Below are 58,833 nucleotides of genomic sequence, written 5' to 3' on the forward strand. Positions count from 1 at the left end.
ATCGGGTCAGGGCTCGAGTCGAACCTCCTTGGGTCACAGGTAGGGTCAGGGCTGCTCTAGCCACGGGTCGGCTCGGGTCAACTTTCTTATGCGTCGTTTCGGCTAAAACCTATTCGGGTCATGAGTCGGGTCGGGTCGACGTTCAACTCGACCCGACTCTCTCGACCCGAGAAGGATTTAGCCGAAACGGCGCATAAGAAAGTTGACCCGAGCCGAACCGTGGCTAGAGCAGCCCTGACCCTAACGTAGGTGACCTGACCCGACCCCTGACCCATGAAAGCCTGATCTGACCCGTTTGAAAGCACTACGCGGCAGCAAACAGTTCAGTTAATTTCGTGTTCGCCTGTTAAAGTTGTGTAATTTCAAGTAAAAATAGCCATAAAAGATAAGCTACAATTGACAGAAATCATCCAAAGACGTGGTGTATACATTATAATTTATAAACACCTTAGACAGAAAAAAAACCTGGCAACTGTACTGCAGTACTCGAATGAGTCACATCAAGCTCATTTGTTTCTTGGAGCTTCACAGATTCAAATAGCCTACGTTGTTTTGGGTCAGATGCAGCTTTTTGCAAATCACATCTTCGTTTGTGTTCTCGCTTTTTAGCACCACTTTTATATTTTATCTTTACAGTAATCTTACAATCACTCCTATCATCCACACTGACACAACCACATCTGTCTTCCACGACAAACGACACGTAACTGGTGTTCCAATAATTGAATTGCTGCTATCGGATTTGCTCTTCGATGTAATATACAAATAAAACACGAGCCTAGGGCAGCAACTTCATAGTAATTGTTTGAGGTTTGTATAAAACAATCGTTGATAGTGGCGACTAATTTCTTTGTTCCCTTAACCGCACTGAAAAAAAAAAAAAAAAAAAAACGAAGCCTGATCCGATTTCTTTCTTCGAAGCTTGGTCTGAGGACAATGCAGTTCAAAAGCGTTCCGGATCCACCTCCTCTTTCCACAATAACAATATCTACGAAATTATTGTTTCTTTAAAACATCGCCACTCGTCGGCTTGTAAAAGGACCGGAGAGGCAATGGTATCCAAATCCAATAACAGCCTGAAATCTACTGTGTTTCTCATATTTAAAAAACAAGTAGTAGTTAACGTGCTCGTTTTTAACAGCTGCTATATCACTATCCCCAGCGCACTGTTTTAGGACCTGATTGTCTCATAGACGGAACCTTTTCAAGTCGATAAACGTGAAGAAGAACAAGGTCTGTTCATGAAAGTTTAACTTTACGTCTTTTTTATGCAAAACACAAGTTTGCGGGAGTTACCCTGCCATATTTTTGAAGCTGGTAGGTTTAATTGAGCACATCTTTTTAAAATTGGTGGAGGGGGCCCACCTGTTTGGAGGGCCCACCCTGCATTTGCAGGGTAGCAGGGTGGGCCAGTCCGCCCCTGGTTACGAGTATGTGTTGTTTTAGATTGGGACTTGCGTTGGAAGAGTAGCTTAGATCACCTCTGCACGACCATCAGCGAAAAATCGTTTTACGTCACGATCACCTGCGAGTGTATCACATAGCTATACTATTGCCACTTTGCTCTTTCACTACGTCTTACTTCACACACGTATGTATCAAACATTATTAAAGGGGCCATGAGGGTACTACCTCTAAAAGATTACCTAATCACCGGAAAAAATTTCTTTATGAAACTTATTTTGAAGTAATTAAAATTCAAATTTATGTTTTGTATGTATTGTTTTATTTTGAAATGAAAGTAATAATGAATTCTGGACTGCTTGTTTCACCACTATCTCCTTAAGAATGGTATTTTTTTTTTTCCTCTGGATTTGCACTCAAATTCCGCCACTTTATGTGTCTACTGTTTTCTCCTGTTTTTTTTTTTTTTTATCTTCGAGTCTTCTGCTTTTCTAACTGATCGGTCTGGCAACACTGCTTGGAACCTGTCGAAACACGTGCTAACTTGTAACCGCTTATGATGACCCATTCCGTCGTATTGCAGAATTTTCCCAATGCCTTTTGTTTTATATTTAACCGAAAATTAAAGTTTAAGAATTGATATACTTACATACAGGGCCGGATCCAGGTTTCTTAAAGGAGGTGCACCAATAACTACCACTACAATTGATTTAAATTTTTAAGTTTTTAAATGCCTTCTTTAGGCATCTGTGGCGTGAATGTGGAATATTACTTTGTTAAGTGAATCCTTTTCCTTCAACCTACAGAAAATCGACTTAAACTATGGCTTTTGCAAAACTAAGCTTTCTTTTAAAGCCTCAAATGGACACATGACAGCAGAAAGTTTCGGAAAATGTTGCTTTTTCGCTGCTAGATTCTCATTCTAGATAGTGTATATGTACAGTGAAAGGGGGTGCATGTGCTCTGGTGCACCCCCTAAATCCGGCCCTGTGTATATATAACAATGGGATATAAAGAATATATAATAGATAGCTGGACCAATTGTCTCGGCTGTGCTTGGAAATAAAGTCTATAGTTATCTATTGCTAAACCGAATTTAAAATTTCGGATTAGCTCAAGAGTTATCGTGCGAAGCAATGTATTAACAAGCGCAATCTTATAAGCAGGGCCCGGATCTTGTTGACAAGTCAACTTTTTTCTTTTACGCACAGGACAAGGCAAGTTCAAATAAAAACGTTACCCATCAACTCTAGGTTCTAAAAATATATTTTTTTAGGGTCAACTTTTGAGTCACTTTTTGCCGTTTTGAAGTTTCAGGTCATTTTTAAATATTTTAAGGTCACCTTTAGGTCACTTGTGTGCTTTTTATTCTTTTTCTTCTACATAAGGAAAACTTAAAACGAAATTTCTTTTCACGATTCTGACTATTGGGGTGGAAAAACTGCATTCTTAAACAAGTTAATGAAAACTAAGCTGTAGCAGGTTGACCAAAGGTGGGTGTTGGTAGGTGGCCAAACAGACAGTTTTGGGTTGTTGACTACAAAGGATGTGATCACGTGAATAAATAAAAATGGATTAGAAGGCGATAAAGATTTTAAACAGGGTTTTTATCTATTATTCTCATGTAGTCTACACTTGCGAACTTTTATTGTTTAAGAGTGCTTCCTAGTTTCAATCCGGGAGTAAACTGACGCTTTCAGTACGTGCAATGCCGTACAATGGACTGATAGATGGACTGCAACTAACTGAAAGAAAACTTTTTGAATATGAGTGAGAAATGTTAATTAAAATCCAATAGATATTTTTAAAAATGTCAATGTTTAACGAAATAAACGTTTTAAAAAACGCAAGTTTTAAGGTAAAATCTTCTGAATTTTAGGGTCATTTTACAGGAATTTTAGTGTCATTTTATAGGTCACTTTTTACAAAATTTTAGGTCAACAAGATCCGGGCCCTGCTTATAAGTTTCACTTAAAGGAGGGCATGGTAGCACAGTGGAAGAGCGCTTACCTCTAGTGCGTGAGGAACTTAGCTTCATCCCCGGGCAAGTAAGTTTGTAGTGGCCAACATCCTGTCCGTGGTTTTCCTCTCGTTTCCTCCCACAATCTCATTCCACCAATTCTTCTATCATCATTCGCTTGCCTTAATCATCCTTCTTCCTTAGCCTAAAGAGCATATGCGTGGGACGTTAAAATGACAGAGATAACTCTCACTTGCGTGATCTTAATAATTGAGGGTTCGATCAGAGAGCTTAGAAGGCCTTTATGACTTTTCATGACTTGTGTTCAGTAAGATATGAAGAATCGAGATATCATAAATTAAAAAATAAACGAAGCCGATTTTCTATAAGAGAAGTGTGGGGTTCTATTGTTTTTGTTGTCGATTGTCTCAAAAACTATGCATGAGAATTCAGTCAGACATGTCTTTTTTTTTTCAGTTCAGCGGGATCCATCGATTGATATATATCTAATCTTTAAACATTTTTCTTTTCTTTTCGTTGAATACTAATAATACCGTAGACTGTTTGTATTCAGTCGAATGGTAAAACTAATCTAAAGAAATGAAACATATATTTTTTTTTCGCACTGCATATCCAATTTATATTAGAAGCCCTGACTGATTGATCAAAGTCTTGGTCAAACCGCTTTAAGTGAGAAAACTTGAAATTTGGAGAGGGTGAGTTTCTCTTTAACTTCGTAATTTTGGAATTTGACAACAGTAAGACCGTGGTAACTGCAAACAGAAGACTAATGTATCCCTTTTCCCTTGACAAATGAGAGGTTGAAGAGAGTGGTTGCCTCAGTTGATGTCTGCGAGTAACCTCTAATTAATTATCTTCGTATCACCTTCACAACTCCCTTACATGTAGTCTAATAGGTGTAAATTTACCAATCTCATTCACCTTCTGTCCTTTATCTTCTCCTGCTAATTTCTACCTGATGATGTAAATCAGACAAGAACAAATCTTCATTTCTTAAGAGTAAACTTTTATAAAGAAAGAAAAAAGTTTTGAAACAAATGATTTTTTTTCATAAAATATTTATTTATTTGCTAATGGACCTGATTCTAATTTGAAGCATATTTTGATTTGAAACAAAATGACATAATGTATAACAATAAGAAAAACTAAGTAAATTTGATTCAATTTGATGCCTGTCGATAGACGGGCTGCTCTATGAGATTTCCGGCTCTTATCCATAGAATAGTTTGGAAGTCTGATAATATGCAAATAAACAGTTTTGTGGTGACTCTTGATATTTTCGTTATTACCCCCTCAGTATTCATTTCTACTCCGCCGCCTCTAAGAAATCGGGGGGTGGTTGTGGGCCTGTTTAAGTATCACGTAAAACAAGTTCAGCTGTAAGCGCATTTGACTCAAGATACCAGCGCTGAATAATTGAATGTGGAAGCACATTTGATTTGAATCGCGCGTTAAACAATTTCAGGTAAATGTATACGTGGATCGAATCACGGTCGTCAATCCCACCGTCAATCACAGGCGTCAATTGTAAAACAAGGTTGAATTTTACTATTTGCATAAACAAGCAAACTGTAAAGTGTGTGTGTTTTTTAGTACCGGTACCACATTTTCAAAAAAAAAAAAAAAACTAAAATATCAAATGTAAAAAGTAAAATACAAAATTTTTAAAAGTTCTTTGTTTGCTTTTTAAGCCAAAATGCTTTAAAATGCAATATATGAGAATTTTTTTTTCAATTTCCCTGGAAAGCACCCTGGACCCAGGGATAAAAGTGAGGAGGAACGCGGGAGACGTCGTCCACCCACTTCCAAAAAATAACTACGGCGTTCCACCACTTCCTAAAAAAATACAATGGATAAAGATAGGTACGGGAGACGACGTGTCGTCATGCGTCCTCCTACTTTTTTCAGATTCACTTTTACCCCTGCCTGGACCCCCCTCTTTCTTGGGGAGTATTCCATACACAACAATTACCCCGGTAGTCTGTTCCCCAAAAGTTTATGTGCTGCTGACGCCACTGGATCGAATGTCATGTTAAATAATTTCAGAAGTGCATACTTGACACGAATTCCGCGTTAAATACTACAGGTGAAAGTATATTTACTTATATTCAATGTTAGACAATGCAGGTGGAAATACTTTTGATTCGAGATCTGTTTTAAAAAATTCATGTAAAAATACACCTAGTTCGAATCCCACGTTAAGCAATGCAGATAGAAAAACGTTTAGCTAAATTCCGTGTTCAAAAATGCAAGTTAATTGAGTACTTGGGTTTCTGATTCAGAATTTTCACAAAATAGCCTATGCAGACCACTTATGAAATTGAACACTGACCATTTCATTTGTGTGTGTTTTCAAATAGATGATCAGTCACAATGTTAAACTGCGCCGGACGTCACTGTATTTCTAAGTGTTGTTACACAATAGGCCATGGTAGCACGGTCACTTTATCCTGCAGCATTAGATTTGTGTGTGTGTGTTGGGGGATTTGCTAAAGCACGTCTACAACAGATTTCCCATTAAAATGGAATCCGAACCAACGCAATACATTCAAATTTCAATCAATTCCACGGCGAATGAAATCCAGGAATACGTGCACCAAAGGCACGTGCGCTTGCCACTGGGTCAGAGCGGAGACCAGGAATATATTCAAGTTTATTTAGTTTTAATATGTAACCGAAAGCAATTAGAATTGATAAAATCTCTTAATCCACACACACACACAAATAATAATGAAGTAATCGAGTTTCGAATTAGGTAGAGAGAATCACAGAAGGAAAGGACGCTTGGGACAGGGCTAATATGAAACACCCCACAGCAATTAGTTCTTGTTTCTAATGTGAACTCAAAACCTGACGCACGAGACATGTTGAAAAAGCGGTTTTAATGAAGATAAATGAAGTGGAGATTTTTTTTAATAGTTTGTCAGATGCTACAGACAGAGCAAGACAGAATGAACAGAGAGCACTCACGGCATCAACACCCATTTTGAAATCTCCAAGCACATTCACTTCCGTCAGGGAAGCTAATGAAAGTTTTGAGATACACTTCTTGTGAATGTCTTTGATTTTAATTAAGTCGATTACTCAAATCATGTCAAGTATTATTCTCATTATTATTATTATTATTATTATTATTATTATTATTATTATTAGTAGTAGTAGTAGTAGTAGTAGTAGTAGTAGTAGTAGTAGTAGTAGTAGTAGTAGTAGTAATGGTACACAGTACGCGTAACTTTAATGTAACATCCCAGTTGGATGTTCCAATCTGGATTATACGTGAAGCATTTGGAATATTTCGCAAGAAAATCCAAATGCTAAAAAAAAAAGTGAAAGTAATGTCAAGTATGGCGCATGAGAATATGCCGTTTAACGATCCATACTGGGAAAAAAATAATTAAGAAAACACTGTAAAGTGAAAACTGTTGAGAGACGCTTCTTGACGCTTGTATGGCGGGGATGCTGTATTATGAAGGGACCCGTATTGAATGGTTCCGGAGAAAATTTCATTAAAACGTGCCAACATCATGGATTCAACCCTCAAAATAAACAAAATACTAGGGATGCACACGAGACGAGTCGAGACAGGATTTTCCTGACAAAATTCGAGTCGAGACATGGTTCTTCCAATAGAGAAATATACATTTTTCGAGTCGAGGCCACTGTCACAGCACATTTTCGAGACGAGACGAGACAGCCACAAATCTTGTCTCGTGTGCATCCCTACAAAATACGTTTGCGAGACATTAGGGAAATGCCTTCACTTTGAAAGCAAACGAAAGTGTCAGTGAGGGTTATATAAACACTTTATATTTGTCATCTGCTTCAAGGTTATGTTTGAGGTGTAAGGCGCTATGTGTGATTTTTTTTTTTTTTTTTTTTTTAAGCGGATCTAAGTCTGACAGTGAGAGATATCGTTATTGTTCGTAGCATACTTGAAGATTCTTTCGGTGAGGCAAGGAGTGGCAGACGACATCAAGATAAGGCATGCCTTTGGGACAGTTCAATTGGACTTGTTATTTACCTTGTAGCAACGAAGTAACCAGGAGGCTGGATTGCTGTTTTCTAGGAGTGATAGGGTGTCAGTATCCTAGTTATTCCAACTAGGACAGCAAGTCAGTCTCAATTAGATTAATTCGTGTCTCGTGAACTAGGGAAACTTTCGTCAGTGGAAACTACGAGAATTAGTGGATTTTTTTTTCGGCATCCTCAAAAGTGATAACCTTGATTAACTTCTTTGTTAAAGTTACGTATGTGCAAGGATCATAATGGTAATGATGGTGTAATAAGCTAAAGTTCCCTCGGATACCTTTCATAATACATTCCACATGTCATTCGAAAATATACCTTTTGGGGGTTAGGGGGGATTTGTATCATAACTTCAAAATGTGATCATAGTCTGGCTACATTGATACATATAGTCTGTAAAAATGTAATCGTTATTTTCGAATTTACCACCTTCTAAATTAATATTGCATCAAATAATTGGCATTTAGAATAACCATTGATATTTTGTGGTATGATGTTTCGATCTTTCAGTATAAGGAAGAAATCAGAGCCTTGTACAACCATGCAATTGGGTACTAGAAATTAACGAGGTTCGATCTCCATTTGTCTGCTTCCGTCTTCAGTAAGTAGCAATAAAGCTTTATAGTATTGATTTGTTTTATGTTGACAATTTTTTAAAGGAACCTGAGTTTCTTTACACTATTTCGGAATGTCAACCCGAAGAATTTGTTGGAGGAATTCGACACTTAATATTAGTTCATATTGAAAGAAAAGTAAATTAATAAGTTTAATAAATACTTCCTATTTCTGCCAGATATGAGGAACGTAACAGCTGCGTTGTATGAAATGAAATGAAATCTTTGAGTTTTACGTCCCACGATTATGCCGGTTAGGCTAAAGGAGACGGTGACGATAAGTGATGAATGAAATGGTGGAATGAAGAAAGTGGGAGAAAACGGGAGAACCCCGAGAAAACCCACGCACACGGTGTTTGTCCACCACAAAGTTCAGTTGGCGGGGGCTGGGATCGAACCCGGGATCCCATGCGTTGTATGATTACTGGCTATCTGATCGTATTGTTTTGTGCTCGAGACTCATATATATCGTTATATGGTTTAATTGTTGAAGTGCTTGAGAACAGGGAATCTGGATAAAACTATATGCATAATATTTACATTGAGGGTCAGTGCCTGTGATATTTTTCGTGTGTGAGTATTTATATATGTGTATTAGAATAGGTCTTATAGTAGTAGGTTAGATTAGGTACCGTATTGAATAAATAAATATTGTGTCCCTTGATAATGTTGAATGAAACCTAAGAATGTGGAAAGGGACCGAAAGTAGCACTGACATTTACCCTGATTCTGTAAAAGCTTAGTAACCCGTACTGTATAAAGCTGTTCCGGGAGCGTAGTTCGCGATCCACAGGTTGTGCAATGTAGAGCAGAGGTACCTACTCTTTGGAATTCTTACTATGCAGTTTACAAACTTCGAATTCCCTAAATATTATTGTCAAGAAACTATGTAAACAAGTTCAGAATTATTTCGAAAAGGGGACATTCAAAATTAAATCCTGTTTTATTTGAAATGCGTGTATTAATTATTATTTGGATTTTATAATAAATAATTCAGTGGAAGAAACTTTTCATTTCATAAGCAGGAGTAATTTTGCAGCTTTGAGCGGAATTTCCTCCACAGCCACCCCCTGAAATCATCACTGCTAACCACACATTATAACGCCTAAAGGCCGCCTGGATGGCCATAGTCATTCTAAGGCTATGATGCCAAGACTTTTGAGCTACTATTTCAGGGAAGGACTTCTACTCAGAACAATTTTATACAAGGCACTTGACAATTAGTGCTGTTAAGTATAATGTTTCAAAATGGGATTGACTTCTCCAAAATAGGTACAAGCGTTTCGTCTAATAAGAATAATGAAGAAGGGAATTTGTAATTTATTAATGGGTAGATTTAACTATTATTATTGCGGAATAAGGTGAATATATTAGCTAGAATTATTTAATTAATAAATATAAATTGAATATTTATAAAATAATAAAGAGCAAGAATGTTTTTATGGAGGTATATTAATAGAGAATATATTTAAATTATTTTTACGCCTTTTAGTAATTTGAATACTTATTTTTTACATAAAAATGTTACGTGATATTAAGCAAGTTATACACGATCAATTATTCCATCAAATACTGTATCAAATGTTTCGGCAAAATGGAATTTGAACGTGTACGATATCAAGTTGTATGCAACTTTTGCGTTGGTTACAACATTTGATACAACTGTTCTAAAATAAAACATGTTCTATTCCTATCCAACATTGCATCAAAGGAACAAACGAAAATCACTGTGCGGTGGCGCTAAACATGGACACTGGAAACAATTGAAATGCTTATTGATGTCTACAAGTAGCATCCTGTTTTGTATAACTGTAAACTTTAAGAATATTACAATAATTACAATCACAAAGCCTTGGAAAAATTGTGGTTGAAGATAGGGTGCCAAGGCCAGAAACTACAGGTTGGTGAGGTTTCACATTTCACATGCACGATTCAAATTTCCAATTGCTTGTTTATTTTAAGATTTACGATTTAAACAGCTTACTTTTAAATAACTGCCTGAACCGAATACCGCGTTGCACTCTATGCCTACCAACAAAGGTAACAATTGAATGAAGAAATGTAAACAAATAAGCATCAAAATTAAGTTTTGTATTTGATCGTTTATAGTGCATGTAAAAGTTTTGGCCAACTTATTTTACTCAATTACTATCAAAGATAAGTTTGATGGAAAACTATGACGATGTATAATAGGCTTTGAATACGAGTTATTATTTACATACGCAACAGGTAGTATAGTGGATTTTTTTAATGAAATGAATGCTTAATAAATCATAATAAGTGTCTATCGGAAAATCAATCAAATCACATCAGCCTAATCAGAAACTAAAATATTTAAAGAGGAATATTGAGAGGGTAAACTTACGTTACTCCAGGAAAGTAAGCCATTTTAAAAGTAACGATGCTAAAATTAAAAATTAAGGTACATTTAAACAAAGGAGTGAACTAAAATTTAGCTTAACTCGTGATTCTCAAGGCTCAAGTTCAATATTTACACATAATTGGGTTTCTAAACTTTCACTTTCACTTTCAATATATTATTTGTCTTTTACCATTTCTGTATTCCTCTCTGATTTAGTTTTAAATATTTAAGTTTTTAGTTATGAATTGCATATTATTAATATATATATATATTACAAATAATTGGTTTGAAATTTTTATTAAACATAACACAAGGGCTAAACGATTACTTCAGCTGAGTAGTATGAAATATATTTTAATTTCTAGATTCAAGAAATACTAAAACTTAAAGTAACACAATACAATACAATACAACTCCTAACGTTAGGCTATAGTATTTATTACATTTAACATTTTTGCTTTCGTGCGACGATAGGTGAAAAAAGTATGGAGATTGTGCAAGAAATTGAACTCGAAATTTCAATTGATTTACATTTCATGGTCCCAAAAAAATAAAATAAAATAATTATGATCATCTGCCCGTTTATTCGTCCGCGTCCGTCTGCCTCTTCGTCCCGATGTGAACATACTCGCCTAGAAGTCATACCGTTCAACGTATTAAGACCAAATTTTAAATTTAAGATTTTCAAAAGATTAACTAGGAAGATTTTCAAATTCTTTTTGTACTCCCAAAATAAGAGTAATTTACTTAAGAGTGAAAATCAAAATTAGGCTTTTTCTCTAAAAAAAATTCTAACAATTTCGTTTATATTTCATACACCAATATCTAATTAATCACCGGACATTGTGGTGTAATTCATATTTCATTAATCACCCTAACAATATGTCATAACTTGTTTATCTTGAAAAGATCCACAGATTCCTCTTCAGGTGCCCATTCTTTCGGACCGTTTTGTGAAAAATCACCCACGATTTAAAAAAATATGTAATAAATAAATATTAAATGAATAACAGTACCCTAACAATGTGGTATAACTTATTTGTCCTGGAAACATTTATAAGGGATAGTTTAGGCCTATTCATGGGGTGAGTTCTTTCTACACAATTTCCTCATAAACAACTCACGTGATTTTGTTCGTATTTCATAAATAAATGTTTCATTAATGACACTACAATACAGTATAAGTCATTTCTTATGAAAAATCCACAAGTGGTATTTTACTCCTGAGATGAATTTCTTTTCGGGTCATTTTCTCAAGAAACGACTCAGGCGATTTTGTTCAAATTTCAATAATGACCATATCATGTTGCCTAAATCATTTACGAAAATATCATAAGGGGTAGTTTACTTTTGGAAGTAAATTTCCTTCGGACGAAATTTTCCTAGAAGTTCGTATTTAACAAATAGGCCCAAATGTTTCTGTAGTAAGTGCAGCACAAGATTTATTTTAAGAAATTGGAGCGAGAAAGTGTAGCCCGGACATTTTATTGTTTTGTCCATTGAAAGCCGACTTGTTTACAGGATCATCATCATAAACTTTGAGAAAAAGTTTGTTGATGTTGTTTCCCAACACCCTGTACTCTTCAATAACAAAAAACTTTTTTATTCTAGCTATCACATTTGTTGATACGATCAATATACACTTTTCTTTGTAATATTCACTGACTATTTTATTTAATTTCCAACAATTTCTTCCTTTCTGATGAAAGAAAAAACAAAATCCGTTCCCGTCGGAAGGTTACTTCATTGATAAATGGATAGGGAACTCGCCTTAGTAGGTGAGTAAGAATTTCAATTTCTGGGTATGACTTTAGTCTCGCTGTTAATTTCAAATTCCATTGCATTGTAGTTGAAAAGGAAGATTAAACAAACTAGAAATAAGGTAAAAAAATCATGAAATGAAAATCAAGTAAAGATTGTCCTCATTTCGGAATATGCTATGAACACCTAAAACCTGTGTGTGGATGTACAGAGTCCACGCTTTCTTTAGCTTGGCACTCAAACTCAAAATAAAAATCAACTCATCGAGGCCATGGTGGAAAGACTACAAGGTGGTTGCATGCGCATGTCGCCTGGAGCGCTGTCGTGGCTGTGACGTCATCTGGTTTGCAAGAGACAACGGAAATGAAATGAAATCTTTGAGTTTTACGTCCCACGGTTATGCCGGTTAGGCTAAAGGAGACGGTGATGATGAGTAATGAATGAAATGGTGGAATGAAGAAAGTGGGAGGAAACGGGAGAACCCCGAGAAAACCCACGCACACGGTGTTTGTCCACCACAAAGTTCACTTGGCGGGGGCTGGGATCGAACCCGGGACCCCTAGCACCAGAGGTGAACGCTCTACCACTGTACAAGAGACAACGGGAAAAGGCGCTGCTTTAAGTGACAAGTGGAAATTCTTTGTTATTTTGTTCAGTTAAATGATATCGAAAATGCCTAACTGTGCAGTGTACGGCTGTAGTAATTATTACAGAAAAACTAAGGGAACTAATATAAAATACTTCAGATTTCCTCAAAAAGAGGGGGAATGTCTCCAGAAATGGATTTTAGCTTGCAGGCGACAGGACAAAATAAACTTAAAATATGGTAAATTTTACATAAAAGTAATAAATAAATGCAATGTTAAATGAAATTATAAAAAAAGATTTCATTATACATTTTCTTTTTAGTATTAATAGTATGTAATAATAGTATGTAGGACTACAGTAGCTTGTGTTGATTCTGCATACAAAAATCCAATAGTACGATTTAAAAAGACGAACTTTGAGGCAAGACCCGGATTCGAAATCATGAGGGAGGGGAACCGACAGAGGTGATCATTTCTATCATCATTTCCTTCTACATAAGATATTGAGACAAAATTTTCCTCATAAAGGCAGGCATGTAACTCGAGAAAAGAGGCACGATGATCTAGGAGGCTTACCTCCCTCGAGTTACGCAAATGGAGAGCATTGAACACGTTAAAGTAGTTCAGGTCCCATTTCATTCTGGAGGTCTGCATTCCCTGTAGCCTCGGTGCTAAAACGGGACGTTGCACTTCAAATTAACTAACGAATGGAAGGTTCGTAATAACGATTAACGGTTACAAAGATATATAACAATGTATTAGGTCAAGAGAATAAGTATCCACCTACCATGTCAGGGCGATATTGTCGGGACATTTTTACACTCAGATTTTGAAATTTTTGTTCATTTTAATCATAACTTTGGATAATTACATATACATATTTAGGGGGCCCCTCCAGAATTACAAAATTAAGAATGACTGCAGTAAATTTTAAAATATGGTAGATTCTCAACCAATCAACGAAGCACGGTGGCTCAGTGGCAGAAGGCTCACCTCTGGTGCAAAGGATACTGGTCCGCTTCTCGGTCAAGTGAGTTTGTGGTGGACAACATCGTGTCCGTGAGTTTCTAGGGGTACTCCCGCATTCTCATTCCACCAAATTTCCACATAATCATTAACTTACATTTATCTTGTGTCTTCTTTAGTTCACGGGACAGAAAAGAGAAAACTTATCAAGAAAATTAAGAAAATCGTGTAATTTTATGGTTTATATGTTTTCTAGTCTAGCTGTAACACCCCTACATCGTCTTCACCTACGCCTAGTACTTTGTTTCTTGCTTGAAATAGTCAAGTTGCAATTTTTTTGTTTGAGGTGCTTTGTATATACATATTTATTTCTCACAATAGTATGTGTAACGTTTTATTTCGTACAAATGTTTAATAATACAGTTTGTTATGGCGTAAATTTTGACACTAATATTCAGAGAACTGTCAGTTTCACCAAACCTTTAGTTTAAATATAAATTCTATAAACAAGCGATCAGCGACTTCAAATAAGATGATTTTTTTATAACTCAAAAATAAAAACGATGTTTAAAATATTAAATATGTGCGTCCGTGCTCAATAAAGTTTTTAACCCCCCTGAGATTCTGACGAAACCTATATGGGAGCAACCTCTTAAAAAAAACTGTCCAAGCATAACGAAAATATACGTACGTGCATTTCTGTTTACGAAAAACATGAATTCTCCCTTGAGATATTCTCAAAATTTATATGGGGTCATCAGTAAAGAATTCTCTTTCAAGCAAAATAATAATAATAGTAAATCAAAACCGATCAATGTGTTACGAAAATATACTTGAGCATACATAAATATATAATAATGAAATGCATTAAGAACACACTGTGTTATAGATTATTCAGGCCTATACATACTCGAGTGTATTACTTCAGATGTTTAAAAAAGAAAAGAAAGAAAGAAAGAAAAAGCAGAAAATGTAGTGAGTAATATTGGCTAGTTCAAGCTTCAAAGTTGTTTAATATGAACTGATATTGCTGTTTCTTTTGCTATTGTAAATATCTTCCTTTGAATTCACTTAGCTTAAGCATTGATTACATTACGTTTATATAATTATTGTTTGTACTAAAATTTTTGCTTTGTTGAAGATCACTATATATAGAAGAGAAGTTTGCGTGTAAGATAGCAGCCAAGGTATATAAAATAGCAGCGAGCAAGCGCTTCTTAAAAGTTCATCTGACTCGCTGGCCACGTCTGGGACCAAGATGACGTCATGCGCCAGAGCGACAAGAATGTAGCACTGCATTGCATCCACCTTGTAGTCTTTCCACCATGATCGAGGCAAAGTAGTAGCAGGTCAACACCACCACGCTTCGATTGTCGTTGAAAATGTTAAGTTTCCTCATTGGTGGTTATAATAGAAAAGTCGCAGCCTTATTAGTCAAGTCGACTAGTGCACTAGAAATTGTTATAAAATCATAGATTAATTGCAGGAAATAATGAAATTGCACTAAAAAACGTGGTTACGAAAAGAGTCGTTACCAAATGGCGCGGTCATAAGCCCGAATTCGCCCGTGTTAAACGACATTGTTGTAAAGTAAATCCATCGTAAATAATAAAAGTAGTGCCGGCAGGGATGTCCACACATTATAAAAATTGTATCCAAAATAAAATAAAGCAAAAAAAAAAAAAAAAAAAACAGCACTTGTATTAAACGAAAACATAGTACAAAACGGGAGTTCGAGATAAGCCACTAAACCCTGACGCCAAGTAGGCTCGAACTCTGGTCTCGATTGTCCTTTATAGAACTACCATAGTTGTCCCAGACAACCAAGAACACATAGGTCCCCTTTTATAGAACTACCATAGTTGTTGTTAAGTAAACCACAGAAAAAATATTTCTGCTCCAACCGGGGATCAAACCCTAAAGCGATTCTAAAATAATATCTTCAATTTTATGACGCACGAGTATGGCTCAAGGAGACGGATGATTAACAAAAGTGAATGATAACGAAATAATTGGTGAAATGAAAATACAGCAAGAAATCGGAGAACCTCGAGAAAGCCAACGGACATGGTGTTCAGAGATGGCGTGGGTCAATGAAAACTTGATCCATGACCCATTGATCCATAAGCCACCGTGATCCACTCTGACCATCATGACCTTCTCTTACCCACCACCCATCATGACCCATTTTGACCCACTCCGACCCACCACCCACCATGATCCACTCTGGCCCACCAACCAGCAACCACCGTCGTTATCTCTGACTCATGATCCACACCCTCCTCTCCACTACACTTGTGATAAAAGAAGACTGTGAAATTATCACTATTCGGAGTTTGAATTTGTACGATCAATCGCTCAAGCACCGCTCTGTTGCAATACCGGTGGATCTGACCTTTACAATATAAAATGGTAAACTATTTGTCATGGGCCATATTACGATGAATTTCAATTTAATTATATATAATTATTTTCTTGATGAATTACAGGTACTTTACAGTAGCAAATAGGATGAAATTTAAAAGTCTCAAAGCAAGGTAAAGTAGGACAAAAAAGGGAAAAAACTTTAAAATTCGACTGTCTCAAAAGCCAAGTAATAAATCCTATTGACATTATTACAATTACAAATACCAATACCCAAAAGTTGTTAATTTTAATTCCCTTTCAGCAGCTAGGTTATATGAGACGGGACCTACTGATTAACGTGGAATCCGAACCATATGAGCTCCCGCCGGGAATCGAGCCCGGGTTTCCCATGTCAAAGGCGCGTACGCTAACCGCTTAGCCACGAATGAGCTCTAAATATTCAAAAGTATTTGAAGTTCTTTTTTCACTTAGATATACTCATCTCAAGTAAGTAAATAGAAACAAACGAAAATGGAAGGATAATGGAGACCTTGAAAGTAAAACGTAGAAAAATTCACCAGTTTTCAGGAGATGCTGTCTACAATCCGCTGAGCAGAGTAGGTTAGTGTATCATAGAGGTTTGATGGGTCGTAGTGGGTGGTGAGTTGCAGTGGGTCAGGTCCTGTTGACCCACGACTCACTCACAAATCTTGACCCACGACCCACTCCATCTCTGACGATATTGTCCACCACAAACTGACATGGAATCAAACAAGGAGCTCCTCGTACCAGAGATAAGAAGTCTACCACTGAGCCACCGTGCCCTCAATCATCTTGGACCTGATTTAATGAATAGTGTGTATCCGATTATATAAGAACGGTACAAGTTAAAGACAATCGACATGTGATGTTGAGGGAGAACTACGAAAGAATTAATCTACTAAATTTCGTCTGATGTAAGAAGACCTTAGCATCCTCATAGTTCCAGTAGGCTGCTTGATTCATTCGTCTCATTTATTGTATTGGCAAGAGTGTTTATCTTCCCATGCAAGCGGGCAAACATTCATAGAAGTTTGTTCCGATTCATGGAACTAAGTGCACGCTCCATTTTGTATCTTTGGTTACATAATCCCCACCCTTGCATGGTTTTCAGCTTCACTGGAATCCAAAGTGGATATTGAGCAGCAGATACGCTCTCGTCTCGCGATGTCAGCAAACTTTCGCTTAGTCAAGCGAAGAATCCCACTTTTCTTTTCCCTTCGAACTATTATCCAGGAAGAAAGAATGAAAAGAAAAACAACATGAAAAAGTGTTAGAGATACAGTATATTTCGCAGCAGTCCTTCATGCTATCAAAGTAAGAAATAAAAGTATTTATCCTCTGTTAAAAGATGAATGAACATAGCATGCTGTATTTCTGCTCTATCTTCATTTCTTTTTTTCTTTTTCTTTTCTTTTCTTTCCTCAATTCAAAGACGATTGACCACATTGAAACGAAAACAGTTGGCGATGCAACCTCTTTCTCAAACAACTTGTTTTGTATCTTCAACTTTACATACGAGGGTATTTCTAAAAGTTTCCGGCCTCACAATAAGCCGTTCATGGCATACAGTGCCATCTATGAAAGTAATAACGTATCAGTTTCAACTGTCTAGATGCGTCAGTTCGTTCGAAACAGTAATTTAAAAAAGTACTACATGACAATGCTCCAGTCCATACGGCCGTTGTTGCCAAGAATGGAGCACTAAATCTGGACTGCAGAGTGGCTGCTGAATCTCCTCAAAGCCACAGTCTTTCACTGCATCATTGAGAACAAAAGAGCCGTATAAACTGGAACATTGTAATGCAATATACAAGCTCAAATCAGCAGATACTGATTCAAATATTCGCTTCAATCTGATTGTACTGTACTGTAACTCGTGTTAAGATATTTCAAGATATCCAATCCATCGTCATCCATTATAGTTCCATTAAAGGCCACATTTGGCGCTAAGTCTGAAGACATCAATTAAGATGATTTTTTTTTGGGGGGGGGGCAATTACTTTCTTCAAGTCATTACAATAAGAGAACTAATCGGTTCATTTTGGCGTCATAAGATTTTTCTTTCTTTCTCTCACTCCAAGGGAAGAGACTAAATGAGGAAAACCAGAGAGAAATATATGAGGATGGAGTGGCAACAGAACGAGAGATAGAAGAGACAAACATGATAAAGTGCCTCCAACGAAATAACGCAGCTAGACAGTTAAAACTAATACCTTATTTCTTCCATAGATGGAACTATATACCATAAACGGCTTATTATCAATGGCAAATTTTACAGTGTCAGCCTGGAAACTTTTGAAAATAACCTATAGTCTGCGTCTCTCGAATTGGCGTCAACCAATAAGCTTGCAGTGAGCTGTTGCCAAACCTTCAGTGAAGTATCTAACCATTCGTAAATGGCCATAAATATGAACAAAATCAATTACCAAAGATTAAATTCCTCACTGAAGGTTTGGAATAAGCGCCCTGCGAGCTTATTGGATGACGCCATACACCAATTCAGGTGACGCGGACTATAGTACAGTGAACACACTTCTCACGAAAGCTTCTTCTTTCATGAACAAGTTTTGCGAACATTGTTTCCTTTTGCTCAAGAACGATATTTCGGGGTGCGAACGTACACACACGCCTGTACCCACAATTTCATACACTCAGTATTGCTTTCGCGTATTTGCTGTAAGCTTTATTTATCAGTGTGTTACGTTCAAAACCTACTTTTAGTTAGCTTTTTTTCTAATGTTTGTGCTATTTTTACCTTTCATACTATTTTGTATAATTTAGAGTTACCTATCTGTCTTCAAAAAGCACAGTTTTAATTTCATTTTATTCTTCATCGCAGAAAAACAACTTTGAAATGTATATATATATATATATATATATATATATATATATATATATATATATATATATATATATATATATATATTTACAGTATCATGTTTCTGTGGCTAAAACGAATTAATTGTATTTACATTAATTTCAATAAGAAAACTCATTTCCGTTCGCAAATAGTCTTACGGAGCGGATTGAGTTCGTAACCCGTGAGTCCATTGTATTTGGACATTCAAAAGAGAACTTATTTTCTCAAATTTTTCTGTTAAGTATGGGTCATTCCATGTCAAATCATCTAATTTTAAAACATGACCGTGCATCAATGTCTCAGATTCTCTCAAAATTTTTCTCACATTAATACCAATGAAATTATGATAAATTAATATTTTCCGATTTTTTGGATGAGAAATGGGCCGGGGAGACATTTTTGAAAAATGTGAATTTTGCTTTTTCACTTTCATTTTTTGCCACAGCATCATGGAACTAATATTACCATAACTTCCTTATTTTTGAACTTATTGGGCTCATCCAGGTGTCAAATGAAAGCTTAAGTTTTGCTCTTTCAGAATATCCTAAGTAACCTTGCAAAAGGTTACACTGTCAACCATTAATGGACATAATTGCTCTTTTTTTTTTTTACATTCATCTTAACACGTACATGGTATGGTTAGAAAAATAAAGAGGGCGTTTTTTTGTATTTTTGTAATTATTATTTTTTTATGTACAGAAAAATACAATTTTAAGTTTTGTTACAAATTGTGTCATTGCTCGTAAGTTACAACTATGAAACTTTTGAAACTTTTTAAATAGAATTATCTTAGCACATAAATGATATGATTAAAAAATAAAAAGGCTGCTTTTGGTATATATATATATATATATATATATATATATATATATATATATATATATATATATATATATATATATATATATATATATATATATATATATTTAATTTTACGTGTACGGAAATTTACAGTTTTAAGTTTTGTTACAAATTGTGTAATTGCTCATAAGTTACAACGATGGCACTCTTGAAGCTTCTATTTATAGAATCATTTTATCACATACATGATATGGTTAAAAAATATAAAGGGTGCTTTTGGCATTTTCCCAATTATTATTATTATTTGTGTTTTAAATGTACAGAAATATACAGATTTACTGTTGTTAACAAATTATGCCTTTCCTTTGAAGTAGTGATGGCCAATTCCGGAATTTTTACTTTCCGGATTCCGGATAGTAAAATCGGAAAAGTTTCGGAGTTCGGGACAATTCCAATTTCGGAAAAATCTGGAATCCGGAAAGTAAAATTTCCGATTTTGAAAATTTTGGCCATCCCTACTCTGAAGTGACAACTGTCACCTTTTAAAACTTTTTCAAATAATCATCTTAGTAAATATTTGGTATGCTTAGAAATAGAACTGGTGTAATGTGTAGCTTTGGTATTACTATATTATATTTTTGTACTTTAACTATGGCTTTCAAGCTTTTCCCCAACTGTACCATCGCTTACAACTGTCGAACTCTTGTAACTTTTTATAGGATAAGTTTGCATTTACTAAGTATGATTAAATAACAAAAACGGATACGTTTTTTTTTTTAATAATAATCTTGCGGTTTTGTGAATAGAAAATATAGTCCTAGCAATGTAAGGGGTTGAGTGATTATTACAAACCCTATCAACAGAAATAAGAAATAATAGACTAATGTACACTCATGTCTAAAATGATTGTCGCATATCTGTAACTGTCTTCTTGTAAGAATATAATTTGATAACGAGTTTGCAGGGTACTTTTAATACTGATACTACAAGTATAATCGGGAAATGTATATTTGTGGTTAATTTCATAGGAAAAGAATAATAAATACGAAAATTAGATTGAGTAAAAGAAAATGTTGCTAAATGCACAAGAAAGTTTTATTTTCGTTTTATTGTTCTTATTTACTGCTCTTTTGACATGAAAATTTCCACACACATGTCTTTCCCGATTATACACGTATTAACATTATAAGAAATACCGGGCGAATTCGTTATCAAATTATATTGCTACAATAACATATTTATAGACATGGGACAATAATTTTGGACATGAGTGTACATAGATGAAAACAATAAACATACATACCAGTAATACTTCTTAGAATTACATAGATTTACATACAAAATGTTGTGTCCTATATTTCACAGCTCATTCTTTTCATTGATGATATGATGTCTTCTTTTAATTTTGCTTTCAGTTGCGTAAGTCCGGGCTGATTGGCTTGTAAGAGATGGAACAGGAACTTCCCAGATGATATTTTCAAAAGGTATACAACAACGGAAATATGCAGTTCTAATACTAGCAAGTCTTCATTTTCTGGCCAGTAGAATATAGGAGGACCCCCTTCCCCCACTTCGAGACCAGAAATGAAAAAAAAAAAAATTAAAGAAGGATGAAACAAAATGAAATGAGAAAAAGAAGGATCAGCGTTAAAAATAATTTTTAAAAAAACTACAGGAAGCTTTTGGTTACTCTTTCTTATGAGATTTGCATTACTTGCAATACATGGTGGCGAGGTGAGCAAGATATCCTGGAAGAGTCAGGGAATTTGAAATTTCTAGAAAAGTTATAGAATTCTCAGTATATCTGCTACTAGTCAGGAAGATTTCAAGCTTCCGAAAGCATAGTGCCGTTGAGTAACAGCGTGGACATTTTTTATCATAATTTTTCGTCATGGCATTCTTGCAGAATCAAACATGTTATTTCAAAAACAATTTTCTACTGCTCCTTTAACCTGTCATTTGGAACCGACAGTAGTTGACGGAATATTAAAAACAAAAATTTATATGGAAAAGGAGTTCTATTAGCATTTGATTCAACAGAAAAAGGAACGCAGATATTGTAAAATATTTTACAAGACATTATTGAGTATGTACTTTTTATAATAGTGAATATGTACTCTTCATAATAGTTGAGATCATAATGAAAGGAAAATTGTTATATTTGAATGAACAAAGAAAGGAACGTAAATATTGTAAAATCTTTTTCAATACTTTTTTTATTCTTTTATTACTCGAGATTTCTTCATAGTTTGTTATTAAAATACTTACCAACATATCCTTATTTTATTGTCCTAACAAACCAATATATGTTGATAGTAAATGAAATGAAATCTTTGAGTTTTACGTCCCACGGTTATGCCGGTTAGGCTAAAGGAGACGGTGATGATGAGTAATGAATGAAATGGTGGAATGAAGAAAGTGGGAGGAAACGGGAGAACCCCGAGAAAACCCACGCACGCGGTGTTTGTCCACCACAAAGTTCACTTGGCGGGGGCTGGGATCGAACCCGGGACCCCAAGCACCAGAGGTGAACGCTCTACCACTGAGCCACCGCGGCCCCTATATGTTGATAGTAAAATAGTTTACATTGATCAAGCCCCTGAGCCTTAAGAATTTAACATCACGCCTCCCCCAATACGAAATCTCGCTAAACGAACCAATATGTTCCAGTAAAATAGTTTAGAATGATCGAGCCCCTGGTGTGATCGTCACAGTATTTCATGTCACGGACAACCCCCCCCCCCTTCCTTCACGAAATCCTGGCTACGTGCCTGGATCGCTATAGAGTAAAAAAACGGTAATAGTAGCGAGAAGCTTGTTTTCTGCAATCAAATAAGCATTCCAAGAAAACTGCTTCTTGCTACTATTACCATTTTTTTACCCTATAGCGATCAACATCAAAATCGGAAGTGATTAATTTTTCCCTTCCTGGTTTGAATAGAGGGTTAAGAGAAAAGATGATATATACAAACCCAACTCCTTCACGCGATGTACACGTGACATTGCTACTTATTATTACAAATTCGTTGAAACATGTACCCAAAGAGGGAAAGGATTCCAAATATTTTCCGTAACTTATTTCCCCCCATCCGAAATACATAGATTTCAGCTGATAGATGGTCAAAATTCCAAGAAAGAAACTGCTCTTGATACGCTGAATCAATGTGAGAAAACAATTGAGGAAGTCAGATACAAAACCGCACAAATCCAACGAACATGATGTACTAGGTCAGTAGTAAATAATTACAGGTTCAGAATTGATTCTGTTTTGCAACTGTTTTCATTTTCTTCATCAGATTCTAAGAACTTCCTAACGAAAATTTATGTTGTTTTCCACAGGAACTAATGCATGACATTATAACGAACGCTATTCCGACTTTAACTCATTTTCGGTCAGAAGTGGACTTGGGCTGTTTTGCGTCTCACTTCTTCAATTTCCCTCTACCTGTTATCGTTCTTGCTCTATGAAGATCAAAATTGAAACCGGAAGTTATAGTGAGATTCTACAGCTTCCTTTTCTTTTAAGAGAAAAAGAAAGATGAGAACGTAAGTGGAATCTATTCTAGAATTCTAGGAAGATTGAACCAATTGAAGGCAATGCATTTTCCCCATCTACCAATATTACAACTTTGGTTCTATTCTATGGTGATCAACATTGAAACCGGAAACATTTCATTTCTAACACTTCTGGTTTGAATAGAGCAAGATAGAACTTAATTGAGTTGAGTTAATTTTGGGTTTAATGTCCCTTTCAGCAGAGGCTATGCAGGGTGTTTCAAAACAACACCGACAACATTTGGGAGGTGATTCCTGACACCAAGATAAAACGAAAAGTATAGACCAACCTGGGTGCACAAATGCTTTCTTTCAGAGTTATAGGCTGCCGAAAACATTAAAAAAAAAAAAAAAAAAAAAAAAAAAAAAAGGTTTAAAAGTCCATAGCTATAAAACTATGGGACCTACCGTAGTCGGGTTAAGACTTCACTTAGGAACTAATATGTGCGCTATCCAAAATTACATGTTTCAGAATCCTAAGGTACTCACACAACAATTTTTATGAAGGTAGTTTTGTGACCGTCATATAATTTGAAGTACTCACCAACTACCTCTTTAAAAATACTGCAGGATTCTGAAACATGAATATTTGGATAGGGTACATACTACTGCCTAAATAAAGTCTAGATCCGACTACGGTAGGTCCTATAGTATTAGAGTTATGAACCTTTAAAGTTCTTTTTTTTTTTTTTTCATGTTTTTGGCAGCCTAGAACTCTGAAAGGAAGAATTTTTGCTCCCTGGTTGGTCTAAACTTTTCGTCTTATCTTGGTGTCAGGAATCACCTCCCAAACGTTGTCGGTGTTGTTTTGAAACACTCTGTATATGTACGTGACCTACTGATTAACGTGGAATCCGAACCACATGAGCTCCCGTCGGGAATCGAACACGGGTCTCCCATGAGAGATAGAACTTAGTCTTGCGCCTCTGGATCCATATCGAGAAACTGTGGGGTTGAGTACTTGATTGCAGGCTGAAAGGGGTTGAAGAAAACGAAATCTAACATTGGATACTTCCAACGAAAACTGAAAAATGTTTTCGTGAAATTTTGCAAACTATTGCAAATTGCTACTTGACATTCTCACAAAAATCTTTGAAGTTATTGTATTCCATCAAGGGTCGCCGATTTCTATTTTTCTTTCATCTTTCGTCATTTAGTATATTATAACCACGTGGATACTTTCTCCCTTGAAGGTATGGATTAACCCACACAGGGACAGATCCAAGAGTTTCTTGAGGAGAAATTACAGGTTGCAGAATTAAACCGATAAAGCCAAATAGAGAAATTGGGAGATCCAAGTCTTATCTTTCTCTATACTAATAATAATAATACATTATAGATCAAGGGGCCCACGGAAATTGTGGCGAGTCCTGGCCCCTATGCTCACCGTACTGCAGATCTGCCTCAGAGGCTAGAAAACAAGGCACATTCTGCTGGGCTGAAAAAAAAAAGTCTCAGAGCCGTAGAAAGCAAATTTTTCTCCGGGGTTCTGACTTTTAAAATTTAATGCTAAATTACTTCCAAGCCATTTTTTCCGCTTCCTTGTAAGTTTCAGTGGGTGTTTATATAATGTATATGGTATTGTTTATATGCTTTGTTAAAGATCATAGTTTATCTTAATGGAAATTCCAATCTTGCCTACTTCTCATCTCGCCTACACACTCAAAAATCTCGTTTTGATATTTGAATAATTTCGGCATTGCTCGCGCAGATGGTTCTACCAAATTTTGACACATTTCTTACATTTTCATGTTAGGTTGGAGCTTTGTATTTATTTCAGCAGAGCATGCACTAAATGAGAAGCTCCATTACTACACGCAGATAAACTTCAGGAGGGCTCAGTATAAATACATTATGGACGTATGGAATAAAAGTAGTGCATAAAATACGAACCAACTTATGCTAGGTGGCCACTAAAAAGCACGAATGCTAACCGAGGTAGGGCAGGAGCGCAGCAGGGAATGCGAGCGGTAGCGAGAGGGTGCATCCGTAGGGAGCAGGCGCGTCAGCGACGAGGGCATACGCATAAACGAGGATATTGGAAGAGCACACGTACACATACAATACTTTCACTATTACTCAAAATTCATTTCAATGCGCTGTGCACTGTCAGTAATTACTTACATTCACACTCTCATTCCTCCACGAAAAAATATTCTATTTGGTAGAACAGTCTGCTCGAGTGAACTCATATTTTTTTCTGAACTTGCATACTGATACTTGGAAAAAATGATTATTTATTCCCACAAAAACATAAGCAGATACACTTTTATTTCACAAGTCGTCTTAATGTTTTAACTTTACAAATCACTTAACCTTCGAATTCTACAATATAATTTACCCAGTCTTGTAGGTTTACGTATCACTTAATGCTTGTGATAAATGTTTACAAATCAATTCCGTCCGATTCAACGAACTCTAGGGAACATCAAAGATTGAAAACAATGCTAACGCAATGAGTCAAATTCTCCTTACCTAATTTTTCTAAAAGATCAAAAGTTGTTTGACCACTTTGGATCTTTGTTCGTAGTAAAAAAATGTTATCGGAATTATTTGTCGAGTTGTCTGGATTGGCGAGTTAGCATTTGTATGAGGACTGGTCGAAAGTGTGTAGTAAGTGAGCGACCTTTTCTTTTTATTCGAGCACTTCCTTTATTTGACGGTCGTTAGACACCGTTATAGTAATTATTCTTATCAAGTTTAGTTTGAATTCGTGAATTAGTATTTGTATGATGATGGTCAAAATCTAGTCAGTAAATATCGGTTACCAGTAATGTACCGCTAGTTTTCGTTAGACGATTTCATGTATTTGGCGCTCGTTATAGACTACTACAAGGATTACTTTTGCTGAATTTGGATTAAATTGGTGAATTACTGTAGTATTTGCATGAGAGTTTGTCAAAATGTGGTCAGCAAAGGTCGGTTATCGATAATGCCGCAGTGGTTTTCGTTTGACCACTCTATATTGGCCTTTAAAGAGTGTTATTGAATTATTTTAACGAATTTGGTATGAATTTCTGAAAAAGTATTTGTATGAGGGTTGGTCAATATCTGGGAAGGTCGGTTATAGGTAATGCAGCAGTAGTTTGACCACTTCCCTGTTTGTTGGTCTTTAAAGAGTATTATGAAAATGACGTGTAGAGTGTTTTGTTTAAATTAGTGATTTGCATTTGGATGAGAGTAAAAATGTAATCACTAAGCGAGCGTTGTAGGTAATGTACCCTTACTTTTTATTCGACTACTTGGTGTCTTTACTGTTGACGAACCGTTATAGATTGTTGTCAAAATTACTTGTGTCGAATTTGGTTTGAATTGGTTGATTAGTATTTGTGTGTTGATTGGTCAAAATTTGAGGTAATAAACCCTTACTTTGTATTCTAGCATTTCTTCATTTTGTTATATTTTAGATTATTTCACGGAAATAATACATGAGAAGTTTTATTAATATTAGAACATTAGTTTTTTTTAAAAATCACTCAACTGGTCAATATATGGTCAGTGTTTGAGACAGCACCATTGCATAGTTACAATTATTTGGTTCTCCATCTTTCATTTTCACCGTGTACGAAGATACCATTAATTTTGTTAAACGCTTTTCCATTTCCATCGGAAAGTACTACTTCCATACCATACTTTCTATTTTTGTACCAGTAACTTGTTTTCCCTAAATTCAGGTACATAAAGTACATTTTTAATAGTACAGCACTCAATTGTATCTTTAACACAGCTTTTTACCTCTATACTTCCTATCGTCACAGCTTCTAACACTACCGTTTTCAGCTAATTAAATTTGCTTTGGCTCTTTTAAATTAACGTACTCAGTAAAATTGTTTTTGTTGTTAATGAAATGGTTCGAACATTCAGAATCTATGGACCACATTGTAACTTTCGTAGGCTACTGTCCTTACCATCCTTACCATAATATATCTTATTTGATTCATCATATAAAAATACAGATTTATTAACGTCCCCCTGCGTTTTGTTACTTTTGTAAATTTTAAGTGTGAAACTTTTCTCTCATTTTATTGTGCCCTTGCACTTCTTTCAAAGAACTAATCAGCGTTATTATCTTGTCTATAATTGCTTGATATATTCATTTGTTTATTCCATGACTGCCCGTGCAGAGACTGAACTCTTCCTTTATAATTGTTAAATTTTCATCAGTTATATTTTTGTGACTTGATTTTTGCTAAAATATCACAAAATTACTTTTCTTTATTTGAAAAAAAAAATGGTAAATTTTCAAGTTTCGAACGCCGTAACCATAATTTAGTATGATTTCGGGATTGACAAAAGACATATTATTATTAAGTACTCTGCCCTTCGGCAGGGCCTGGGACTAATGAGGACTTTTTTTTAATTTTTTATTATTTTTTTTTCAAATTTTAACTGGGACTGGAAATGTTTCTTCCACTTTCCTCGATCTTCGGCTTCCCCTTTTAACTCCAAATATTTTCTCCTATCTTTCAAATCATCGATCAGCTTTCTTCTTCTTCCTATTCCTCGCTTCCCTTCCATCTTCTATGGCGGTGTGACGAAGACAATTTCTTCGTAAGATGTGCCCAATCCAATTGGCTTTTCTACGAAGGATGGTGGCTAGAAGTGTCCTCTTCTCTCCGTTTAAAGAAGCAATCAACAAGAAAATAACAACAAGGAAAGACGTATGCCAAGACAAAACAGCCATCCTAATAATTACTATCGAAAATATTCTCAATCGTTTGTGCTGGGTTTTATCGTTTCAAGTTTCGTTTGTGCTATGAACTGGAATAAATAATAAACGAAATAAAATGCCGATGCTGACTTGATAGTTAAGTGAAAATCGCCACCAATCAAAGTATTTCCAAATTAATTTCAAATTACGTTTAATCAATTGTGCTACGTTTGTGCTGGATAATGCTATTCAGATTTTTAATCTAAAACGAAATATTGGATAAGGGAAATTTAGACCAAGATTGAGAAACGGAAATAACAGGAAACAAAAACACGATATCTCATCTGAAATTAATTTTTAAATTGTTCGTTTATGTCTATTCCCTTTCGCATTAATTAAAAAAAAAAAAAGTCTACTCTAAAGCATTTTGTTATACCCAACAGTATTTACATATGCTGTAAACAAACAATTCTGGCCAACATTATACTGCAGTGGTTCAAAGAGCACAGTGATGCATTTCAATTGTTGCAATGACTTTTAAAGTTACCCGATCATAGGAAACTTTTGGGATATCACTGAACATCAGATCCGAACTCTTCACGGAAGTTACAGAAATTAAGTGACTTGAGTGTGCAGATGTAGTGCGCAATGCCTCCAGCCTCCTATTAAGGCCTCATTACTTCTATGCCAAACTGCATTGCTACTGTCCCGCGGGACAAGACATTAGGTAGATGGCCATAATGTCTCGACTGGTCAGTGTAAATATAGCACAACAGCGAAAAGTAATATATTCTTAATTTCTTTGGTAAAAACAAATTCAAAGTCCAAAAGCGAAAGGTTATACCGCTAGAAGGAAATTACAATTTGAAATTTCGATACAAATTATTCGAAAGGAATATACAAGGTATAAACTTATGGAAATCTGTAACTGGTGACGACAGAAAATTGTTGATCGTGTTAGATTAATGTTTTCTGATATTCTTGTGCAGGGTAAAAGAGACCATCTGTGCCTTTCTAAACATCGGTCATAGAATACACCATGTTTTCCATTATAAAGTGTCCCGGTAATTCTGGTTCGCATTGTCATGGATTCTTACATGAAATGAAGGACTTAATCAATTCTGTGCAGCAATCGACTCTGAGATATTTGCTCTTCAAAGAAATAGGCACAAACTTCTCATATATCTTTCACGATCTGCTGGATCGTTTCGCGATTGATGTGCAAGACATCCGCATCCTACGAATGGTCATGTGATGGTCAGACTGCAGCAGGTCACGAACACATTCCATATTATTCTCTGAACGACTGATTGGCGAACGACCACTTCTGGGGTCATCAGAAACTTCATCACAAAATCGGTGTACCATTCAAACACAAAATCGCAAGACAGAGCATTCTTGCGGTAAACAGTTCTGACCATCTCGTAAGTTTCTCTTGCTGACTTCCCTAACTTATAGCAAAATTTAATATTCGTCCTCTTTCCCATGTATTAAAAAAACTCAAGGTAATGGGAATCAGGGAATTTCGACGACCGATATTTACAACGGCACAGATGCACTCTTTTAACAAATTTTCGTATGTCTCACAAAAAATCTACATAATAAACATTTTCCCGTGTTGTTAAATTCTCCAGAAATAAGAAATTAGATTGCAGTATTGGTTTCCATGACAATCGTAGACTGCACGTTTCTATAGTAAGCGAAATTGAATACAATACTGCACTACATAGCACTGGGAAACTCCCTTTACAGGCCCATTAACACCTGAATGTTTCAAACAGTTGAAAGAAAAGAACAACAACTAAAGCTTCTTTATTTACATTTAATAATGTAAATGTTGGATTGCAAAAATTACTAACATTGCACATGCATCAATATTTACAGCCACTTCCACAACATTCTTTCTTCTTTTCGTCCTTCACACATGGCTTGTGATTAGGAGTCCAGGCACCTAAACTATTATTAGCATAAAAGTCCATTGGATACTCTTGCTTCCATTCAGCCTGCTTTAAGGCAACAGCCGCTTCGTATGGAGTAAGTAAAGGCTTGTGGAAGGCAGTTCCCCAGTCAATGGAAAGGCGAGGGCAAGCGATCTGAATCCACCCATCTATAGAAGAGAACAGACGGAGCTTGTCCGGAAATATTTCGGACATCAAAACTACCACATGCTGTTTCGACAATTTCTCGATCTGCAACTGAAAAGAAAAGATTGAAGATATTATAGGTATGTGTGAAAACAAAGATCCAGCTGAATCATTTAACATGTTTAGAATATTTGCAAATATTAGGGAAGGAAAGGGAGAAATTAAAACTTTCACATGTTTACAAAACTTTACCAGTATAAGGACAAATTCTGACCAAAGCATATATTGTCTAATAAATAATAGCATTACAGTTTCGGCAAAGTATCTTGGCCTTTGTCAGACGTATCATGAAATATAATTTCTAAGACTACAGCTTACATATCTCAGAAAATGAGAGGAGATCAGCAGATAGCCAATTAAAAGTTTATCTCTCAAGTGAAAGTTGGGTCATTAAAAGTTGGAAACATGTTATGAATTAAAAACTGTTAAAAATGAAAGGACGGATCTTATTGGTTCCTAGATTAACCTCCTCTCATTTTCTGATATATAAGCTGCAGTCATAGAAATTATATTTCATAATGTGTCTGATGAAGGCCAAGATACTTTGCCGGATCTGTAATGCTATTATTTATTAGACATGTATATGCTTTGGTTAGAATTTGTCCTTTATTGTACAAAAGTAGTCCGAAAGCTGGAATGAGTGGTATTCACTTACAAGCAGTATATGCGTCACTGTTCGAATAAGACAAACAACAAAAAAACGATTTGCTGTTTAACTGTGTACAATTTTTACATAAACAATACATAAATAAATGGAGATTTGTTCCAGCAGAATAAAAATTATTCATTATCGTTGCTGACAAGCAACATGCTTTTTACCGCTATATATATATGCTAAAACATGCTTTTCAGTTTCTCGGAAACTACACATGTTCTTGGAAGTTCGTCTGAAGTATATAATTTTATTCAGCCCGACGTGGTCTGTTGACTCATACAGATGTTATTTTCCCACAACATTGTACTTATATAGAAATTAAAATTTTAAAGAGTTAATCATTTTGGGATATATCTCATAAATTATTATTTTCTCCTGTCTTCTTGTTAGTGTCACAATGAAAACCTTGATCCATGTATACTTCAGTGTTAATTTCATCTTAATACAGTATGCGGCAAAACAAACAGTAGGTCTACTGAAATCACATTGTTGACATGTACGATTTATTTGTTTTATAACATAACGAAACAAAAGAAATGTCAAATGAATGTCAACTGAATGTTACTACCCATAGTAGTTCACAACCGATGTGTCGCGAAATTTTAGAATTTAAGTCATGAAAAATTTAATATTAGTTAGTTAAAATCGAGAGAGACTGTACCAGTCAGCGCCTCTAACGGTAGCATTAATGCTCAGTGCTACATAGAATCATTATAAAAAGCAATAGATTTCACTATTGTAATAAAGATTATTACTATTTGTAATAAAAATATCCAACAAGTATGTCACGATGTTCTGGAGTTCAGTAAAGTGTGCCGTCAGTCAAAAAAGGTTGAGAACCACTGACTTAACATATACTGTAAGTTTACGAGGAATTACGCCTGTGCATCATGTGTTAAAAACGTTGCGAATACGGGTTGCTGCACTTTCAACTCTGGTATAATTGTAGGGCGGGTATCCGTTCGCCGCCTTGTAGAATCGGGTGAGGTTAAATTTACATTGAAGTTGCACCTCCTGATCGTGACGTAATGTCATGTAGTATTAAAGATATACCACATTGACTTGATCCCTAGTCTTCCGATGCAAGCGCTGCTATCGGCTGAAGGAATTCCACTCGCTTTCCCTCGCTTAGCAACAGCTGAACCCTTATTGATTCAACGCGTAGGTGTGTGAGCTTTAGTTCGCATTTTTGCCACGGCTCAAGACATTTTGGTAGCACAAGTCCACTTTGCACACACAACTTTCCTGATAAAAAAAAAAAAAGTTATTTACTTAAGTTACGAAACATAGCTGAGCGAGTCAGTGAGGGAACGGGGTTAGAAGTCCTGTAAGGTTCGTTTTACTCCACCCTTATCCCCATGATAATACCATGTGACATTACGTCACGATCGGGTAGTACAACTTCAATGTAAATCTAACCTCACTCTGTTAAATCGTTCCACGAAATGAGTTTTCACGAATTTCATATTCCATTTTGACGCCTCACACCGTATGAGAGGGAACAGTGCTGGACAATAAACACCTCCTCTGCTGTACCATCATTTTCGCGCAAACTCCACACTACGCTAGCCCACGCACAACTGACAAGTGAGAATATAAGTGGCGCTCATACTACATTACACTTGCGCGACATTTATACGCAAATTTCAGTACTGTTTAGCCGCATACTGTAAGTGGTATGGTTACCATATAGTATCAATTTTTAGGTTCACAAATTAGTTTTTCTTGACCTCGAAAACTACGCATGAAATTTCACATTCACTCATATAATTTTGTTGTGTTGAGCACAATATGATCCAATTGGTGGTATACTTATCATCGGTGAATATATATATATATATATTCCTTAAACGCTGATAGTGTTGCAGAATTATGTTCGTGTAGAGCTGAATATATTTGCCTGAGTATCTCTGCCTGTGTGGTTCTCTAATCCCAGTGGGAGCACACATTTTCGGAACTGCCCTAGCATCACAAGGCGGCTGAAAAGTTACTTAAATTAAGAGACTCAGAACTTTGATTTAGAAAGCCAAAAATAACAAGAGATGACCAACAATGCCATTTCTATATATCACACAATTAACAGCCGTCTATTAGGTTATAGAATTTCAAGACCTGTAACACCAGATATTGCATTACATACTGTAAACAAAATTTCTCATATCTGAAAATATTCAAAACCTAAAAAATTCAGTCAATTGTTTCGAAGTGTACCTCATCTCTTCCTCGGTGCATTTGAAGAAAAACTTGCTTCTACATACAAGACATAATTTGTGAAATTCACTGCTTGTTCATCCTGTAGAATGAAAGTGATATATATATGTATGTTCAATATCATAAGTTTGTTGAGTGATCTGCTACTTCATGATAGTTGAATGTTAGTTCAAGACCTTCAGTTGAATGATTGAATGTTGGTTATTTGTGATCTTACGCAGAAACACATGAAACAAATACAAAAGAAAAAGACATCCTACTGACGAACTACAAATTTAGACCATCTCTTTTGATTGACAAGCTCAGAAATTCACATATGCCTTTAATATAGTAGCAAGTTTTTCTTCAGATGCGCCGAGGAAGAAGCGAGGAGTGCCTTGAAACAGTTCCCTCACTTTTTGACATTAGTAACTGGATTCTGTTGAGATATTGAAAGAAGAAAAATTCGCATTTTGCTATATTAATAATAATAATAATAATGGTAAATAAATAAAAATTGCAGAGATCCGTCACGACTAAATGATTAACGTACACACTTTAGTCCGAGAGATGTGAGTTCGATTCCGGTGAAGGTTCACGTGAGATTCATGTTATGAGTAAAGGCAAATGAAGAACAAAGTTTCATTAGCATGCAATATATAAACTGTTCGCACAAAACTGACCTCTGTAGCTACGAGTCTCATAACTTCGGTGCTCAAAATGGACGTAAAATGACATAAAAAAACAACTGTGGAGCTTTTAATATTACCAGTATTATCGGTAAGGACTGGAATTTGTGACAAAATACCATAGTTTGGCATTTTTACAAGAAAAGGTGAATAAATTATATTTATTGTGATCGTTGGCCGCATTTGCCATTTCATAGTTGTTTCTTAAATTTAGTTCACCTTTACATGAGAAATGAAAGTCACACTGTTCATCGCTATCGTGGAATGAAGCTCACCTGTGAGACATGAAATCCATTTATTTATTTATTCATACATATTTCTGGACATAACCAGTATCTTTGGCCTCAAGCCCGTTACGTATGAGGAATAAAGTCCTTCGGCGAGCACACTACCCGGGAATGGGGAAGGAAGCTGGCCTTATATAAATACCATCCCGGCATTTGCCTTGTGTGAATGAACTACCCTTCCCCCCCCCCCAAAAAAAAATAACTCGGAAAGGCTGGCTTGCAAAAGCTGTCACACCTTTTTGACCCAATGTCTCCACAGCGAATGGAACCCGGGATCGCTCGCACCAAAAGCGACAGCGTTAGCGATCACACTACGCAAGTGCACGATATGAAATTCAACGCTCCTCACCAGAGATCATACATTATTGTTTTGATCAACACGATTGATGTTGTCATGAATTCTAAGGTTGTGAACTACTTCAAATATGATCCTGTCACATCGGTAGGTGTAGAAGGATCATTTTCAGGCCTCAAACGCAACTTAATGGTCGGATGACATAATTAATAAACTGAAAAGTGGACAAGCTAAAGGAAATGCTTCATTATGATATTGTGCAATCAGAAATTAACTATGCGTGTTAACGCATTTAAAATTAGCTTCAGGTACATTAATGACATAAAAATATAATGAACATATATCATTTTTGCAATATAAAATGCCATTTTTAAAATTAATTTTGCCTGCCATTTTGTCTTATCTTGCTAGTAGACTGTAGACTGTTAAAAACTGCTTAAAGACAATACTGGATGCATAATTAAATTTTCAGTAATTTAGCCAGTATATACGCCCGTTCAATGATACGGTTCTTTCCCCGAAAAGAGCAAAATCCACACCTGTTCGTAAGCCACCTGCAGTTTCTTTGAAATCTGACATGGTGGAAGAAGACCTGATGGATACTGAATGGACAGTAGTCAGCCCACGTGGTAAGGTTCGCCTCAAACGGTATACCATTTACTGTTATATATTTTATCTATTATTATTAATATTACTATTTATTGTTATATATTTTATCTATTTCTTCACTTATTTTTTAACTTACACTGTGACGTTTATTACAATTCAAAATTATTCGACATTCCAATAAAATAACAACAGGTATAAATGAGGAATGGAACAATAATTGCTAACAGAATAACAGAAAAATATAATAATTTGAATAAAATTGTAATTGCATTAAATAAATTTATGAAATAATTGCGAAAAAATTATTAAGTCAGCAGGAAATATATTTCGATAGTCGAACCAAAGGAAAGGGTAGAAAACCACCTATCTACGAAATCATACCTAGTGTTATTGTCTGCTTTTCTACGCCATCCAATGATATTACAACTTATTTGTATAGTATGTCGTCCAGTTGTATAAATGTTCAGTGTTGTCCTTTGTGTTAAAGAAGAAATACCTTATCTAGTTCTTTTCCATGTGGTACCAAGAACCGACGACACGTTGCCACTTTGGATAGCAATAGATATGCGTTGAATTAGGAAAGATGTTGAGCGAATATATCCAGTAACGATAGAAATGCGTCTGCCTACTTCTCTAATAAAATCAAGACTTGCAGATCCCCAAGCACCACTAGTGTCGATGGCAGTTGGAGCAAAAATAAATTTATCAAGAAGGGTGTTATATTTCCTTTGCTTTTCTACTTCTCTACGACTAGCAACAGCTCCAGCATTCATAGCAGCTAAAGGAAGTTGAATGGGCAAATGTATCTGACCACGTAAAGTCCCATACTAGTGATTTGCCTTTCAACCAAGGAACTAATGTCATGCCATCAGGTCGTTTACCATCTGAACAACAACATCCTGAAGTTTCACATATTGAAGGAATTCCAGCTGTGGTAAGGGCTCGTAAAATGATATCATTCACAGAGGAGTGTCTAGCGTGTCTACCAATGCTCTTCATGCATGAAAGGCCATGCAGGCCACGTTGGTTAACTTGATCCCCGCAAGCTGGACAGCGATGTGGCTTACAAATATCTGCACCTAATCTTAAGGCGACAGAGATTCGAAATGCCTCATTAGTCATATGAAGACCTAATGGTGGGGAGGGTATTGCATTCAACCATGCCCCAGCATGTAGGGATGAGGCAGCACGAATCCTGGCTTTATCCTCTGGAGTAATGACTGACTGTAATTTTATCTATTATTATTAATATTACTATTTATTGTTCAGCATAAGCATGGGACGTGAAACTCAATTTCTTTTTTTTTTTTGACTATTTATTACTACTACTATACATTTGTTATTCTGATATATTTATTATTTTATCTTTTATGTTTTTACTTCCAATTTCCAGTAGTTTTTTCTTGTATTTTAGTATTTTCAAATTTCATTTAGGGCAGTCTGTTTTTGAGAAGTGGTGAGATTGGTCGGGTGGTTCAAGAATTGTATAGTCACACAAACATAGTCACTTTCATATATATATATATATATATATATATATATATATATATATGTGTGTGTGTGTGTACTGTAAGAAAAATTAAATCATTCGTTTTACAAACAGCACTTGTTCCTATAATAAACTTATACAGGTGAAACAGAAGAGAAGAGAACAAGTGTCAGCTTGATCGTGGTGCTACAGAATCTTCGAAGCAAGCATAGGAAATATCATACACAAAATAAATATATAAAAATTGTATTAAAAAATAAAAAATGCCACAATATTTCATCCTACATAAACGTATTCTTTATATCCACAAAACATCACAAAATTACCTGTCTTTTCCAAAATTTGGTTAGTTAATTTCTAATATAATTTTTAAAGAAATAAAAAGAAAAACTGCCTTGCGAAGTTATGAATAGTGATCATGTATCACAACATAACAAGTCTAGGGTTTAGGATTTAGATTTCTAGACTTTCGGCATCTATAGCTATTTAGCCCATAACGTATATAACAAGTCTAAGGCCTATATTTAAAAACATTCCTTAAGGCTACCTTAACTCAAGGATTCCTTGAGAAGCCTCCCTTGACTGAAATCGGTATTTATAATCCTTCCTTGATGTCAAGGGACCCTTAAGTTCAAGGAAGCCTTAAGGAAAATCTCTCCTTGACTCAAGGTAGCTATCGACTAACCTTAAGCCTTCCTTGAGTTCTTTAACAGCATAGAGATTCGTTTTCTGGCATGGAAATAAATGATTTTGTTGAATGTGTCATGTATGTGGAAGAACAAATATTAAAAAAATATTACTTTGCGATGACTAATGATGCGTCAAGACATACGAGGCACATGGAAAATCCACTTGAACTGTATAACGATAATCAATTCTTTGAGAGATACAGGTAAGTCAACTATGCATCTTGATTTTAACTTTTATGCTAATTTTAATAACAGTAACATAGTGACAAAAATAACAAATATTCATTGTACACACAAAGTATGAGTAGTTCCACTCATTTTCCTTTACTTTTCTGGGAGTTTTTACAGTTATATTCTCTATGGATCGTAGATCCTATTCTCGTTGGGCACTTCTCTCTTCGGACCTTTCGTTTTAACTATTTCGTCTTATTTTTTGAACCAAGAGACATTCACTTCATGGTGTTGTATTCCATGTTTAAATTGCTCTAATCATAATTTTCATTTAGCCATGTGTAAAAAAAAATCCAAATATAATTTATAGTTTCAAGTTTACCTACATATTATTTTAAAAATTAATTGCAATAACAAAATAGGTTGGGATGGTTTAGGTTAGAATAGCTTAATTTATTAATTTTCACAGTAGATCCTTGTAATACATCTAGTGCAAGATACAATAACATAAGAACCATACGCATGGGTGCTGCACAAGGTTAAGACAGAAAATCATGCAACTCAGGAACCAAGGAACATGAAGATAAAAGGAAGTAGGACTTTATATATAGTCTGTTACCAAAATTCATTACTTGTATAAACAAATCTTATACTTGATACTGGTTTGTGTTGGCAGAAGGAAATTATTTACGTGTTCAACTTGTATCTCAATATATCGGCACGTTCGTATAATTAGATTAAGAATGTAGTGTTTTGTTGTTTTTAGCCAAGAAGTATAATGCAATTGTGTTATAGAAGGGAAGCAGACACTAATTACATAAAATGTAAAATTTTCACAATTTGGTACTATTCCAGATTAAGTATCCATGTTTAAATTCATTAATTATGACTTCTTTTGCTCAGGAAATGGTTCTTGTAAATTGTTTCTTATGGAAAGAATTCCATTCATATGTGTAGATTAATTTTAGGGGGGCTTAAACATTATATGACATACTCTGTGCAGACATGCCGTAAAAACGACAGTTCAAAAATCAAAAATCGATTTGTGCTAGATAGCCTTTAAAAAGGACGAATGTTATCTAAACGAGTCAGGGCAGGGCGAAACTAATGGCCCCGCTCTGTAGCAAGCGGCTACGTCCGAAGGGAGCAGGCGCGTCAGTGACGGTTGGTAGTTTTTGAAGCTTTGGTTTGCTCCATATTCTTGTACGTCAAATATACGCTGCTAGACTTGAGTATCATTTACCATTGTGATATTCCTGATTTTTCATGAGATTTTCAGCAGGGATACAGGGACCTTCACAGAATACACCTGTGTAGGAGTAATGTTAAGGAAATTATGAGGAGCGGACATAAATGCCTATTCGGTAATCCATATCTCCGCGTCTGGTTATTTCCGTAACATGTCTCCTGCACATGCGTATTGTACAAAGGTTCATGTACTCAAAAACCGGTCTCGCTTCCATTGTTCATATATTCGCCCTGGTCATTTCTGTAGCATGACTTCTACGCAGAAGTAGAATTTCATTTTGAAGTATGAAATAAAAAGACAGTAACCTAACCCAGCTACTAACGCCACACTTATTTTCATGCTCCATACTGATCATGGCCTGTCTTCCACCTTTAAAGTCCGCGAACACGCTCATTTGATTTTCAAGTATTAACTGGAAATGTTTAGGTTAGGTTTTCTTTCTGTTGATCATAGGTTTATTACACAAAGTGTGTCGATTTTGGTTTTAGTTTCAAACTGTATTCATTTCTCGTTTCAGGTTTTGGTTTTAAGCTGTATTCTTTTCTCGTTCCAGGTTTTCGAAAGTAATATTTCTGAGATAAATTTTTCCATTACTGGGAGACGATTTAGAAAATATTATTTTGTGGGAACGTTCACTACCAGCAATTCTGAAAGTACTCACGGTTTTAAGATTCTATGTGAATGGGAACTATCAGGTAGGCGCTATTTTCTTTGAAGCACATAACATATGAATTTAAAAAAAATGTAGTATGCCATTTTCACTGTTTTCTTCAAAAACTAGTTTAATATTTTATTGCTCAATATTACCAGTAGTAAATTCATGTTTCTCTTTCATTATTTTCAGACCATACTATTATATACGAGGGTCACTTCGAAAGTTTTGAAATGTGAAATAACTTACATACTTAAAATCAATTTAACACTTACATTTTCTCAAAGTATTCACCATTACACTGTACACACTTTTGCATCCTCGAAAACCACTTTTGAAAGCAGTGTTGCCAGTCTTTTTCTTCAAGTGTTGAAAGTTCATTCTCGTAAGCCACTACAGCTTCTTCAGGGCTGCAAAATCTCTTCCCACGCATGCGATCTTTGATCCTGGGGAACAGAAAAAAGTCACACGGGGCCAGGTCAGGGCTATTTGGCGGATGAGTCATAAGTTTGACCTCCGTAGATTCTAAAAACTGAATTGTGATGTTGGCCGTGTGTGCGGGCGCGTCGTCATGATGAAGCAGGATCCCACGCAAGCCAGTTTTTGGACGCCGTTCCCAAAGCTCCTGGAACACTTTTGTTAGGTAAACAGTGGTGTACCACTGAGCAGTAACAGTCCTTTGTTCTTCAAGTGGAACAGTTGCTACATGGCCAGATTTGGAAAAGAAGGTTGCAACCATCTTCTTCCCCACACTTCGCGGTCGCTTCACTTTCGTGGGTGGATTTTCGTCTGGAAAGATCCAAACTGTAAACTGGCGTTTATTTTCAGGGACAAATTGATAGATCCAAGTCTCATCACCAGTAACAATGTCAGAGACGCGTCGAGAATTGCCTCCATCGAATCTTGCAAGCATTTCTTCACACCATTCCACACGCATGCGGTTCTGCTGTTCAGTCAAAGTGTGAGGCACCCAACGAGATGAAACCCTCCTGAGCCGAAGATGATGATGAAGAATTTTTGTTACTGCTGGCGATCCAATGTTCACCGTAGATTCAATGTCCTTGAAAGTTGTTCGAGGATTTTCTCGAATCATTTGTTCCTCAGCAGCAATGTTTTCATCTGACACAGCTGTTGCCGGACGTCCAGCTCTCTCTTCATCTTTAAGCGATGTTCGGCCTCTTCTGAATTCAACAAACTACCGAAAAATTGTAGCACGGGAAGGAGCAAGGTCCCCAAATGCCCCCTGCAAACGGTCAAGGCTTTGCGTCTCGTTCATACCACCTTTGGAATCATAAAGGATCATTGCCCGAAAATGTTCCCTTTCGAGCTCCATTCTAGACAGCCGAATATACTGCTCACATCAACAAATAAGTGAAGGCGATATGGCCACGCCGATAAGCGAGGTGAGTTGAAACTTGCTTCGCTTCTTCGCTCTGGATACCGCTACCGAACGCAGTTGTTGGAATTCAAACACTGTGCCACAATAATGCGTATCTCAAAACTTTCGTTGTGACTCTCGTACTGGGTTACACTTCGTATAATATAAAATATAGAACTTTGTAGTCCCCAATAAAATGTTACAGCACCAAACACACGATACAATTTCGATTATTTAATGGTGTTGAACATTTCACAGCAAAATTTTATTTGTCACATAAACAGTAGGTACCAGCGATTATGTGATTATATTTTAATGGCGAATTATACAAAAAAGGTTTATGTTCTTATCTTTCCTAATAATCAACATTTCAATCTTTTCCATAATTGCTCTTTTCTTTTCTTGAAAGTTTTGCAGCTGAAAACCACGATTCAGTGGTAGATATCAAAGTTTATATCTGATGAATCAATCGCATAATTCGCAATACTCTTTGCTAATATCAAAGTCACTTTCGTAATTAATTTATATCATACTTTTAGAAAATAGCTCAGAACAAAAATAACAACAGAATAAATCAATTTATTCATAGTTCCATGATTTTCAACAAGATAAAGAACTATACAAGTTGTTAAAGAAAAGAATATACACGTAGGTATTTCTTCCTATCAACAATCCGCGAAATGATGTCAAGATTATACCTTCGGGTTCTTGTTCGGATTTTAGCAAACTCTCTTTCGAGAATAATAAAACTAGTTTATTCTCCCATTGCATCCTCATAATTGATAATTCATAAAATTATGAAGGTGAGTCTTAACTACAGGATTTGATGCAAAATAACATAATCTAAGAAACTTAGTTATAATTTTCATTTTCTGATTTAATTTATTTTACAGATAATAAACAAAAACAATTGTAAATTAGGGTTGTTAAACTTAACGGCAGTGAGGCTGCTCCAAAAGGGATTTTATTAAAAATTAGCTAATATTTACCATTTTCTATCTACTCATTCCTACAATCAAAAGTAGACACAAATGTGACTTTCCATAATTATAGGTAGCGTTATTTCACACGGGAAAGGTGCATCTGAATAAATTTTGAAGTTGCAAAATTAGCAAAAAAGATTCAGTAAGAATATTCCTGATGTTTTTTAATGTAACGTATTTCTGTGCTTGTTTTACAGATACACATTGAAGATAACCAATTTCATGAGCCACCCAACAATTTGCCAGATTGTGAGGAAAGTATTATCAGTCTTTGCTCGTCGCCTGATATATGTGATTGATTCCCCATTCCTGAAGTTCAATTTCATCAAATGGCTAGTTTTCCTAGAGCTGTAGGATATATTGACTGTAGATATATTCCAAAAAGAAATCCTCGCAGGAAAAGCACTGAAACATTTAGAATCAAGAAATGCATCTTTAGTGTTAATGTACAAGTGGTGAGTGGCCCAAATAAAATGGACAACAGAAAATATTACTTAAGAAGAAATATTGGAAACGGTTAGCTGTTCTTGCACAGACCAAAATGTTTAGAACAGAGGAGTGTCCATGTGTATGTGTCATACAAAGGCTTCAATATATTGATGTTTGTGCGTGCGTATTATGTAAAAACCAGGAACGTTCTCTGTCACCGGATCCACCTCGTGACAATGATTCTTCTAATGACTGATCAGTTTGTATTACTAATTTGATTGTAGTCCTTATTCCATCTTTATCCCTGTGTATTCATACTATGATAACTATTTTGAAAGTAAGCATAGAGCAAATATCTGTGATATTGCAGCACCAAATATTCTAACAAACAATGTGAAGTTTTAATATCGGTTATTGATTACTATATTCTTAAGAAATGTACAACGGTAAATAAACTTCTCTCAGTATATTTGTAACTATTTGTTGTTCGAAATTTTATTTTTTATAACTTCATGCAGAACAAACATTGTCATACAAACCATTGCTACTCACAATGTCCATGCTTGGCTACTCGGCGCCCATATCGTGTTTATTTATTTATTTTTGTTAAGTGATTATCAGACGTTTTCATAGGACGGCAATATATATATGTTCAATACCTTTTCAATATAGTTTTCATTTCAATCAATTGTAAAATCTATTCTTTAAAAACATGCAAAGTAGGCTTTATTGTAACCCAACGTCACAAACTTTAACATTTTGTTCTACTGTATGCGGCAAAACAAACGGTACTGAAATCACATCGTTGACAATTATTTATTTTTTGTACAACATAATGAAACATAAGAAAGGTTGGCAAAAATGGATGTCAACTAAATGTTACTCAACACTTATAGTAAATTTACAAGGAAGCATTTTTGTACATTGTGTATTCAAAATGTTGAACATTATGTCGCACATATTCTTTATAGCGGTCCTGTAGATCGAAGAAAATGTTAGTGAACACGGTTTGGTGGAATGACAAAGCAAATGACCGAATCTTTTCTCTTAACTCCGGTATAGTGGTAAGAAGTTATCTGTTAGGAAAATTGAATCCTTCAGCATACCCCGTATATAGGCATCTGGAGTCATGAGGTGAGGGGAGTGGGAAGGATATGGAAAATCTGTTCCACAGGAAATCAAGCGATGTCCAAACGCTTGTGAGCAGAAGGGTAAGTGACTCACTTGCAGTGTGGGCAATAGCTTCGTCTTGCTGCATCCATTGTTGTTAAAGACAGATTTTTTGTGTGGTAAAAGCCGCACAAATCATGCAAGGCAGAGTCAATAATCAACTGTCGATTGATATGGCGATCAAAGTACACATGGCTCTTCATCACTGAACCATATGTTACTTATGAAATTTTAATCTTCATATGACATAGCTAACACTCCAGAGCAATACAGTAGACACCCACGCTAATCTCTTGCAGTGAGACGCTGCCCCTCACCTTATGAGCGGAAATATTGGTCAAAACTAAGTACCTTCTCCTCTGTTGTGAGCAACATTATCTTCGCACCAACTGCAAACTACGCTAGTCCACACACAACAGAGCACACATGTGGCACACACAGCTCATACCACATTGCATCTGAGCGCCACCCGTACGCGAATTTCAGTACTGTTTATTTTGCCGCATACTGTACATAAAATGAACTAGTTCCCTGAGTTTCAAAGTCAGGGAAATAATATTATTATAATTTAGTTAGAAAAGTGAGATTCTTCTCAATAACGTTTACTTCTAGGCGTTTTTTCCTTATTTCTAATGGTTTAAGTTATGCGTCACAAAGCAAGTATAATAACACCACGTTTAAAGATGGCGACACTATATAAGATTTGTACTAACCAAAGATACTTTTACCATTCATTATAGTTTGATCAGAATGAGGTTTCTATCTGAATTCTGTGAGGAGTTATAATTGTTGAAATTTCATATCGTTAACCTTAAATGATTCCGAAATGTGGATATCTGAGTAAAAGAAATTAAAAAGCCCCACTCCTTTCTCTTCTCCCTTCTTTTCTTCTCTTCTACGACAAGTATGAAAAAACGAAACATCTATTTAGTTATTTTGAATGATGGGTCCATACACTCAATTTCATGTCTATACCATTAAAGGAATCCGAGATATGTTTCTTATATCTCTCTCTTTTTTTTCCTCCTAGGACAAATACGAAAAAGCGCTGAAACATGTAATAAATTATTTTAAATAAAAAGTCCAAATACCAAACTTTATGCCTTTAACGTTAAGGAACTCCGAGATATGGCCATCTTATCATATATGGAACTTTTATGATAGTAATTGTAATCCCACAGGTTTCGTTTCTTGTTCACTTCGTTTTCTTCCTTTCTAGGTGAAATATTAAAAGAAAAACGCTAAAGTACATGACTTATTATTTTATGTGAGGAGTGCAAATACTAAATTTTATGTCCCTAACCTTAATAGATTCGAGTTATGGATTCCTTATAATAATTATAATTCCCGTCCCTTTTTATTCCCAACCTCTTTTCTACTTTCTAAATCAAATATGAAAAAAAGAAAACGCTGAAAAGCGTATCTAGTTATTTAAAATGAGAAGTCCAAATACAAAATTTCAGGCCTCTAATCTTAAGAGATTCTGAGATATGGGCATATTATTACTGCGTCATCCCATAAGCAATGTCATATATTTGCACCGTGAGGAAAACAACGATAACACTACCGTTAGCTAGGAAAATAGTCTCCATCGGACTCCACAACACTCTGGCACCTGTCAACCGGTTGTTGAATCCACTGCTGAAAGAAATCACCAGTCCTGGAGGCAAATAACTGGGTCACAGTTCGTCGCATGCCATCCTTATCTAGCAATGTTCACCTGAAAGGTGGTTTTATAGGCTGCAAAAAATATAATTGTCTGTTGGTGCAAGATGTGGTAAAAACGCCGCATGGGGATTTTCTTCCAAACACATTTCTCGATCTTATCACAGGTCTTCCTTGACGTGAGTGGGCGTGGAAAGAGCACACCATGCCAAGAACCGGAGTAAGACGTTTCTTCAACAATGCAGTCCGTATGGGTTCAAGTTGCTGACAGTAGTCACCTGCATTGATTGGATCTTATTACGTGGCAATAACTCAAAATGGATTATACCATGGATATCCTACCAAACATTCAATATTACTTCACAGGGATGGAGGTCCTTATTTGGCCCAGTTCCTGTGGTCATCTCCTCTTTAGGTACTCACTGACGTTTACGTGTAATGTTAAGGTAGAGGCCTAACTTTGTATTCCTTGTCACAATTCTGTCCAGAAATGGCTCATGTCTTTGACAGATGAAAATAAACTGTAAATGTCACTAACTGCTGCTTCTGTTGAGGCGTTAGTGCATGGGATACTCATTTACCGAGTTTTCACACGTACTTAAGGTCCTGTAGATGGCGATGAACGGTCGAAATAGGTAACATGGAGTTCCCTGCCCAGTTCTACAACAATATACATTGAATTTGCCTTCACTGCTGTTCGCAAGGGTTCTTGCTCAGCTGCACAGATGTCCCTTCTCGTTGCTCATCGGTGAGGCTAGTATTCCCACACTAATCTGGTACTTCCGCATATCCAAACTATCCTACCTATATACGAAATTGATGTTTCATGTCGCTACGCTGACTGATATCCCTAGTGTAATTCATTCAACATAATATGCCGTATATGATCCGGTCCTCCGACGCTGCCATAATCAAACACAAGCAACAAATCGTTCTTCTTCTGGATGCTTGCCGTCATTTCACGTGGCGTCTACTTCACTAGTCTGTCGTCAAATGGCGTTATTATAGCAGTCATCGAAAACACGACATTATTTATGGGATAAGCTATTAAAATAATAGTAATTCTCGTCGTTTTTCCTTCTCAACCATTTACTTCCTTTCTAGGTCAAGTATCGGAAAAACGCTTAAACATGTGACTAATTATTTTCAATGGAAAGTTCGTATGACAAATTTCATGTCACTAAACTTCAGAGATTTCTTGATATGGGATCTTATTTCAGAAATTGTAATTCCTAAATATTTTTCGTTCTCAGCACTTTATTTTCCCTTCTAGATAAAATATCAAACAAATCTGAAACACGTGTCTAATTATTTTAAATGAGAAGTTCACATAGCAAATTTTATGTATCTAACCTTCAGATGTTGCAAGATGTTTTAGTATCATTTCTTTACTTCATTTCTCCCTCTTTTTATCGAATTTTCAAAAAATATCCCTTATCGGTACCTTATGTCAGATGTCTATATACGGGGCACGGTGACTCAGGGGTAGAGCACTCGCTTAACTCTGGTGCGTGTTGTTCCTGGTACCTGGTTCGATTCCCTGCCAATTAAGATTGTAAAGAAAAACATCGTTTTAGTGGGTTTTCTCACGGTGCTCCCGTTTCCTCCTATATTCTCATTCCACCAATTCTTCTATCATCATTCATTTGCCTTAATTATCACTCTCCCTTAGCCTAAAGGGTATAATCATGGAAAGTTAAACTGAAAGATTTCATTTCACTGTCATTTCTATGCACTCTCAAAATTGGGAGTTTCGAGGTTAAGCGATTTGGCCCGGAAGTTGATTAGTTAGTCTGTCGCTCAGTACTACTTGTTATACAAGGTGATACTTTATAGGGTTTAAAACTTCAATCAGTTATAATTGTGTATTGGAACCACACACAAACTTATTTTATATGTCATTATACTGCAAAACATTTCAAGTTTTTTTTTTTTTTTTTTTTTTTTTTTTTGTGACAAATCCATTTTGGCTCAATGCGTGCACCTGCGGTCATCCTGGACACATCCCAACCAAAGTCGCTTTCCTGCCAAATAGTAGCCAGCATTTCATGGAAAACGTCCGCGATGACTGTTGTGATGCGATGTTTCAGTTCATTAACATTATCAGGTAGGGGAGGGGTGTACATTTTATCTTTCACAAACCCCCACAGAAAGAAGTCAAGTGGCGTGTAATCTGTAGACCACGGCGGCCAGGCAATTGATCCACTACGACCTATACACTGATCTGGGAAACGCTGATCAAGAAATTCTCTTACTTCTATCAGATAGTGCGGCGGGGCGCCATCTTGTTGCCATCATAAGCGGCCATCGTAGTCATCTTCGTCTAACTGTGGAACAACGAAGTTCTGGAGCATATCAAGATAGGCGATGGTGCTCTCAGCAAAGAAGAATGGTCCATACACCTTTGCTCTGGACACATCGCAAAACACGTTCATTTTGGCGCTCAAACACGAACCAGCTTCACGTGCGCATGTGGATTTTTCGTGGCCCAAGTACGACAACTGTGTGTGTTGACTCGGCCGGAAAGGTGAAAAGTTGATTCATCACTGTATACCACATTGTTCAAGAATGACTTATCACCATTAATGCGATCAAACATGGTAACACAGAATTCATGTCGGGTATGGTTATTCGCTTCACTCAATGCTTGAACCAAGGACAATGTGTATGACTTCATGGACAAACGTCTACGACATACGAGCCAAACAGTGGTCTGAGGGATACCAGTTTCTTGTAATGCACATCGTATAGATTTCCGAGGACTGTGGACAAAACTGCTTCCATCACATCGTCAGTCACGGGTGAGCGCCCTGGAACCGTTGTGTGTTGCACAGAACAACCTGTTTCAACAAATGTTTGGTGCCATTTGTACACTGTTGGTCTGTTGGGTGGTTCCTTGCTGTATTGTATGCGAAACTTACGCTGTACACTCGTTGCTGACTTCGTTCCTTCAAACCAAAATACGCATTTAGCTCACCAACGAAAGTCTCCATTTTCAACGACTGACCGGTGGCGCCGCGTGTGGTCACCTCCGCAACTACTCAATACGTGAGTTAAACTTGAACTGCCTTATGCAGAGTTGTTTTGACGTTTGATTAGCGTCTTACTAAAAGCCTGATTACTGCAGGAAACATATGTTAGTCGAACTGTTTAGTATGATTCTAATCATGCTTCAGAGCGACTCTGCATAAGGCCCGAAGTGTTTTTCCAGTCTGTATAATAACATATAAACCAAGTCTGTATGTGGTTCCAATCAAGAATTATTTAACTGAATTTGTAAAAGAATCACTCTTTTATATATTCAAATAATAATGGCTATTACTTTTGGCATGTTCTGCCAAGATCGCTGGTTGCTTGAACTTAGGAAACTGGAAGGCACCGTGTGTAAGATGTTTGCTATCACTTCGTCAGGGTAATTGTGATATTTTTGTTAACTCTTTTTTTTATTATTATTATTATTTCGGTTGAGAGGATTGCACTGGAAGTTGTGCCTCAAGGGATGCTGAAATAGATACTGTAGCTTTTAGGTACACGGTACATTTCAACTCGCCCGAAAGATCCTGCACACATGAAACAAGCAACGGCGATTGTGGTGCTTAAGTTTGTCTTTTCTAGGTTCTTCAGAAGTTCGTTCCTCATGGTTCTTCCCGTCCAAGATTAAAAAAATAAACATATTGAGAGATTAGGAACATGTACTAATTGCGTTAGTAGGTACCGGCGCAATTCAATGTGAAAATTTAGATTAAAAGAAAAAAGAATTGTGTTTAATGTACATTATTATGTTCAGGAGAGATAAGGGCACAAGAGATTCAGTTTGATTATTAAGGGTGATCGGTGAAAGATTTATAGAAAAAGGGAAAGAGGTGTATGTGGTATTTATTGATCTAGAAAAGGTTTATTACCGTGTTAATTGGAAATATTGTTGTTTTAAATTCTAAAGAAAGTTGGGTTGGAAAATAAAGATCGAAGACTCATAATAAACTTATATATGAACCAACAAGTAAGTTTTAGAATAGTGGAGAAAATGACAACGGAGAGTTCAATTGGAGGGGGAGTTCAATAGGGATGCTGTCTCTCGCTTACATTATTTAATATCAACCTAAAAGAAATAGTGAAAAGACCTTACAAAATGAAGACGGCATTTCGGTAGGAGATAGAATGATTAGGTGTATATGGTTTGCAGATGATATGGAGTCTGTAGAAGAATCTGAAGAGGAAAACAATAAGTTGTTAGAAAACTTGAGGAAGGGCTGTGAAGAATATGAAAGGAAAATAAATGTTCGAAAGACAAAAGCCATGGTGATTGGAACGAAGGGATTGGTGTCAAATATAGAAGTGGAAGGTGAGAAAATAGAACGAGTGATTAGTTTTCGATACCTAGGTAGTATTATTAATAATGACATGAAATGTGAATGTGAAAAAAAAGTAAGGATAGGAATGGCGAAAGAAGCATTTAGGAGGAAGGAAATACTATTTTGTGGAACTATGAATAAAGAGTTGAGAAAAAGACTCATACACTGCTTCGTGTGGAGTATTGTACTGTATGAACAGAAACATGGACTTACGCAAAAATGATGAAAAACGACTAGAAGTTTTCGAGAAGTGGTTGTGGAGCAGAATGGAGAGATTAGTTGGATCGAACGGAAAACGAATAAAAGGGTGTTAGAAATTGTAGGAGAGAAAAAAACAATTTTAGATATTATTAACAGGAACAGAAACTGTTTGGGATATTAGGTAAGAAGGATTTGTATCGTGAGGGACGTCCTAGAGGGTATGGTGGAAGGATAGAAGGGAGAGGGCGAATAAGACTAAAATGAATGAATGATAACAAAGCAGAGAAATCGTACGTGACGATAAAGAAATTAGCGGAAGACTGTGTAGCATGGAAGCTCCTCAATTGCAGCAAGTGACTTGCCAATAATGGCAGAATACCTGTGATGATGATGATGATCATGTTCATTTTCATGACACTTGCAGCATTATAATAAGTATTCATTTATATTGTCTAAATATTTTGTATGTGTGTATGTTGACATCATTTTCTTGGAAATAGTATTTAGTATTAAAGTACATGTCTAGTAGTAGAGTCTACAGGGTGGCCAGAAAGTCCCGTTACTCCTTGATAAATACTAATGTAAGTTTTCCCGTTACCCCTTGATAAATGCTAATGTAAGTTTTCCCATTACTCCTTTATAAATACAAATGTAAGGTTTTCCATTGTTCCAGATTGTGTGATACTTCCAGTTACAGTATTGAAGAACGTGCTATTGGAAGTTGTTGGTTACATGAGAGAAACCCAGAACTCACCATCTGTGATAGTGCGCTATGGGAGTTCATTATGGGCATCGTTGCACAAAAACGTTAGGATACCACTTTCGAACTCACAGAAGCAGTGAAAGAAGTTTTCACTCAAGTTACACCTGAAAAGCTCCTCAAAATGTCTCTCAGAACCTGGCGGCTTTGTCATGAGAATGACGGCCGAGAGACTGATTCTTTGACTTAATGTTTCCTACCTCAGTAAAACTTCTCGAAAGCATTGTTGTTCATGTCATTCAGTTCTTTCCGTGTAGTTATTTACGTAGGTTTAGTGGTTTATGTTACTTATTTTCACTTGGCGTGGGAGACCCGGGTTCGATTCCTGGCGGGTGCTCATGTGGTTCGGATTCCACGTTAATCAGTAGATCTACGTCTCATATAGCCTCGCTGCTCAAAGGGACGTTAAACTCAAAATCAACTCAACTATTTATTTTCAGGGGTAAGGGAACCTGTGTCCACCCTGTATATTTTGATAATGATTTGTTTGCAGTGCGGATATATAATTTATTTATATGTGAGGATGTTCATGTGCAGTTAGGCCTATCTAGTAAGCCTAACAGAACATGGGAAGTTTCTGTTTAACTATCTACTCCAGCACACACAATAAATTTGATAGTTGTAATACCATATTACATACAACTGAAAACACGGGAAAACATATTGCATATGGTCTTTAAAAACCTTAGAATGAAAAAAAAAGCACGGAGAACAAACCTCTGAACAACCAAACCAGACTGCAACATCAAAAATTGACATGTTACTTATTTTCGAGGTATTTACGAAAAATTACAAAATTTACGGTAGTTTGATTTTGCCGGCAAAAATCTTTTAAAATATATAACAGTGTTCGTTTTACTAGGCTTCTTCTTAACTTATTTAAATATTAGGTTGGGCTGCCAAACTCCAAGATGCACATATTGTTGATAAGTTTTTGCTAGTTCATTTTGGCGTATCACATTGATTACTAGTGCAAGCACTGACATAATACATTAAAATATTAAACAAGAATGGAAGGTTGCAAGCAACAAATCATTGAGGAAACATAGTAGTTTGAAAGGAATAATTTACAAAATGCGAATTTCGTACTTCTTTTATTGTATGAGTACTCATTGGCTGTTGGCTATGACCTCATCACTTCTATGACGTCTTTCCTTGAGTCTACCTTGAAATCAACCTTCGATAAGGAACAGTCGAGGAAGGTTCATAAATATGACTTTTTTTCAAGTAGCCCTTGAACTTCAAGGAACACTTATCCGAGGAAGCCTTGAAGTCAAGTCAAGGAACAGTTCAAGGAGTGTTTATAAATATGGGCCTAAGAGTCAAAAGTGACAAAAAGTCGAAAAACTCCGCTTATACTAGTATGTTTCATAAATTATACAACCATTTAATTATCTTTCGATTGCCTCATTATTCACTTAGTAACCTTCTTGATCAACCTTTCCGCCAATATTTCAAGTAAAACACTCAAGCTCTTCATCCAAGGCACACAATGCTTAAGTCCTTTGTACATCATGATCTTTACAGTGTTTTTTGTCTCTCAACAGTGGTAATTATGAATAATGAGGTTTTTTTTTTTTTTTTCGATACTTACGGCCATCTACCTTCCTCAATAATTGTAAATTGCTCTTCTTATTTTACTAATTAAGGTTGTCTTAAACTCCTCCGTGCTCAGTTGGTAGTGATGGTAGATGTAAAAAGACGAAAATATGATCTTTAACCTCCGGAGCCTTGTTTCGGCGGTAGGGCCCGTTGAAGATGAGATTATGGATAACATCGTATGGCACATTATGAACTAAGTATCTAAGAGAGAAAAATTATCACTGTTTAGCGTGGCTAAAGGTAACATGCATGACTAATTAGCAGGCAATCCGCGTTCCAATCCCATAAAGGTATAAAACGCCATTCCACGTACCATATTAATACCTAAATGTGCCAACATCGTGACTCTTAACTAGGCTCACGCGCACTGGACTGATTGATTGATTTAGCATTCCATTCAACACCTAGGCTATGTGAGACGTGGATCCACAGCTTAACGTAGGCTATAAACCATATGAGCCTCCACCAGAAATCGATCCCAGGTCTCCCGCACCAAAGGCGTGCAGCCAAGAGAGAGTTCACATGCATTGGAGGCAAATCTCCTAGCCACTTGGCACGCGAGAAATGCGCATAACATGCACATTTATGCAACTTGTTTCAGTCTTTGTCAGAAGGTCTACAATCATATGTCTACTTTATAGCACAAATTAAACACTTCCACATATTTAAACGATACGTCAGTGTGCTTATTCCTATTTCTTCACACTAGTCCTCCCACTTTACTTTATTGCTTCTATTAGGGATGACCAAACTTTTCCGGAATCGGAAATTTCACTTTCTGGAAATTTTCCAACTTTCTGGATTTCGGAATAGCTCGTCCCTAGTTTTTATCTACATTTAGTTTGTTATAACGTTTCGCAACCTGAAAAAAAGTGCAACCCGTGATGAAATTTGAACAATGATCGCCTGCTAATCAGTCACATACGTTAACTCTACTTCAAGTTAAAAACTGATAACTTTTCTCTGTTAGACACTTACTTCGTAATGTGCCAAGCGGTTTTCACATTGCTATATTTTTACCGGGCCCTATCACTGAAACACGGTCCCGAAGATTCAAGTCATCCAGTTGAACAGCGGCGCGAGTTTTAGACCACCCTTTATATGTGTAGTCCTAATATTAGTGCACTAACTAAACTTATTAATTTTATTCAATGAATTCCTTTACTCAGGCTATCGTCACTCAAAAGACCTTTCTGTCAAGTCTCTTCAGTGATCGAGACGATGTGTTGAGTAATACAAAAATAAAAAGAAGTTATTAGTAAATTTAGTTAGTGCACTAATATTAGGGCTACATATATATATTCTGTCAATTACTAAAATAATAAGAGCAATTTATAACTATTGTGAAAGGTCGGTGTCATAAGTACCGAAACAATCTACGCAATATTCATAATTACGACTGTTGAAACACAAAATGTAAAGATCGTGTTGCAAAAAGGACATCAGCCATTTTGTGCCCCTGAGGAAGTAAGCGAGTGTTTCAATTGAAATCGTGGAGGAAAGATTGATTAGAAACATTATTGGGTGAGTATTTTGAATTGTGTTTTATTCGTTCGATATATATATATATATATATATATATATATAGTGGCGGATCCAGGATGTGATCAAGGGAGGGGCTAAACCGTAATTTGCCGTTTTATCCAGTGTAAAGCAGAATTGAAGCCCATTTTATCCAGTGTAAACCTGAGCGTCAAGGGGGGGGGGGCTATAGCCCCGTAGCCCCCCCCTTAGATCCGCCTTTGTATATATATATATATATATATATATATATATATATATTTATTTATTTTCGAAATTCTTGTCTAATACCTTTTCCTAACCAGCTCGGATTGAAAATGTATACAAATTTAAAATACGAAATATTTATATTAAAAAAAAAGTTCCCAGGTAACTGATTATTTTGCTTATATGAAGAAAAATTTTTCTAGAAGAAAAATCTGCAATATTTTAATTATACATTATTTTTTCTTTTTAAACAAGAAAATATACTTTCTCACAAAATTACCTGGATATTTTTCAACACTTTGGAGCTACCCTGACGTCCTAGTGTACCAAGAATTAACCCGAATTTTCCAGCATTAGAAACAGTATCAATTGCTTTCTTTCTGGTGTTTCTCATTCCATCATGATCATATTCCTGTTGAGTGAAAGACTTATCATACGGATCATACCTGAAAAATTAAAAGTATTTGATTACTTATATATTTATATGATACATGTATATATTTATTAATTTATGTCACATAAATATATATACCGATAACGATGTTACAGCACCCTCACCGATAATTCCCTTTATCAAATAACTCTTTTCATGAAAATTCATGTACCCACAATGAAAGTACCACTATGGACCGTTAAAGTATATTAACCATAGCATTATGACTTAATATGGAAGTTTTGCCATTCACAAATATGACATTAGCCTTAGAAATCGTGAGAAAGATATCTAACTCTATTTTTAGTACTAATTTCTTGCGTTCCTTACTTTTGGATTTTTACTTTCTTTCTTAAATCGAAATCTCCTCAACTTCTGACTATTACCGCAGCAAAGTAGTTAATATTATTGAATGAACATTAAGGAACCAGAAACACAAAACGTTAATAATAAAAAATTATGTAGTGGAAAATAAAATCTTTCAGTTTTATGTTCCACGATCATGCCGTATAGGTTAAGGGAGACGACGATGATAAGAATGAGTGACACGATATAAAACGAAGGAAGTAGAAGGGAAAGGGGAGAACCCCGAGAAAACCCGGCACATCGTTTTGTACACCACAAAGCCCACTTGGCGCCAGCTGGGATTAAACCAGGATCTTCACGCACCACAAATGAACGCTCTACCACTGTTCGTCCTGGCTGAAGAACTGCCAGTTTTGGTACAAAGCGATGTGGTCGGGGGAGCGCCGGAAGGGATGTCTTATCACGTGTACATAATAGATATCCATGGATCGGATCACCCATCACATGTTTAAGGGATGTTCCTGGGACGTCCATTTTCTCCACTGGACATCCTGTACAAATCCATACGTTCTGGAATGTGCAGATATGATTTCCACTGGACATTTATGGGGCATTTCTTGGTTTTCTGTGGAATAATCAAAGGATAGCTTTTCCACATCAAAATATTCTCTCATTTGAGGCCTATCACACTGCATTCCATAAAGTAAATCTTAACATAATAAGACAATACGTTTGAAACACTGAGACATCATGACCTCAAATGGTCTCAATACATGCCTTTATATAGCTCACACTTGAAGTCTTGTTTTTGTCCCTTATTACTCACTCTACAGTGATGGCCTTCTTTCTTACATGCTTAAATTTCGTCTAAGTCTGTTATTTTTTCCGTAATTTTGTATTTCGAGGGCGCCACTTACGGTACTTAATACGAACAACGTTTAAAGGTACTAAGAGTACATTTCCTCATTAAAGAAGTAAAAGGCTATGTTTAGTTGAAGGGGTTCAGAAGTACGTAAAAATAGATTTACAGGAAAAATGAGTTGAAGTAACGGAATTGTAATTGATTTCTGTGTCGTTTAAGATTGGAATCGTACTACATGTTGTAGAAATGGGAAATGCTACAGAGACTCTATGTACTTACTGGAAGCACACCTAAGGGAATATGAATAGAAAAATGCAAGTACTTTGCCATAATCTAACCAAACCAAATCTTAACCAACCTAATATTAATAAACAAGGGAATTTTTTTCGAAAATAAAGCTGGACCCCTTTAACTAAACATAGGCCGAAGTAAATATATATTACTTCGGTATATGGTCCACATTGTGAACTTGCACCACCAATCGAATGAGTAATCTGAAATTTTGTAAATTAAGAATACTAGCCTGGATCACAAAACACAAACATGGCAAGGTTCTTAAACACTGGTCCGCATTCCCACTGAATCGTAAGAAAGAAAGTAATCAACCTAGTTACCAACCCTTCACTTGCTCTCTCGACATTGCTATGTGGATTGAATATTGAGCTTTGATAAAGAAAGTAACCATCCTAGGTACCAGGGTTGGCAAAAACCATGGTTTTTATTTAAAAAAAAAAAAAAAAACTTTTTTTTTTTTGGTTTAAACCAGGTTTTTATGGTTTAAATGATTTGCTCTATATATTCATATCATATATGGACAGAAATAAGTTTGTTTCGCCTTGATGTTATTATGCAACAACCGGGTTATGCTGGAAGGGGTCACATAAGCTTAAAGCGGAATAAAAACCGCTTCTCGAGTTACATCCGAGAGAAATTGTTCTCCATTTGAACTCGGAACCAGGAGTAATTGGCCACAAATGCGATACGTCTGCCGACTCACTCAGGAAGGAATCCTGATGATAAAAAAAAAAAAAAAAAAAAAAAAAAAAAAAAAAAAAACAACGTTGTACTGATCTTTACATGCTTCTTAATATAACTGTCAAGAGTCATTTCAGAAGGACAAAAAGATAAACAGTTGCACATATGAAACCATTACACAGAATTACATATGAACAATTTCAAAGTACTACGGAGTACAGAGTACAGAACTAATTTAGTTCAAGTTAGTTAACAACGACTTTTATTGATCCAAATTAAAGAAATACTCCGACTTAATCTGCATATCAATAAGAAAAGTAAATAAAGATACGAATTATTTGAGTCCACTTTGGCTCAAACTCATTTATACATAAATAGATACCAAAGATACTTATTTCACTAAATGCCTCTCGTGGGGTCTGTGTGACCCCCCCCCACACACACACACAAAGTACGGCATTTTCGATGTATTTTATCAATAGTAAACATTGAAACGAAACAATATTTAGAATTTTTCTTCGATTGCAATTACATAACAATAATAACAACTACAAAAAAATCACAAAATGAACATTTATAAACTTGTAAAAAAAAAAAGTTGCTTTTGTAGTATAATCTTTTTGAGTAATGAATAGGGAATTTAGGTCTGAATATAATACGAATAATATAGGGAGTGAAACGTCATAACCCACAAATGTGTGTTCACCAAGATTTTACAAACACTTACACTTTTACGAACTTTTTTTGTTTTTTGGTTTAAACCAGTTGGTTTTTTTTAAAAAAAAAACAGCTGGTTTAAACCTTGGTTTAAATCATGGTTTAAACCAGCCAACCCTGCTAGGTACAAACCCACCTTTACCTATATGTGCGGACCAGTATTCTACAACTTTCCCCAGAAACAATGTTACATACCTATAGGCTTTTACTTCTGGGTTCGCTATCATAGCTGATTCCAAATGGAACCTACCATCACCTAAATAAATAAAAGCTTCAACGTCATTAAATTTTGGCGAAGTACAGCCCAATATTTCTCCTGGTGAAAGGGGTCGGCTTTGAGGCACTACAATTTTGTATCCTAGTTTTGAAAGTTCTGATGAGATTGAATGAAGTGTTGATAGAAACTGTATTGTACTGACCAAGCCTATACTTGATCCAACAGGAAAGTTCTGTTTTACAGTATTAAGAAAGTGAACAGTATCTATTTTAATATCTACGAATATGTATAAAACTTTAATATCTTTAGTGATGTCGATAGGAACAAGACAACTATGTCCGTAATGAACTAAAAAATCAACACGAAGTGCCCTTGCGGTATAGTCATCAATGCAACATGCACCGTAAGTCACATCACCCATTATAACAGTATCAGCTTCTGTAAACTTTTCAATAATGTCGCAAATAGTAGTAGCAAACATTAATAATCCTTCGGGCATTTGAAGAGCAACCTTTCTCGCTCCTACTTGTTGTATACGCCATATGGTCTTTGGAATTTCAAAATTATAATTTGTTGGCAGCACCTTCATAGCATTTTGTAGTTCTACATTGTTTAACAAGTCATCGGGTATTTTATTAAATACTTTTACTTTTCCAGTCGGCTTAAAAATCTTACGTTCATTTTTTGCTCTAACTACAAGGGCTCCTTCTTCGGTCATATTAACTTCGCACACAGGATAGACACTTTACATATAAATATATGAAAAATCGGGCTCACTGACACTTTGTATTTGTACTGTAATTTGCATAATCAATGCAAAAACTCAATATCAAGTGATCTTAAAAAGTTTCCTCCTTAAATTCACACTTTTTCGCTTTCTGCTCCTCCATTGTGCCCTGAGCCGGTATCACATAAGCACGCACGCATTTCATAGATCACATCTCGTTTGATTCAAGTTCATGCAACTTCATTGCACAGACTATACGATAAGAATCATCCTGAATCACAACAAGAAGAAATATAGTGCAGGTAGCGAACTGTAGCCCAAGGGCCAGATTACCTGCCAATCTTCATAAAATTCAGCGCACAACAACACAACCCCAAAAATGCAGAAAGTCATTCATAACTGCAATTTAATTAAATCTTGTTAACTAAATAACAAAGTTTGCGTTGCGTTGATGTAAACCGTTACGAAAAGTGCCGGCAAGTTAAAATAATCGTATGGTTCAAATTGGTTATGTTAAACCTGTATATAAAGAAAAAAAATCTGAGGACACCTGCGCAGCCCCATAGACAGGACATAAGACAGGGGCTAAGATTGTTTTTGCAGGGGCAGATTCCAGTGTTCACATTACATTCATATGGCATCAACAAACAACTCGAATCTTCATGGGCCTAAGTCGCAGAAGCTGAACCTCCCTAGCTACGGGTCTGCACCTGCGAGTGGAAATCATCTTGACTACCAGATAATTACTGCAATTATATTTAATATAAATTTATTACTAGTGCCATAGAAAGTCGTAAAAGCTTAAGAGTGAATATTAAATGAATTTATACTTTCTATGTGCGGTAGAGCATGAAAAGGATGTTATCTATTTTAGTGGGAAAACACTATGTAGTTTAATCCATCTAACAGCGCAATTGCAATGAATGGAAGAATATTCTACAGTACGCCTGCAATACTGTAATTTTTAGATTTTGATAAAGAAGGGGGCAAGATTGTCCGCCGGCATAAGAATTTCACTTTTTTAGTATATATATATGACTTGGGTGTTGGAGACAGGGTTCGATTCCCGGTTGAAGCTCATGTAGTTTGGATCCCACATTTCATAATGCATCGCTGTTGAAAAAACTTTAACCTCAAACCTGTCTAACAAACTCAGAGGGCAATTCCCCATCTTAACTCTTCAAGTGACGCTTCTTTACACCACTCCGTATATTTTATCAAAATTTTGATACCGCAACACAACGCAAAAATCA

General features: G+C 36.0%; 1 protein-coding gene across 1 annotated transcript; it reads right to left on the reverse strand.

The window, feature by feature from the left end:
- Window positions 1-29,752: 29,752 nt before the first annotated feature.
- On the reverse strand, window positions 29,753-57,837 carry Dph1 (diphthamide biosynthesis 1). Its single transcript, XM_081750661.1, has 3 exons — window positions 56,832-57,837; window positions 53,624-53,789; window positions 29,753-30,151 (listed from the first exon to the last, which is right to left on the reverse strand). Exons 1-3 carry the CDS (start codon window positions 57,569-57,571, stop codon window positions 29,828-29,830), a joined length of 1,230 nt encoding a protein of 409 aa, XP_081606787.1. The 5' UTR covers window positions 57,572-57,837; the 3' UTR covers window positions 29,753-29,827.
- Window positions 57,838-58,833: the final 996 nt, after the last annotated feature.

This window comes from Thermobia domestica, chromosome 3 (genome assembly GCF_964235325.1).
Source record: "Thermobia domestica chromosome 3, izTheDome1.hap1.1, whole genome shotgun sequence".
Lineage (NCBI taxonomy): Eukaryota > Metazoa > Arthropoda > Insecta > Zygentoma > Lepismatidae > Thermobia > Thermobia domestica.

Excerpts from the sequence above, each read along its gene's own strand:
- Dph1 (XM_081750661.1), bottom strand. The coding sequence starts at position 57,571 with ATGACCGAAGAAGGAGCCCTTGTAGTTAGAGCAAAAAATGAACGTAAG. Across the intron at positions 53,790-56,831 it reads CCAGAAGTAAAAGCCTATAG|GTATGATCCGTATGATAAGT; the intron begins GTATGTAACATT and ends TTAATTTTTCAG. Across the intron at positions 30,152-53,623 it reads AAGTGTTGAAAAATATCCAG|TTGCAGATCGAGAAATTGTC; the intron begins GTAATTTTGTGA and ends TTTTCTTTTCAG.